Source organism: Humulus lupulus, chromosome 2 (genome assembly GCF_963169125.1).
Source record: "Humulus lupulus chromosome 2, drHumLupu1.1, whole genome shotgun sequence".
NCBI classification, from domain to species: Eukaryota; Viridiplantae; Streptophyta; class Magnoliopsida; order Rosales; family Cannabaceae; genus Humulus; species Humulus lupulus.
The window spans coordinates 257811847-257883935 of record NC_084794.1 but is presented as its reverse complement, the minus strand read 5'-3'; the positions used below and the strand labels follow the sequence as shown (position 1 = coordinate 257883935).

General features: G+C 38.0%; 1 protein-coding gene and 1 non-coding gene across 2 annotated transcripts; one reads left to right on the top strand and one right to left on the bottom strand.

Moving 5' to 3' along the window:
* Positions 1-50423: 50423 nt before the first annotated feature.
* Positions 50424-50529, bottom strand: LOC133820707 (small nucleolar RNA R71). Its single transcript, XR_009887108.1, has one exon. It is a non-coding gene; the product is annotated as a small nucleolar RNA R71 (small nucleolar RNA).
* A 615-nt stretch (positions 50530-51144) lies between these two features.
* Positions 51145-53262, top strand: LOC133815414 (uncharacterized). Its single transcript, XM_062248258.1, has 2 exons — positions 51145-52286; positions 52962-53262. The coding sequence occupies exons 1-2, from the start codon at positions 51145-51147 to the stop codon at positions 53260-53262; spliced, it is 1443 nt and encodes a 480-aa protein (XP_062104242.1).
* Positions 53263-72089: the final 18827 nt, after the last annotated feature.

The window sequence follows — 72089 nt, the reverse complement described above, 5'->3', positions numbered from 1 at the left end:
AATTTTTTACAAAGTTAACTAAATACTTTGTAAAGGATGTCGAGTAGTAACAACATAGCTACATTGTGGTGTGGCCTAGGGGCTCAAGCCTCTCTCATTTTTTTTTTTTATATATTTTACTAGTAATGATACGTGCATCAAAATATTATAACAAATGACATGATTTATTATTTTAAAAAATAATGACACATTATAGAGGTAATATTTTGGTGCACATATCATTATTCTACTTTTATTATTATTTAAGTTAAAAAATTATGAATATAATATAAAAAAATTACAGAAATTGTACTATTGCCTCACTAAAAATTTATGACCCCCCTCCCCCTAAAAAAAAAACTTAGACTCCATCAATAATATTCAGTGTGTCGAGTACTCCATACCTTGTTAAATTCACTCGATACTTTATTAAATAATATTTTGCAAAGAATATCATTTTACAAAATAACATTAACAAAAACTATATATTTTCACCTATGAGACTCTCTCTCTCTCTCTCTCTCTCTCTCTATATATATATATATTTGCTGAAAATTAGAAAAGAAATGTGAAATATTGGGTGGATGGAGGGACCGGCCAACATTTTGGAGAGAAACATATGCAATGCACATATATATATATGATGTGATGAGGTGGACAATTAATTAATGGCCATAATGCATGGTGGGGAAACAAAATACATAATACTATTGTTCATAATAATGAGAAGTGACTACTCCATATGATATGCATGATATAATCCATAAACATCGAGTGCCCTTCAGTACCAAACCACCAAGTTTTGTTTGCTAGTTTAATTATATTTCTTATTGTCAATGTATTATTATTATTATTACAACTGTCCAAACATATGTATTCTTCTTCTTCTTCATCTTCATATAACAGGTATTATATTGTATACGTACAAAACATTTAAAAAATCCTATAGAAAGATAAGGATAGTTAATAATGCTTTATGCAACGTGAGAGATTTGCGGGATAATATATATAAATATAGACACACATGCATTTATCGATCATTGATAAAACAAGTCAGAAACTCATTTGTGGTAACAGTGTACTAGATGAGTGTTTTGTGTTGATCATAATAATTGATACCATCCACGGGGTCCCCTCCAAAGAGAAGCACAAATATAAAAAACAAGCTTTGCTAATAACTACTCTAATTTATCATGAGACCTTATTAAGTTAGAGCTATATATATATATATATATGTATTTAGTTTATAAAGGTTGTTTGTCTCTCTAAATTCATTCATCGTAAATGGTAAATTTTTTTTATTTGTTTGGTGGCATTACATTATTTTTTCCTATTAATTAATTAGGTTAAAAAGTTAATGCTTGATTACGTGACGTCTTATAACAGTTCAAGGGCTTTATCTCTCTCTCTCTCCTTTTCTTGGGAGCATGAATCTGTCACCATATAGGTAATTGTAAATTAAAAACTATATATAATATATTCTATTATAAATAGATATATATGATAGGCATTATGAATCCAATAACATATATCTACTATTGATCATGACCAGAAAATAAGATTAGGACATATATAGGTCCAAACTCAATTATTTTAATAAGGAAAAGTCATTGTGCGCTTTCTTTTTCGTGGATGTTGATTGTCATCTTTTTTTATTTTATTTTTAATTATACTTTTTCTTGTTAAAAAGATTTGAGTATATAAAAGTTTATATTTAGGGCACTTATTTGAGAATACTTGTACTTATTTATTAGTATTTAAACATCTTAGTTTGTTATGTACATAGATTACTTTAAAAACGAATCATACATATAATATTCATACAGTCTTTTTTATTATCCGTGAGGATATAGTAACATTATAAGTTAAAGCGATAATAATCTGGTTAAGTTAGTGACTTTAAATTTAATTGCCAAGTTTAGCAAGTTCTAAAATATACAGGCCCTTAATTATTGGCATTATTAAAATATTTAGATATGGCCCAAGATATCCTTTTTAACTACAGTAAATAAACTTAATATATATAGACAAATCACAAATAATGTGATGGGATTAATTGAAAAAGCGACTTGAAAAAGAACAAGAATATTAGGTTTGCTATCAATTATTAGAACTTTCATGAAAGTAGGATTAATAGTACATATATATATACATAATTAATCTCCATTCACGGGAAAGTTTGGAAAGATTTAGTGGCATTATATTATTTGTATAGCTAGGCGTTAAAATTTCAAACCTTTTCTACTGAAAAAAGTAAACATTTTAAAGTTCTATTGGTTACATTTTGTCAAAATAAGTCAATATTTCAAACAAGTCATCTCCAAGTTATATCATGCTTTATCTGGAAGTAATGTAGAGTTGATATACATTAGTAATGATATGTAATATTAATTAATATATCTTTTATGACCAACTTATACATAAAAGCAATAAATAGTATCACGATCGAGTTTGAGTTTTTTTAATTTTGTACGTGTCTAATTGGCGAGTACATCTTATTAAGATTATTTGGTCTAAGTTACACTCTGAAAGAGAATAAGAAATGATCTAGTAATAAACAATATATGATAGGGCTAGGGATGATTGTTATATAATCTCACACTGCTAAAACTATAGCATAAAATTTATTAAGAGAATTATTATAAGGGAAATTATTCTGGCCTTGAAAAGAGTAGACATTTTGAATGTGGCAGAATATTGTATACCTGCTAAGACAGCAGCTCTCTCTCTAAGTGGGTCTTGGACTTTGTACAAGTTTTTGTGCAGACAGGTTAGCTGCAGCAGCAGCCTAGTTCTTGCTAATATAAGAAGTAATATTTAGGAAAGCCCAAAAAGATATTCCCATAGTATTTGGATATTAAATACTACTTGCTTATTCAAAAGTCAAAGCTAGGAATTCTTCATTCAAAGCTCATGGTTCAAGAAATTAGCAGTAAAATCACATGGGGGCCATATTGGCCACTGCCTAACAACACCGGTGCACCCTACCCAAAAATGTAGGCAGTGAGTGAGTGAGTGAGTGAGAGACCATTATATATATTCATCTCATTTCTCTCATATACTACTCCTTTTGTTTTTGTTTTTGTTTTTTTAATAATTTAATATTAATTCTTTTTTTTTTTTTATTTTAAAGAAAATTTGGACAATGTTCCTATGTGTGCTTAATTTCCCAAGAAGAAGTAGTACTAACAATCCCTTCTACATGTGTTTTACTGACCCTTTCATGTGGAAGAATTTTGTAGAGAGGAAATCAGAATATTTTCCTCATCAGTGGATGTTAGAATTAGTGAAAATTCTTATTTTTTTAAATTTATTTAATTAATATATTTATTTTTATATCATCATGAGAAGAAGATCGAGATAAGAATGAGACCCTTTGATCCTTTGAAGAATAATATATATATATATATATATGTCACACACTCTTATTAGATTAGGATTATTATGATCATCACCTACTACTACTACTACATATTTCAACATATTGACTAAGATACTCTCATGTGACATGTTAATAATGTCAAAAGACATATTATCACTCAGTTGTCTCCTAAAGGACCTATTGCACGAAGTTTAAGATTAAATCAATTAACTTTGTTTATCTTCTACACAAAGCAATGCACACTTTATTATTAACATGCAGTGATATGAGTACTATATTACTATTATTTTACTATCCCAAAATTAGTATTTCAATTAAGCAACATCATCATCATCATCTCATCCATCATCAAAGTAAAGAAATCTTATGAGTGGAGAATTTTCAAGTGAAAAATCAATGGAGGAGAATGACTCTCAATCTCAATTCTCATTCCCAAATTAGATACACCTATATATATTTTAGTTAAATTAGCTATTAATTATAGGCATAAATTGCACATTTTTTAGCCTTAGTGGCATGCCGAAAGATGGAGGCTGCTTGTCCAATGTTGAAATTCGAACCATGCTAGGCTACCAATTCCATGCAAAGTTGAATATATATATATATATATATATATACTACCAATAAAATTAGGCAGGAGTACTATTACAACTAGAATAAGTAATTTTTCATTGCCAATAAATTAATCAATATATAATAAATTAAGTAGCAATTTTATTGATCCCAACTTCGAAAATATATAATAAAAGCAACTTTTGACCAACTACAAGTCTTGAACGTACATAAAGTCATCGTTTTACACATTAACCAAAAATTAATTCACTCACGATCATTATTATTAGTAAGTGGAAACATATTCCTTAAATTCATAGTCTACACCACTAGACAAACAATTCATCACTGAATACTAAGCCGGAACAGTGTTGATTTACTAAACTTAAACATATATATGGTGCTATATATGTGACTTCATCACATGGATTTCCACTAATATTATTTCACATATATTATTATTACTATCACTATATATACATTTCCCTTTTTCAATGCAATTATATGCATATCTCTTATATTAATTAATGCATCCTCAATTATTATATCTTAGATAACATCCTTTATTCCTTTTGTTCCTTGTTTTTTTTTTTGAGCTTATAAAGTCCATAAACAAATATATGTATAGTGAGAAAATTTTCCCAAGTGACATTAATGTCCACCACCTTGTAAGGCCAAGAAAGTCGAATCTTTAAAACTACTATTTTTAGTTCTGTGTTTCTAAATCATTCCATGAATAAAAATTTATTAATCGAATCACAATATTAATGAGTTTTCTCTTTTCTATATCATCTACTTTCATTACATAAAATTTAAGGCATATCAGGTGGCACATGTGCATGAAATTTGCCATATTCACCTTATTAGAGTGTAGTGCGTATAATTAATTGAGTTATGTTAGCAAGTACCACTACTATTATTTATAATTACTATTCTTAATTGTGTTTGTGTTTATGACTCAAATTCTAAAAACTCAATTTAAAAAGCTTGCATTGCCATATTTTATGGCAAAAAAAAAAAAAAAAAGATTTAAAAGAAATTAAGTTCTATGATGATACTAAAGAGATCGAGTCAATATCTTTTTATAAATTTTTTTTACATTATTAATTGCGTGTATGATTACAATTCTTTTACAATATGTATTATTTTTTAATAATTGTCTACACAAACTACTACTCACTAATCTCATAAAACTATTTTGGATTATTATTATTATTATTTGAAAAACAGAAAAGAAGATAAGACCATTGTTAGCAGCATATACATATGTGCTCATACGTAGCTAAGCTTAGAATAAACAGGGAGAGGGGTCCAACAGTTATTGAAACTTTCGAACAAAACATATACAAAATTTGGGATTGAGAAAGCCATCGCCAGTGAGTGTACTGTGTACTACTCTGTTCTGATTAATTGATTCGTGTGGAGACGAATTACAGTCCAAAACTATACCTGAAATAGCACCTATTCCTATTACAATCTAAGTTACCATTTGAGGACAAAAGGGTAAAAAGGGTTTTACGTTTGTTTTTGTTTGTGTCAACGTTTTTTATTTATTATTTATTATTTATTATCAGTCTTATCTTCTTTAGAGACAAAGTGAAAGATTTCTTCTCATAAAATATCCTCACAAAGATATTCACTCCCATTTTTTACACTGTTATCATCTTCATCAAGAAAATATATCTTTAATGTGTGAGATTTTTATCTGAGATTTTTTCGAAGAAAAAAACGCTAAATAATGATGTGTGATTTTATGCATCTAAAAAGAAAAACACAAGTACACAATTAAAATTTATTATATATATATATTAATATATAAAAAAAAATCTATATGCATAGTAGAGGCTACCGGGGCTTAGGTAGTTAGCTAGGTAGCCGCAGAGCCGAGCTGACAGCGTAGCCGCGAGAAGAATAACGGTAAACTGGTAAAACAGTAAAAAGAAAAGGGTGAAAGGGTAAAAGGAGTTAGGATGACGGAAACTTACCGACGGCGAAAATTGGCCGTTATAGCGAAAATTGGCCGTTATAGCCGAGTCCCTCTGAAGAGACGGAATCTTTTTTATGGGTGTACGGACGGATTTAAGTAATCTAACCACAGTAGCATGGGTCCCACGCTTTCATTATTACCACTACTACGTTACAAAAATTCTCCTTCTCCTCGCCGCGCCGCGCTACTCAACCCAAACTCACATACATTTATATTCCTCGATAGATGCTATCGTAACCGTACACGTGGCAAGATGCAAAAGGAGGAGCGGTGTGTGTTTGTTTTAGAAATTGACGGTGGAAGCTTGGCGTCACGCGCTCGCGGGTCTATGTGAGGTCGTTTTTATCAGTTAAAGAGATGAGAGTCATGACACTGTCGTTTTGCATGAGTTATGTCACTCTCCCCTCTAATGACTCTTTTTCCATTCTTTTTAAATACAATAAAATTTAGCGTATATATATTTTTGTCCTTCGGTTGAATTATCTATTCAAATAAATAAATAGTTCAAATACAATTCTAAAATCAATTTTAATCAAAATATTCTGAACTAAAATTACAAATAATTCACTAAATTAATAATTTAAAACAAAAATAAAATTATTTTATCTAACAAATGTGTTGTTATATTCAATTTTTTATTCATTAAAATTAGGTTTAGGGGTCTATTTGAACCATATAACAAAACACATGATCCAAAAAGGAATTTATCAAAACACAAAGTCAAAACAGATAATGGAACAAAATACATGGTCCAAAAATATATAAACCCTAAAATCTAATATGATTAGTGGACCTTCTTTGGTAGGCTGTTACTTTTGCCCTATCGTATGAGTATTTTTTTTTTATTTTTGATATTTAGAAAAATTATAACAATTTTTTTTGTATGACAACGTACATAATAGTTATAGTATACATCTAGCCAATTTTTAGGAAATTTCGATGAATTTACAATGCCGAAATCAGAGTTCAAATAGTCTGTTTTCCACGCGTATAAAAAAATCACGCATGCAACTAACTGTTTGAACTCTAATTTTAATACCATAAATTATTTGAAATTTCTTGAAAACTGACAAGAAATTTGTTATAACTATAATGTATGCCATAATATAAAGAAAAATTGAGTTATAATTTCTTCAAGTGCCGAAAATAGAAAACGTTCTTATGGCAAGAGAAAAAGGGATGTCATTACGAAAGAAAAATCCTATAATTTGATATGCTAGATCACTCTAATTAATGTGATATACTTTTATCATTTATAAAAATAAAATGATCATCATACAGTAAAAATTCTCTAAATATTAGAATAATTTTCATACAATTATAAAATTTATAATATTAATTTAAATTAGTTATAAAGAAGAATAATTTTATAGGGTTAAGTAACTACATTGCTTTTGTTCATATAAGGAAATGTGTTTTTAATTTAAGACACTTGCAGAAATTATAACTTAATTATCTAAACATTACAATAATTTTTTTTAAGTCTCGTATTACATTAAGAATTTAAAATAAAATATTTATCTAAGTTAGAGACAATATTTTTTTTGAATCTTTAATCGTACAAATCATAATAATTGGTCAACATAAAAACAATATTGTTAAAATCAAAATATTTCTCACTACACCGTTATTAAGTCATAACATTTTCATAATAATACAATGAGCTTGCCCCAACACTGCGATGATATAAAGATTTTATCGTACTACAAAAATATAAGTAGTTTTAAAATATGAATGTTTGGCCAAATATTTTTTTTCTTAATAATTTTCTTGCAAAAACACATCCAAGAAAAACCATGTCTAACACACTCAATAATTTGTCGAAAATACTTAATACATGTTTTTAATATATATATATATCTTTTATATAAAATAAGTGTAGATAATGAAAATTCTTGGTTTTTAGAATTTTTTTATTTTTTTCGATAATTTTAATAGAATATTCTTATAATTAATTAAAAAATTAAAAAAAGATATTTTTAAAATATTTTACAATGATAATTATTTAAAAATAATAAAATTATATATTTTATAACTTAAATAAAATTTAGTTAAACTTGATATTATATTAAACATATAATATATAATCTTTTGTTGTCACGGTCAAATTCAAATTAAAAAACTAGAACAAACATAAACCTAAACAAAAATAAATTAATTAAAATATGATATTTTAAAGATATTTTATGATAATTTAAATGATTAAATTAAATTATATTTATTTAAAAATAATAAAAGTATGTATATCATTTTTTTATCTTATAAATTTGTGTGTTAGTTTGTTTTTTATCAAGAGATTGAAACTTTTTTTCTTCATCAAATTCACTAAAGGATATTGTGAGATACATTAAAAACTAAAAATAATTAATGCATGTATACTAATGTCTATATTTTTTTTATTCTTATTTTACTTTTATTATTAATTTCTTTATAAATATTATTGTATTTTATATATAAGTCATATAATCATGTAAATATATATCTATACATTGTGTTTAGATGTCATATATGTAGAGATTATTGATATAAATATTTTTATATACTGTAGAAATATAATTTATTTTATTATATATATATTTTAAAAACAGTGAACTCGTTTTTATTAAAATTATAAACAATGTTTACAATTTAATAGTGAAAACGAAATACAAATAGGACAAATCACATACATTGGTTTTTTAAAAAAAAAAGACATATCATAGTTTGAAACTTTATTAATTTCAAGGAATCATAAGTGATTTTTAAAATTACAAAAAAAATAGTTTATGTATAAATATGTTATTCAATAGAAAGTAAAACTAAAATGACAGTGTAAAGGAGACCTATTCTCCACTCTCTTACTAATTTATTTGTATTTATTAATTAATGATATTATAATTTTATTACACTTTAACTAAATTACTGAGAATAAAAATTAGATTTTTTTAATAAAACGCAATAAATATTTAAAAGTTTTTTTTTCTATTGAATGTTATACTCAAGTAAGGTGTGGTATGAAATTTTTTAAAATAGAAAAGAAAAAGCTTCTAGATATATATATATTGTGTTTTTTTTAAATGACAAATTATATTTCCAATTTTTATTCTCTAGTATATTTATATATATATATATAGCACAGATACATTTTGCATTCATTATTTATTATTTAAAATAATAATATTAATATGTAAAAAAAATATTCAAACATGAGAAATTATCTTTTTTGCTCGAATTACTTTTACATTTTATAGAGACTGATTGTTTGGTTTTAATCTCTACTTTTTCTAAGAGAGCCTTGTATTATAATGAATTATGATCTTTGTTAAATGATATAGCAAGTTTATCATTGAGTTTTCTTAAGTCATTCCTAATTCATGTACGTCGTTCGACCATTAAAGTCGTTTATAAATTGGTTGCGCATGCACTTAAAATAGATGATGAACTTGTATGAATAAAAGATTTTCCGACATTTTGATTAAATGTATTACACTCTATTTATTTTTCAATGAAATGTTCATTGTTAAAAAAAAACACCAGAAAGGGCCACAATCAATCGAAATAGGATACAAGTGAAACAAAATGAGACAGTAGAGTGGGTAGACTTTTATTTACCTCTGTCCCAGTACTTCCACCACCATTCTTGATACTTGATAGACCTACAAAGATTTTGATTCTCCAAAATGGATGTATTATAAAACAGGTAATGACAAGAATAGTCCAAGTTTCTTTTTTTTTTCTACCCCCATTTACCTCGATGAATTATTTTTAAAAACTAATTTCATTAATGGGTGAAAAACAGATTATGTTCATTGAATAAAGTACTAGTCCCTTCTCTATAATTTATGAATGGTTTTCTAACGTTAATTATATTGAAATTGTACGTGCAATATTATTCTTTTCGTTTATTATTAGTTAGTATTTTTTTAAATATTTTTTTGAAGATAAAATGCAATTAATGAAACAATTATTTTCGATGGAAATGGAAAGAGAAATATAGCTGTTTGTAAGACATGGGACAAGGTTTTCATGTGCCCTAGCTACAGTTGTGTTTTAGGATTTTTCTATGTGTGTTTCCAAACCCTAGTTTTGGCACTGTTTGTGTTCACGTGTTTTTCACATTATTATTGACAAAACAGACAAAAAATAAGGATAGACTATTAAGTGTGCAATAAGTCCATAATCTTTGTTCCCAAGCTAAATATCTATCTTATCTTTATTTCTTTCGTTTTTTTTATTATTTTGTACAACACTAATAGAAGAACCAAATCTTAAGAAAATTTTTTTTGCCATGTTAAATGCAAGCAAATAGGTTTAGTTTAGGCTTAAAAGTCAAAAACGCTTGGGGAAGAAACTCACTTATTATGATTATTTTTCATGTTGTAAGGACTCTTTGTCTCAATTTCCTTGATCTTGAGCTCATCTAATCATTATTCATTATGGCGTTCAAGTGAGAAATTAAAGAAAAAATAGACCATAACAAATAAGACAGCTGCATAGCATGTTTGATAAAAATAAGCTTTTATTATTTAAAAATGGTAATAGTAGTTTATAATATTCAAACTATATGGTCCCAGATCTAATTACATTATTAAACATGAGAGAAATAAAGTTTTGAAAAAACAATTTATTTAAAAAAAACAAAAAAGAAGAGAGTGGGAAAGGAATAATATGAGAGGGCCCATTTGAGTTAATTATGAAAGTAATGTTTTATGGGCTACTATCATTGTTCGGATGGCCGATTTTTCAATAGGGCTGCAAATTGCGGCTACGTGCTTTTGCTCACATTTATTTTTAGGGATAATTACATTAAGTACGGTGTTTAGGAAAAAAATTCTAAATATACGGTAATATAAAATAATTACACATTTACGGTAATATAAAAATTACTGGTCATCGTCATCATCATCAACATCAATTTTTTACATTTAGAAAGTGTTGTTAAAGGTTTTTTCATTTTCTAATCTCTTGACTGGTTTTTGAATATATATATATAATATATGTATATATTGTGATGAACTTAATTTCATTCGATAATTCCATAGTTTTTGTTTTAGATTTATTACTTGGGTAATTGAGAATAATGATGATCTGGGTTTTGATTTCTCTCATAGTAAAGAAGAAGACATTTTTGAGTACTTATTATAAGGTTTTTTTACGTATAGTGAACACATACTCTTTCTCAGCAATAAAACTATGTCTCCTTAATATTAATTGCTCGTCGACTTGACTGTAGATTTATATATATATATCTGTTTAGCTCCTCCATTAATGGCTAAAGTTTAATTTGCTTTGCATTTGGGAAAGAAGACAAGTCTCGATCGCCTGAAAAACACCATGACCAACAAGAAAACCAACCCCTCCACTGACCCTTCGCCAAATAAGCCCGCTGATCCATTCACACAGACTCCTCCTACCACCACCACTGAGACTACTGATGTTGTAACCCCGCTGCCGCGGCCGTCTCCTCCGACGGTGAAAACCGTCACCAAATCATCCTCACCCTCCTCCTTCGCTAACTAATAATATAGTATAATTTCTTAACTATAAAATATTTTCGTAAATATTAGTTACAAAAATATATTTCTTAGTTGTAAAACTAGATTTGTAAACTATTGTTACAAAAATAAAAAATTTAGTTACAAATTTGTTTGTAAGTTTTATCTAAAAAAAAAAAAAAAAATCTACAATTCTATAATGGATTTTGTAAATATTATTTACAAACACGTAACTGATATTTACAAGTTTGTAACAGATATTTACTAGTTTGTAAACGTTGTTCACAAAAAAATATATTTTACAGCTTTTATTTATGATTTGCCACTCCGTATTTACAATTTTGCCATTCCGTGTTTTTATCCAAAAATTCCGTATTTTTGTAATGTACCGTATTTTTCAGATTTTTTTTAACTTTTAGTGTATTTTTTGTAGATTTCCCTTATTTTTAAAGAATAATTATTTTTCAATATAAATTACTAACTTTCTATCATTGCTATATGGGCCTATATATATAGAGAGAGAATTGCTAAGGAGTATTACTTGTACCTAACACCACAAGGAGGTGACATATCGCTATTGGTACAATCCAATACCGGGTCCCACTTATTTGAATTTAATAAGTATTATGTGGTATTGCTAACCAATTATGGGGTGCCACCTAATATGGTGTTGGGTACCTTAAGGTGCCAAATAGCAACACTCCTATATATATAACTTACCCATGATCATGATAGTGAAATCTATTAATAGGAAGATGTTTCTTCAAACAAATTCAGCTATTTAAAAAAAAAGTTAGGATGTGGATTAATCAGAGGATAAGGTAATTGAAGTTAGGGTTGGTGTGCATTTGAATACATATATATATATTTTGCCAAAAAAAGAAATATAGTATTCTTAGAAATTTTAGTTAGATAAATCAGTTGATATAGCTAGATGTATCATATATATACAAACACATACTAGAAAAATGAGACAATGTTTCTAATGAATTACAAGTGCCGGCCCTATTTTGTTATGGATAGGAAGAGATAAGACTGGTAAGACTGGTGTGGGCCAAAAGTTACATAAAAATAAAAGTTGGGCTGACAACTGAGAATACGACCACCACTTCATCATATATCATTTCTTTTACACAAAATATGTACACACACACATATGTATAGTAAAGCTGTATAATATGACAGGTATAGGCATATATAGTGCATAATGCATGTATATATAAACACATAAATATACGTACGTGCATGTGGGTCATATTGATATTATTTTTCCTTAATTTCTTGAGAGATAATTTATGAAACTTCACTACCCAATATATATATATTTATATATTTATTGGAGACAATCATAGTGGACATGCATTTTGTCATCACCGGAATTGATATTTCTGTTTTCAGTATTTGAAAAAATTATAATTCAAATTTTTTATATGATGATGTATATTATAGTTATTTAAGATATTCCACTAGTTTTTGAAAAATTCTAAATAATTTACGGTATTGAAAACAAACTTTAAAATAACTTGTTTCACGCACGTATAAAACAAGGTTCAAAACAACCTATTTCTTATTTTCGGCACTGTAAATTATTTAGAATTTCCTAAAAATTTATAGGAAATTCTATATATCTACAGTATACACCGTCATATAAAAAAATTGAATTGTAATCTCTCCATGTACCGAAAATACGAAAACATGTTGTTTTTAAGTTTGTTTTATGTGCGTGTGAAATAAATTATTTCGAAGTCTTTTTTGGCACCGTAAATACGAAAAAGGCATGCCCCTACCAAAGAATTTCTACAATAGGGGCATGCCTTTTGTCCCCACTAGTAGGAGCATTTTTGTTTTAGTGCATGTAGAAATTATAAATAACCCAAGTTTTTTTACATGATGTGTACATTGTAGTTATAGTAGGCATCCCACAAATTTTTAGAAAATTTTGAATAATTTACGGTGCCAAAAAAGACTTCAAAATAGTTTGTTTCACGCACGTATAAAATAGGCTTATAAACAATATATTTTTGTGTTTTCGGTATATGGATAGATTACAATTCAATTTTTTTATATGACGGTGTACAATATAGTTATTTAGAAATCCCTTACAAATTTTTAAGAAATTCTAAATAATTTACATTACTAAAAGTAAGAAATAAGTTGTTTTGAAGCTTATTTTGTACTCACGTGAAACAAATTATTTTGAAGCTTGTTTTCAGTAGAGTAAATTATTTGAAATTTTAAAATTTTTTTTGAAAGATCCTAAATAACTGTAACGTACACCATTATATAAAAAAATTAGATTATAATTTTTCTACGCACCAAAAACAAAAACATCACTACTAATAGAAGCAAAAGGGCTGCCCACTGTACCACTATAGTTGTACCCCATATATATATATATATACACATCCAATTTGCACATATATGTCATGAGTCTGAGCTAGCTAGACCAGCACATGCGGATAATAGCTGGAGTCCTTATTCTATAATTTAGTCATGGAAATATAATATTTAATAAAATAAAATAAAAATACATCCCCATCTGCTATTTAAAACCAACCATTATAAAAGGAAAGGAAAAAAAAAAAATCATAGTATAAAAACAAGGGAGGTTAACTTAAGTATAAGTTCGTAATATATGAAAACAAACATTTTCTAGATCTCTCTTTTGAACTATATTTATTAAGGATTATTGTATAAGTAAGAATGGTATAAAAATCATATTTCAACAACGTTACGAGACTAGCTATATACACTGCAAATAATATAATACATTTCTCTTCTCTATAATAAAAAAATGTGCAAATAACAAATTTTTTTTTGTTTTAAAGATTTGTTTGCTTAACTTTAATAGAATATTTAAGAGAATATATTTTTAAAATTAATTAAAAATAGATATTTATTAATTTTATTAATATAAATTCAAATATTATAAAATATTATTATTGTAATAATATTTAATATAAGACTACATATAAAATAATTATATTAATATAAATTTAAATTTAAATTCAAATATTATAAAATATTATTATTATAATATATAATACAAGACTAGATATTTAATCATTATATTAATATAAATTTAAATATTATAAAATATTATTATGATAATAATATATAATCATAATTTTTTACTAATTACATTAAATAAATTAAAATATTATAAAATATTATTATAATAATATTTAATATTATATATTTAATACTTATATTAATATAAATTTAAATACTATAAAATATCATTATAATAATATATATAATACATATCATTTTAATTTACTAAAAAAATTATCATTGTTTAAAAATGTTATCATATTATATAATTTTACAAAATCATAAACAATATTTAGTTTAATTTTTTATTTAATATATTTATGTTATTCTTTTATATATAATATTTTTTTATTTACTTAAAATTTATATGACAATGATATAAATTTAATAAAAATAATTAATAAATTTTATAAATAAAATTAAATAAACGTGTATTTTACACGTTACTTGTATCTACTATATATATAAATACCAGTGGGGTGTAATGCATGTGCTAGCTAAAATCTATATTATTACATATATTTTGATATTTTTATGTTGTAATTTATATATTTATTAAAAATAAAATAAGTTTATTTTTTATTATTATAAGAAATAGTGTAAAAATATTGACCTAAAAAAAGATTAGTATTAAAAAATGTAGTGTAAACTTTGGAGAAGAGTAATTTGAAAAAGTTTTTGACTTGTAATTTGAGCTCAAAAAAATATTTGAATAAAAAAAAGTGTAAAAGTTTAAAAAGAGTTTGTTTGGTTTTTGAAAAAAGTGTTTTATTTATTATGTTGTTGTTAGTTTAAAAGTTTTTTAGAGAAATTTTGGATTGTTTTGGAAAAAAATTGAGTTAAAAAAAGGATTAGCATAAAAAAAATAGTGTAAAAGTTTAAAAAGAATTATTTTCAAAACGTTTTCGATTGGCTTTTGGAGAAAAATCTTAAATTCTATTTGTTATTGGTTTGAACAAAATTTGCATTGTTTTGGAAAAATAAAAATTGAGCTAAAAAAAAGATTAGTATAAAGAAAATACTGTAAAAAAATTAAGCTAAAAAAATAGTCTAAAAAAAATAGTGTAAAAACATTGAGCTCATAAAAAAATTAGAAAACTTAAGCAAAAGATGATTTTTATTATTTAAATAATTAAAACCAATTGCATAAATATAATAATGTTAGTATTAAAAAAATAGTGTGAAAGTTATTAAAGAGTTATTTTTAAAATATTTTTGTTTATTGTGTTGAATTTATTTATTTTGGTTATTGGTTTAAAAGGTTATTAGAATTTTTTTGGATTTTTTTTAAAAAAGTTTTTGATTGGTTTTTGATGAAAGTTTAATTTATTTTTGTTAATGGTTCAAAAGCTTTATAATTTTTTTTGGATTGTGTTGGAAAAACAAAATTGAGCTCAAAAAAAAAAAAAGATTAGTATAAAGAAAATAGTGTAAAAAAATTGAGCTAAAAAAAGCGTTGTATAAACACAAAATAAAAAGATTAGAAAAGTTACAAAGAATGTTTGTATTATTTGAATAATTAAAACTAATTAAAATCAATTATATAAATTAGTTTTAAAAAAAATAGTGTAAAAGTTATTTTTAAAAGATTTTTATTTATTGTGTGGATTTTTTTTTTGTTATTGGTTTAAAATGTTATTAGAAATTTTGTGGGTTCTGTTGGAAAAAAAATTGAGTTATAAAATGTTGGAATTGATTCATTTTACTTGAAAAAAATATTAATTTTTTTTAAATAATTAAAACCAATTGTAAAATAAAAAATGTTAATATAAAAATAGTGTAAACATTATTAAATAATTCTTTTTAAAATATCTTTATTTGTTGTGTGGATTTTTTTTTATTATTTGTATTAAATGTTAGAGTAATTGGCAGCAAAACCACCTATACTTTGTCATTTCTTATACTTAATCCCCGGTGGGCGAACCTCCTAAAACACTATTCAGTTGGTTTTTTACAGTTCCGTTCGATCGACTCCGTTAACTCCTCATTAGTCCTATGTGCCCATTTTAGACCTATATCAGGTCAGTTGTGCTTGCCAATATGTCAATTAATTACAAAATAAATGAAATAAAAATTAATAAAATTAAAACAAAAACTAAATAACCCATAACCATTACAAACTTGTCGAAGAGGAGGAAGCTTAGGTTTTGTGGGAAATTTTGTGGAAGATTATTATCGAAAAAAAGAGAAGACGACACTGGGTTTAGGAAGGAAGAAGTGGCTAAGCTACGAAATCGACGAGGAACTGGGAATGGAGAAAATTCCATTTCTGCGAGGTGAAGACAAGCCACTCCCTGATTATGGTAAGTGACCTCTTCTGTTGGCATTGTATTGTTTTGGGTTTTGTATGATTTTTAGGGTTTCAATTTAAAAAAAATGGTTGATGGTACAAAGTAAACTACAAAAATGGTGTGTTTTATAGGGTCAAAGTGTGTGGGTCAGTGGGTCTGGTGTGACTTTAAATATTCGATGGTGGATGGTAGATGATGTATTAAAAGGGTTTGGATATTGTGCTAAAAAACATCACTATCTGTTTAGGGGATCTCGATCAGTTAGCATGATCAGTGGTCAGTGGGGTACACTTGTACATGGTTTCGTTTGTTTGTCTATTTGATTATGATGGGGTGAAAAGCAAATGGGGTTTATCCACATGAGGAGTTGTAGGGTGTTCGTGTTATGGGGGTTTCAATATTAGGGTTTTGATTTTCTTGACAAAATCATTGACCTATTTTTTCTTTGCATTGGTTTCATGTGGCAGGGGGCAATGGAGACCTATTCACTGTCAAGCTACATTATGGTGGTACAGGGGGGGGGGCAGTTGTAGATATATTGACTACTACACAGTTGACAACTTAAACATACATCATTTAGAAGATATGGCTAAAGAGTTAGGTTAACAATTCTCCTTTGGTTTTCTGTTCAAGCTGTATGGAAAACACTTGAATATGGGTTTTATGGTTGTTTACAGGGGTATTTTGGTAATTTTGCCCGTTGAGGGCATGTTTGTATATTTTGGTGCATGCTTGTGATTAATTGTTGAGGCCACATTATAATGTGGATTTGTTCGAGCTATTCGGCATGAGACGATATCTGAATATAAACTATCGGTTTGGTCATAACAGGTTTAAGCTTGGGGCTCGGGGTGAGTCTCGGGGTATTTCGGTGATTAGAGCGTTACCAGGAATTAAAGGGTAACGGGGTAAGAATAATTGGTATTTGAGAATATTGAGAATAGCGGGAATTGGAGAGTGTTAATTATGATTAACGAAATAGGTGGAAGATGACGATTTTGCCCTTGGGGAGACTTTAGAAGCTTTTAAAGGACCTAGGGGCATTAAGGTCATTTGGCATGGATATATATGATTTATTGGCTGTAGAAACCTGTAGAAAGAATAGAACAAAACAGAGCCAAGCTTTCTCCCTCACGTTCATCATTTTCTCTCTTTTCTTCTTTGGAATTTTTGAAGCCAAATTGAGGAATTAAGCTAGGAAACTAAAGGTTTGAACTTAGGAACTTGATTCATTCATTGAAAGGGATTCAAAACCAGTTTGAGGTAAGATTTTATCCATGAATTTCAAGAATTGCTTTGTTTTTCTTATGGTTGTTAGTCAAGAGATTTTGATGTGGTTAGTTGGGAATTCATGGAGGTTTTTGAGAAAATTTGCTTGGGTTTTGTTGTTGGTATGTTGATTGTGTTGTGGTAATACTTGGTTTTGGATTTGGAGATGTTTGAGTAATTTTTTGGAAGGATTGAAAGAGGGAAAAAACGAGGTTTTAATGGGAGAAAACATGGGTTTTTGGCTGCTGGAAGGCAATGCCGCAGCGCTTGGGAGGCAATGCCGCGGCATTGGGTGCAGGAGCTTGAGGCTGCTGCCTCTGTTTTTTTGGGAAGGGCTGCGACACTTGAGGGCCATCTCGGCCAAAAGTGTGTTTTTGACTTAGGGATTAAAACCTTAGGCCTCGGGATCGATCCTACTACCCGGTTTAGTGGGATTCGATGTCCCGGAGGCTAGGTCTTAGTCCGGGAACATTTTATTATTCATTTTATTGATGGAATTGTTATATTATTTTATAATATAATGTAATATTATATTATTTTATAATATAATGTTTTAGATTAAATAAATGTGACATAGAGTGTCACATATTGTAACATATAATAGAGAGTTACATTATTTGGATATATGTGAAATATCCAAACATGTAACATATTTGGTGTTACAAATTCATCACAAATTTGTAACTCCTAAATATCACCTATTATTGTGCAGATTTGTTGTTACACAATATTGAGATGAATTTCTTAAAGCCATATGAGAAATGGCTGATAGAGATGTGATTTTAACTCCCATATTGTGTATGGAAGTTACAAAATCAAGTAGGAATAAATTGGAACGTTTTGAAAAAAAAACTAAAAAATTGGTTGCTGAAAATGACCAAGGGCCGCGGCGCTTGAAACAAGCACTGCGGCCCTAGTGGCTGACAGCTTCATACAATTTCGGTTTTTATCCAATTTTGAACGTTTCCAACAGCCAAGTAACTCCCTAATCTCTATTTTAATTCCATAAAACATCCAATTAATCATTGGTAACAACCATGGGGGTTGGTGGAATTTTAAATTCAAAGGGTGTCTCAAAACTCTATAAATAGGAGCCTAATGCTCACTTGTAAGATACAACATTTCTATCCATTAGAGCACTTGGCTAGAAACACCTTGAGGCTTGATTATTCCAGAAAGCATTTCCAATATATGTGAGAGATCCCTTAGTGCTTGAGTTAGGGGGAAATAAGCTTTTGGACAAATGTTTCAAACCTTGTTCAAGTTGGTGATCCCCAACACTCTTCACTTTGGTTGTGTGAGTAAGAGTTCTTAGTTCATTGTTCTTGTTCGATTTCTTTTATTCTATTGCTTTTCATTTCTTCTATTATTCTATATTTACTCTTTTATATGTATCTTTTGTTTTAGAGTTGTAATCTCATCTATATCTTTCATTCTACTACTTCTAGTTTATTTGTATCTTTTTGTCTAGGAGTTGTATCTTCTATTTCTATCATCTTCTACCTCTTTCTCTATATTTACATGTAATTTTTGTCATAGAGTTGTAACACTTTTTAATCAATAATATTTATTTGTAATATTTAGTTTAGAGTTGTAATTATCTTACCTATTTCCATTGAGGCAAATACATATTTCCCAACAGGATTACCATAATTGGTTATGACCAGGTAACTGCTATGGGACAAAAAGACAGATCGTTCTCAAGGGTTGTTCTTATATTAATTCTCACTAGAACCAGAGGTAAGAAAACTGCACCTGTGTATATGACATGCATGATTGTTGTTGAGGCATGTTGATTGGTAAATGTGGACATTGATTGCATATTAAATGCTTAGCAGAGCTTACTTACTTGTGTATGGCACTGATTAGTCAGGGACGACACTGGTCGCGTATTACTGACCTGAGAGTCAGAAACGGCATAAGCGTTATGAACGCAGAGCCGATAAAAGATTAGATCTAATCGATATCAGCGTTGAATGGCTCTAGGGGCATTAATGCTGGACCGACCCTAAGGTCAATGAAACTTATAAGCGCTTGACTAGTCTAGGACTAGTTACTCAGAGCCAGGGCCAAAGGCCTAGGTGAGAGCTTGTCACATGGCTAGGGAGTGGAATCCCATGGTTATGACTCTATGGTCATGAGGTGGATTATGTTGGTGACTAGTCATCAAGCACCTATCATGTTTAAGCTAGTGAAAGGATCACTTATTTGTAAAGCCCCAGTGACCCTATCGTCACATGGCTGGAGGGAACGGAACCCACCTTAGTGACTTTTGCGACTGTCACTCATTTGTTTTAGACTGAAAGTCCTGAATGATGATTATGATAATTGTTGATATTATATTCATGCTATATTGTGTTTTCTTGCTGGGCTTTGGCTCATGGGTGCTATGTGGTGTAGGTAAAGGGAAAGAAAAGCTCACCCAGCCTTGAGTGGAGAGCTTAGGTGGTGCTGTGTACATATGCGGCCGCTTGACCACAACGACCAATGAGTTCTCAGAGGAATTAGGGGGTTTTCCCTATTTTTGTCGCTTAGGTCGACGGGTTTGTAAACTTGAAATTGTAATGACCATTTTGAGTTGTAAATAACTTGTAAATGTTTTTGATGGGTCCATGAACAGTTTTATGTGTTAAATTTAATATATATTTTCCTTTTGATTGGTTTTCTACCTTAGCCTATTAATAATACCTAGAAGCACATTTTTAACCGAAGAACTCAGGTAGCGAGTTAAATTTCTGGTTCACTGTTCACCGTAACTGTTCTGTGGTAACCAGGGCGTTACAACATCAGTATAGAGAGGCTCAAAATTTTTTGGTCTTACTTGACCCTGTGCTTGTTGTGGAGTGGAAACAAGATGATGCAGCAGTGCCACATATACCTGAACCACCACCTGAAGTAAAGGGTTGCATAATTGAGGAGCTACTAATGGGTGTGGTTGCAGATGTCATTGTCAATCCAGTAGGACAGAGGAATGAAGATGACCACATTTACAATTTGTTTCTCAAATGGGGTGAGTTGTATGCAGCAGGGGTGGATGACTCTGTCCATTCTTCCGAGGTGTCAACCAATGAAGAAGATGATGAAGCAGAATAGGAATTTTTTGTGTACACCTCTCCCGAGGACAGAGAAATCACAGATAGTGAGGAGGAGGAGGATGATGATGAGGAAGGCGATGTAGTGGTGATTAGTGATGATGATGAAGCCCCTACTGTAACAAAACCATAACCACATGAAACGCCAACATGTATTGAACCTATATCTTCAGAGGTATTGGTCACTAGAGCAACAAAACCAACAGAAGCTGGAGAAACTCCCAGAGCCAGAAGGTGTATAGTCAGAAGGATGAAGAGGGCAGGCACAACACCACCTCAAACATAACCATACATGGAAGAAAATGAACCAAATGCAGCACAAACACTACTAGACACAAAATAAAATGAACCAGATGCACCACGAACACAACCAGAGACACACAACCAGAACAACAAGCACAAGCAGATGACTTTGAATTGCACGAGGAAGAGTATGAGGTTGAACCTGAAGGTGAGAGGAAATCTTATGTTCCTAAAGACCCTAGTACTTGGTGGGGGAGTGTTACAGAGTTACGTGTGGATGAACTAAATGAGGATGATGGTGGTATTGAATTAGGGGATGATTTAGCAAGTGTGAATAGTGATGAAGAGAGTAGTACTCCAACAAAGTCAAAGCTAGAATACAATCCAAAAACCAAGATAGCTGATTTCAAGTTTACTTTGGGCTTAGAATTTGGGACTGTGTAGCTACTTAGAAATGTAGTGAAGGAGTTCTTCATACACAATGAAAAAGAGTACAAGTTGACAACAAATGACAGGCAAAAATTTAGAGCTAAGTGTAAGGCAAATGGTTGTCCTAAGGTGGTTTATGCACATGTGAAGTAGGATGGTGTGACCTTTAGAGTGACCACTTTGGTTGACACACACAATTGTGGTATAGTCCTTAACAATAGGCACATCGATGCACAGTGGCTAGCTGTAACGCCCTACTGCCTTAGAGCCGTTACCAAGTGAGTTTAAAATGTGAAATTAACTCGCTAATCGAGGTTTTTAGGACAAAAGTGTAATTAAATTGTAATCAGAGTCATAAACTTGAGAAGAAACCTTTCATCGAAAAAAAATTTATAAAACGTTTAACATTTGGGATCCCAAAACATTGTTTAGAAATATTTACAACTCAAAATATAACCAGAGTCGACTAAACGAAAAAATTTAAGTTTAATACAATCATCCCCCAAAAACACCCCTAGCCAGGCAGAACAGACACGTACACGCTGCTCGTCACGCTCACCATACTCAAGGTTGATCGAATTTCCCTGCCTTTACCTGCACCATAGAGCACCCGTGAGCCGAAGCCCAGCAAGAAAACCCTCACAAGCAGATGATATATGCATATCAAACACTTAACATAAAGTCAAGCTATCATTAGGTTATACACGTACGACCATGCCATTCCAAGCGCTTTACCAAGCCCTAGGTTCGCGGTCTATACCATAAGGATATCCCAAGTATCCTTTAGGGTCCCGCCCTGGCAACTCGCACTCCGCGTGCTAAACGCTGCTCTCGGTCCCTTGCCATTCTCGACCTTTGCCATTCTCGGCCCTCGCCGTTCCCGGCCTTCGCCGCTCCCGGCCATCAACGTTCCATCATTTATATACACACATAATATAACTAAACAGATATCAAAACACATATAAACTCAAACAAAAGTCCCGCCCTGCAACACAGTCATATAGGGCCGAGCCCTGCAACTCAATCATATAGGGCCAAGCCCTACAACACAAGCTCTATGGGGAATAGTAGTTTTCTTACCTATGTCCCGAGCTTCCCAAGCACCGATGTCCCGAGCACAGTTCCCTAGTCCGAGCCTCACCGAAACCCTAGTCACAACGCATTAACAATTTCCACCCATCAAGTTCTAATCCATTAAATAACTTTAGATTATGGTTCTAGTCTCTGAGACATTGAATTCTATCAATTCGGGTGACAAAATCCATCCCGAGCCTTAACTATTGAATTCCCAAGCCTAAAACCTCTCTAGAACCCAAAAATGCACTAAGCGCCGCGACCCTAGGGACTCATGCTGTGGCCCCAAGCTCAACCCGAGGCCCTGCCTCAAAACAGCCTACACGCCTCGCGACCCTTTCTGAAGGGCGCCGCGTCGCGCCTTCAATTCCAGATGCCCCAAGTTCTATGGGGTCGCGGCTCAGCAAGAACAGCGCCGCGGCCTGACCCCTTGAGCCCAGAAAAACCCACCATTTCTCTACCAAAATCAAGCCAAATACCTCTGAAATCCATCTAACAACCTTATTTATTTATCCCATAAGTTCTACTATGATTCCAGCAGCAAAACCTAACAAACTCTACCTTTAAAACTCATCAAACCCCAAAATTCAGTCTCAAACTTTAGAACCTTAAGATAACCAGAAATTCAGCCAAATAATCATAGAATTCAATGGTTAGAATCACAATTAAAGATTTACCTTAGCCCTGCTTGAATCCACAGATTGATACTGAGCAATTTTCCAAGTTAGAAGCTCAAATCCTAGCTTGATTTGCAAAATTCCCCTTGGTAAGACTTAGAGAAAAATAAAGAGAGAGAAGGGAGGATGTGTAACGCCTTGGATAGCCAAGACCATTACACTGTGTGTTTATAAAGTGCCAGACTTGCTAATCAAGTCATTTAATTAAAATCGTGTTACTGAAACTGTAAAGGAACTAAGGTTTAAAATGGTTTGGTCTCAAAAGCCACATTTCCATTAAGAAACATTATCCTTTACACGGGATCCCAAAAAGATACAAGTTTTAAGATCGTTTACAAAAGACACAAGGTTTATGCACAATATCAGGCCATACTAAGGCAAAACTGACAATTAGGTAATCCCTGTCCTGATCCACCCCTCGACCATGGCGATCGAACAGCTGGCTATGTACATTCCACCTCGGAGCTCTCCATCTCAGGCTTGGTCCAGCTTGCCTTTGCCCTTACCTGCACCACGTAGCACCCGTGAGCCAAGGCCCAGCAAGAAAACACAACAACAGAGCATAAGCAATAAACAGACAAACCCATATCTCACATTGTATCACAAGTTCTCAAACATATAATCATTCAGCATGACCAAGTATTCAACATACTAAGCATATCAATTCATATCACATATCACTGCACAAATGATAACTAGGGCTAGCGCTCTCAGGCTGCTCCCTCCGTTATCCCACTGACTCCGGCCTGCTTAAGCCGAGCTCAGTGAATATTCTCGGCTACCAGTGGCCAAGCCGCGCCCTGTGCGCAAATACTATGTACGACACTCTTAGGCCGCTTTACATGTCCCATGGCGTAATACCATCATTGACACGATACAATTCTTGGGAGCCCTTAGTCCCATCACAAACATATAATCGGGTGCAGTTTTCTTACCTTTCAATTCACTAGCTTTGATCCCTTGACTCCTTGAGTACGATCCTACTCGAGCCCTAGCGCTCACCTAAACACAATCATGGGACAAAGTTATCATCAACCCTCAAGTCCAAAACCCAGCCCTGGGGCCAATCCCGAGCCCCCCGGGAAGTCCTAGTTCCACCAAACAAGGTGGTGGAATCAAACCCCAAACCCTTGGTCAAAAACCCTTGCAAATAACCCTAAAATCCCTTTATGAAAACAGGGTAGCGCTACAGTGCTCATGGGAGGGCGCTACAGCGCTACAAACAGAAGCCAAAATCCCCTCAGCATCATGGCCTAGCGCTACAGTGCCCAAAGGCTAGTGCTGTAGCGCTAGTCACAGACAGACCAGCTTCAGTTTTCCCCTCTTGCGATTTCCTCGAACCAACCTCAACCAAAACTCTTCCAAATCTTCCCCAACCTCAAAAACAACCTTATGACCATACTCCACTCATCCCAAGCACCCCAAATACCTAGAACTCAAGCACATACATCCCCAAACTCAAAATTCACCATAGCCACTTCTAAGCTCTAAAACTCAGTAAAAACCAGCTGAACAACAAAGTTGGAGTTAAGGGTTTATACCTTTGGTGGAATTTCGACCACAAGTTGCCTCAAGACTTCCTTGGCTTACTCCTCCTCAGCCTTAGACCTGAATTCCCTAAAGTTCCATCTAATTCAACTTAAGCACCATAGCTCAAAAACCAGAAACAGAAACTGAAGAACTCTAAAGTCTTACCTCAAGTGTTGATGAACCCTTGCTAAACCTTTGTCAATTCCCCACACTTAGCTTAGAATCCTTGATGCTTAGTTTATCCCAGTTCTCCTCTGAGCTCTACTCCAGAAATCCTCAAGAAACAGGTGAAGGAAATAAAAACCGACCTAGAGAACTCTCTCTGATTTCCTTCCTTTCTTTTCCCTTCCTTTTCCTTCTTTTTCAGACTTCTACATTTCTCTACACTTCCCACTAACATAAAGCCTTGGTAATACTTAACTCCTGTAAGCCAAATGACCATTATGCCCTCCCTATTAAATCTAAACCCTTTAATCCACTTAAGGGCATTTTAGTAATTTTACCCAATTCCCGCTAACTCCTCGAGTGTCTCTAATATTTCCCGCTTAATTCCCGATACCTAATTAACCACCAATAATATTCCTCAATGTCAAAATAAACTCCAGTATATTCGCTAAATTCCCATTTATACCCCTAAGCTCACCCCGAGCCGGGTATAAATCCCCGCCATGACTTTTCCGCTACTTTGCTCATTAGGATCGTCTCGAGTCACAGATCACAGATTTATCCACATAATAATGTGGTCTCGACAATTATCACATATATCAAAGCAGTTATGCCCATAATGGCCAAAGTTACGATTATGCCCTTCTAACCTAATCAGGGCCTACATGCATACTAATACACATAGTCATGCATCTCAAATACTCAAATAATCATATAACATGCTTTAACTCATAATCATGCATCTTAATAATTAAAATCACACATAATTCCCTTTATGCCCTTCAGGCACACTAATCAAGGCCCCTTAGCCTTATTAGCGAATTTGGGTCGTTACAACTATCCCCTCCTAATGAGAATTTCGTCCTTGAAATTTACCTGAATAACTCGGGATACTGGTCCCGCATCGCTGTCTCAAGCTCCCAGGTCGCCTCCTCGACCTTACTTTTCCTCCACAACACCTTAACAAGAGGAATCGTCTTATTCCGCAACACTTTATCTTTTCGATCCAAGATCTGAACCGGTTGCTCTTCATAAGCCAAATCTGCTTGTAACTCCAAATCTTCATGCCTCAACACATGAGTCACATCTGAGACATACTTCTGAAGCATGGAGACATGGAATACATCATGAACTCCAGACAACGATGGCGGCAAAGCTAACCTGTAAGCCACCTGACCAACCCTTTCCAGGTCCAATGAATCTAGGGCTTAGCTTGCCCTTATTTCCAAACCTCCTCACCCCTCGCAATGGTGAAGCTCTGAGAAAGATGTGGTCCCTAACTTGGAACTCCACACCCCTATGCTTAGGATCAGCGTAGCTTTTCTGTCTACTCTGAGAAGCGAGCATCCTAGCCCGGATCTTCTCTATGGCCTCACTTGTCCTCTGAACCATATCTGGCCCCAAATATCTCCTCTCACCCATCTCATCCCAATGAATGGGCGATCTACACTTCCTCCCATATAACATCTCATAGGGAGCTACTCCAATCATTGACTGATAGCTATTTTATACGAGAACTCAATCAACGGAAGGTACTTACTCCATGAACCCTAAAAATCAATCACACATGCTCTGAGCATATCCTCCAATATCGTCCTCTCAGACTGTCCATCAGTCGGAGGATGAAAGGCTGTGCTTAACTTCAACTGAGTCCCCAGAGCTTTCTGCAAACCACCCCAGAACTTGGAAGTGAAAATAGGATCCCGGCCTGACACGATAGACTTAGGAACCCCATGGAGACGTACAATCTCCCTCACATACAATTCAACATACTGATCCACAGTATATGTTCACCTCACTGGAAGAAAATGGGCTGACTTGGTGTATCTATCCACTATCACCCACACCGAGTCATGAAGTCCTACTGTCCTGGGCAGACCTCCCACAAAATCCATGGTAATATCCTCCTATTTCCATTCAGGAATGCCCAAAGGCTGAAGCAACCCCGCTGGTCGCTGATGCTCAGCTTTTACCTGCTGACAGGTTAAGCACCTAGCAACGTACTCAACCACATCCCTCTTCATCCCGGGCCACCAAGACAAAGTTCGCAGATCCTGATACATCTTCGTGGTACCCGGATGAAGTGAGTACGGCGTCGTATGAGACTCATCTAATATCTCTCGTCTGATCCCCTCATCAGCTGGAACACAAATCCGTCCCTGATACCGAAGTAATCCAATCTCAGAAACTGAATAGTCCTTAGCTACTCCCGCTAAGACATCCTCTCTAACCCTCTGTAACTGAGCGTCTGTCAACTGCCCCTCTCTGATCCGCTCTAGCAGGGTCGACTGCCAAGTAATATTAGCCAACCTGCCCACCACCAAATCTATCCCCGCTCTAACCATCTCATCAGCTAACTCCCTTGAGATCTGAACAGAGCTATACAACTGACCTGGACCTCTACGGCTCAATGCATCCGCCACCACATTGGCTTTCCCTGGATGGTAAAGAATATCACAATCATAATCCTTTACCAATTCTAGCCAACGTCTCTGTCTCATATTCAGGTCCTTCTGTGTAAAGAAATACTTCAGGCTCTTATGGTCAGTGTACACCTCACACTTCTCCCCATATAGATAATGCCGCCAAATCTTCAGTGCAAAAACCACTGCTGCCAGCTCCAAGTCATGAGTAGGATACCGCTGCTCATACTCCTTCAGCTGTCGTGATGCATAAGCTATGACCTTCTCATTCTGCATCAACACACAGCCTAAGCCCAACCTCGATGCATCGCAATAAACAACAAACTTCCCTTCCCCCGAAGGAAGACTCAACACTGGCGCTGTAATAAGTCGTCGCTTCAACTCCTGGAAACTATCTTCACACTTGTCCGACCAGAAGAACTTCAAATTCTTTCTTGTCAATTCTGTCATCGGTGCTGCTATCTTTGAAAAGCCCTCTACAAACCGTCTGTAGTAACCTGCTAACCCCAGAAAACTCCGCACCTCCGAGGCGTTCCTTGGCCTCGGCCAATCCCTAACTGCCTCTATCTTAGATGGGTCTACCTTAATCCCATCTGTGCCAACAATGTGTCCAAGGAATGTCACTTCAGGTAACCAGAACTCACACTTCTTAAACTTAGCGTACAACTGATGCTCCCTCAACCTCTGAAGAACCTGTCGAAGATGAAACTCTTGCTCTGCCTCTGAACTGGAATATACCAAGATGTCGTCGATGAAGACTATAACAAACTGATCTAGGAAGTCCTTGAACACCCTGTTCATTAGATCCATAAAGGCTGCTGGGGCATTGGTCAAACCAAAAGACATGACCAAGAACTCATAGTGCCCATACCGCGTTCGAAAGGCTGTCTTAGTTATGTCCTCATCCTTGATCCTTAGCTGGTGATAACCAGATCGAAGATCAATCTTTGAGAACACCGTCTTACCCTGCAGCTGATCGAACAAGTCATCAATCCTTGGTAGGGGGTACTTATTCTTGATAGTTAACTTATTCAATTCCCGATAGTCAATACACATCCTCAAAGTCCCGTCCTTCTTCTTAACAAACAAAACTGGAGCATCCCATGGTGAGTAGCTAGGTCTGATGAACCCCAAATCCAGAAGCTCCTGCAGCTGTATCTTTAATTCTTTCAATTCTGCCGGTGCCATCCTATATGGTGCCCTCGACACTGGCTCTGTCCCTGGTGCTAACTCAATAACAAATTGAATCTCTCTACGCGGCGGCAACCCAGGCAAATCCTCAGGGAACACACCCAAGAATTCGCAAACCAATCTGGTGTCCTCCGGTCCTACTGGTGAAACTCTGGTGGTATCCACCACACTAGCCAAAAAGCCTATACATCCACCTTGTAGCAAATCTCTGGCCCTCAATGCAGATATCCTGGGTACGCGGGGTCCATGCACCGCCCCCACAAAAACAAAGGGATCCTCGCCCTCTGGCTCAAAAGTTACCATCTTCTTCCTACAGTCAATGGTAGCTCCGTATCTAACCAGCCAATCCATACCTAAAATCATATCAAAATCCTCCATACTCAACTCAATCAAGTCTACAGATAACTCCCTACCATCAACTATCACTGGCGGTGCTCTAATCCACCTCTTAGATACTACCAGTTCTCCTGTAGGCAATATATTCCCAAACCCTGAAGCACTATACTCACTAGGTCAACACAGTCTATCAATCACCTTATCAGATACAAATGAATGCGTAGCACCAGAATCAATCAACACAGTAAAAGGAATGCCAACACTAGAAAGCTGACCTGTCACTACCGAGGGACTAGCCTCGGCCTCGGCCTACGTCAGGGTGAACACTCGAGCTCGAGTCAAGCTGTCCACCTTTCCTGTCTCTCCCTTCTTCATTGTCGGGCAATCTTTCCTGAGGTGTCCCACCACCCCGCACACATAGCAGGCCTTAGCCCGACACTCGCCCAGATGGCGCCTCTTGCACCTCGTGCACTCTGGATAAGTCCTCCATGAATCACCACCTCCCTGACGGCCACCCTGAGTACCCCGACCTCTCCTATCAAGACCAGGAGCGATCGAAACATCAGGAGTTTTCCTCTTCAAATAGTTGGGGCCTCTGCCCCTACCAGAACCAGAATATGGAGGCACCGCCCTGCGGCCCTCCCTTCTCACATCACTCTCCCTCCATATCTTATTCTCTGCTTCCTCAGCGGTAAAAGCCTTCTCCACAGCCTGGGCATAAGTAGTCCCTCCAGGAACTGTGGTAATCCTTACATCTCGGGCTATCATAGCATTCAGCCCTCTGGTAAATCTGTCCTGCCTAGCTGCGTCAGTAGGCACAAGATCTGGTGCGAACTTCGCGAGTCTATCAAACTTCAGGGCATATTCTGTAACTGTCATACTGCCCTGAACCAGCCCCACGAACTCTTTCACTTTCGCTGCCCGAATGGCAACATTATAATAATTTTGATTAAACAGGTCCTTAAACCCTTCCCAAGTCAATGCAGCAACATCCCTAGTCTGTGATGCCACCTCCCACCAAATTCGGGCATCCTCCCTCAGCATATAAATGGCACAAGCCACCCTGTCATACCCTTCCACTCTCATAAAATCAAGTATAGTAGTGATCATAATCATCCACTGCTCAGCCTTCAGTGGATCTGGTCCACCTTCAAAGATCGGGGGCTGTTTCTTTCTGAACCGGTCATACAACGGTTCCCACTTGTTCCCAACATCAACTGGCTGTACCACAGGTACCATCGTCGGTGGCACAACAGGGGCAACACTCCCAGATGGAGCCTACTGCAGAATTCGAATCTATTCATCTTGGCTCTGAAGTCGGGCCTGCATGTCGTCCATTAACTGCTGCCAGTTCTCAGGGACTGGCGGAGGGGTCGGGCCCCGGTCATCATCTCTTGCCCCAAACTTGCCAGCTAGTCGTGTGGATTTTCTTGAATGCATAACTATTCAAGTAAATCTGCAATCAATGACTCGGCAATTAGGCTATGATGACAGGGTAATAATCCTTTCATATCCATTACTGGAACTCCAATCATTCACAAGCAATCAAAGTATAGAAATTTATCCAGATATTCATTCACATGCATAGCAATGCTAATAAGCATGCCTCAATAACATCATGCAATAGTCAAGGGATGCCATGATCGCTCTTGAAGCAGCCATTCAATTGGCTTGAGGACAAGGTGTGCCGGCCTCACAACCGGATCATCCACCGAGTGCGCCACCTCAGCGGGCTCCCAATCCAAGTCCTCCGCTCCAGCCAGCAAGCCCCCAAAGGCCGGAGCAGCCACCTGTGGCTCAGGACGATGTCCCAATTCGGGATCCCTAGCAGCAGCCACCATCTCAAGCTGGTCGTGTCAATCCCCAGCGCCAGAGGCAGAATAGGGCTGGGCAGCCGCCCCGCAGCCCTAGATGCCCAGGGGACGAAGAGCCGAATCCACCGAGCAGGGGGTAGCATCCTTTGGCCAATAGAAGGATCAACGAGTCAGGTTCTGCGATCAGAGGCCCCCACGGCATAATAATGCACGGGAACCCAACGACTAGCGCATGCCTCCCCCTGACGCTCGGGAGATGCCAGCCCAAGGAGGAAACAACGTTAACAGCTGATCGCGCCATAGTCGGCCACCGTTTAGAGACGGCCATGACTATAATGAGGCCGACTCTGGCAAGGGGAATGTTGGTCGGAAGGACGAAAGAAGAGGTGGAAATAGAAACCCCCCACCTAGAGAAAATAGGCTGATGAGCCATAACACTGGGGGGCAACCCTGAAAAAATAACGTCTTTGATCAGCTAGGGGTTAGCGAGCAGAGGCGTAGGGAAGATTATTTGAGGGACGTGCTCAACGACCGTCGTGAGAGGCACGATGAGTACGCCCCTCCAGCACCAGTCGCCCCAGCGATCCCAGATGCGGTCAGGCAAAAATTGATGCATAGAACTAGGCAGTACAGTAGTTGGTCAGGAGTCGAACATCCCACATAGAGTACGACCGGAGGAGAGGCACTCTGTTTGTGCAAAGGATTGTCGTGGCAGAAACTCCCAGCAAATTCAAAATGCCAGTACTGCCAAATTTTGATGGGTTTGGAGACTCAGTATCTCACGTCAACAAATTTGAGATACAAATGGATATTCAGAAGGTGTCGGACGATGCCCGATGCAGGATCTTCCCCGCCACACTATCTGACACCGCCCAGGAGTTGTTCTTTAACTTCCCTCCTGCTAGCATAGTATCCTGGGAGATGTTCAAGAAGGAATTTTACGGAAAATTTTATGCGGGTCTTGTAACCCCACTAAGGCCAATCAGCTGGTCGAGATACGCCAAAAGGAGGGAGGACCCTTAAAGGAGTATGTCCAGCGCTTTATGCGAGCAGCAGTTGGAGCCAAAAAAATGGGCGACGAGGGAAAGATGATGGCCTTAACTGCCGGGGTCAGACGCCATTATCCCCTCTGGAACAGCCTAAGGAAAAATGGGGTAAAGAGTACCCAGGAGTTTCTAGATCTAGTTGATCGGTACATCAAGCTCGAGGACGCGATTGCCAACAAGGGGAAATCACCTACGAAAGACAAGGGACCGAAGGAAGAACCCGCCAAGACCGCCAATGGGTCGAATAAACCCAATGGCAACAACAAGGGCAACGGGAACAAAAATGGCATAAATGGTGGAAAAAGGGCGGGGAACGAGCCGTCAGCGTCTGAGAATAAATGCCCCAAAGGCAATATATATGAGCCAAGATTCACAAACTATACGACCTTTGTTGAAAGTCGAGCAGAGGTCTACCAGGAGACCAGCTCTAATGTTCCTTATAAGCAACCTGTACCTATAAGGAAGGATATCTCCAAGAGGGATACGACAAAATTCTGTCATTTTGACAATGACTACGGACATGACACCAATGAGTGCAACCAGTTGAAAGACGAAATTAAGTTCCTGATCAAGCAGGGACATCTAAGGATATATGTGCGAGCCGCGGGAGGATCTTAGCGAGAGGCTCAAGGTGGCAACGAGCATGCGCCTGCACGCCAACGCTCGCCACCTTTACAGCCAGCTCCTGTGGCAGGTACATTACTCACCATTTGTGGTGGCCCACACCTTGCAGGGGACAATGGGAAGGCAAGGGAGCGATACGCTCGAAACCTACACCACGACCAGGACATCGAGATGATGAGTGTGGAGGATCGAGCACCAAAGAGGGCTCGAACAGAGGAGGAATTGATAACCTTCTTTGAAGATGATGCCCATCACGTACGATTCCCACACTTCGATCCGCTAGTCATTGATGTTCAAATCGCCAACATGATGGTTAAGAGGGTGTTGGTTGACACGGGAAGCTCAGTCAACATCTTATACAAGTCTTCATTGGAAAGAATGAAATTGTCCGTCAAGGACCTGGAATCGTGCAACCAAACCATTTATGGTTTTTCTGGCGAAGGGCTTGCCCCAACTGGGTCGATTAGGCTCCCAATAACAACAGAAACTGCACCTGCAAATAGGACATTACTCACTACTTTCATAGTAGTTGATTGTCCTTCAGCATATAATGCTGTAATAGGGAGGCCAATTCTGGTCGACTTGCGAGCCGTTACCTCGATATGGCACCTGGCCATGAAATTCCCGATCGACGCATGGGTAGGATGCGTGTTGGGAAATCAACGGGAAGCCAGGGAGTGCTACAATGCCTCGGTATCTAAAGCAAAGAAAGGTGTATCGAGGGAAGTTGCTAGAAAAGAGTCACAAATGGCTGTTGATGTACTAGCCCAATCAGGTGATGATGTCACCAAATAGGGCGTTGCCCAAAGTGAGGACAGAGATTTAGATCCTTGATTTGGGGATTTTGATGAAGAGATAGGACCCATCGAGGACCTTGAGGAGGTCTAACTCGATGAAGAAAATCCGACCAGGGTTGTGAAAGTCGGTTAAAACTTAGAGACAACAACAAAGCGAACGCTGGTGGGATTTTTGAGGAAAAACCAGGAAGTCTTTGCCTGGTAACACAAAGACATGGTCAGAATAGACCCTGCAGTCATTAGCCATGTCCTGAACATAGACAAGAGTTTTCCACCAGTGCAGCAGAAAATGAGGATGCTTAACAAAGATAGATCAAAGGACCTAAAGGAAGAAGTTGAGAAGCTGAAGGAGAATGGATTCATCAGGGTAGCGTTTTATTCATCATGGGTCTCTAATCCCGTGCTTGTTCCCAAGCCAAATGGCAAGTGGCGACCAACTGGTCGATGGCACTGCAGGGCACGAGATTCTCTCATTCATGGATGCATACTCTGGATATAATCAGATCAGTATGCATCCTCTCGATAAGGATCACATTAGCTTTCAGACTGACACAAGGCTTTACTGTTACAGAGTAATGCCCTTCGGTTTGAAAAATGCTAGTGCGACTTACCAGCGACTGGTCAACCTCATGTTTAAGGAGCTGATCGGCACAAACATGGAGGTATATGTCGATGACATGCTGGTTAAGTTGAAGAAGGTAGAAGGGAATATAGGGGACTTGCAAGAATGCTTCAACGTCTTGAACAAATATTAGATGAAGCTGAATCCCCTCAAGTGCTCCTTCGGAGTAGGATCAGGGAAGTTCTTGGGATTCATAGTAAACTCGCGAGGAATTGAGGCCAATCCCGAGAAGATCAAAGCCCTGGTCGATATGAAATCACCAGCAACGATCAAGGATGTTCAAAGCTTGACCGAAAGAATTGTGGCTCTCAGTAGATTTATTTCTAAATCGACGGACAAATGCTTCCCATTTTTTAATCCACTCAGAGGCAACAAGAAATTCGAATGGACGGAGGAGTGCGAACAAGCTTTTCAAGCCTTAAAGACTCACATGTCGCAACCTCCGATTCTATCAAAGCCGGTTGATAAAGAGACTTTGTTCATCTATTTGGCGATCACTGAATACGCTGCTAGTGATGTCCTAGTAAGAGAAGAGGAAGGCATGCAAAAGAGCGTTTATTATTTAAGCAAGAGGCTAATTGGAGCGGAGCTGCAGTATCCACCTATTGAAAAATTAGCCTATTGCTTAATTTTAGGCACTATTAAGTTGCGGCCCTACTTCCAAGCTCACCCAATCACAATTTTGACCGACCAACCTCTACGGCAAGTTCTACAGAAGCCAGAAGTCGCAGGTAGATTATTGAAATGGGCGGTCGAACTTGGGCAATTTGATATCTCTTACTTGCCACGAGTAGCGATAAAAGGGCAAGCCCTGGTAGACTTCATCACAGAACTTGCTGGGCTTCCAGACAGCGAGCAGCCAGAAGCGCCTGAAGAGCCTGAGCCTCAAAACCAAACTCCCTCATGGAAGTTGTACATGGACGGCTCTTCTAATGAACATCACGCAGAAGCAGGAGTGATTTTGATAACGCCTGAGGAGCATCAATTTCACTGCGCAATCAGGTTTGACTTCACTGCTTCTAACAAAAAAGCCGAGTATGAAGCACTGCTCGCTGGATTACGGTTAGCCAAGAGTATGCACATAAAGTCACTTGACATCTACAGTGACTCTCAATTAGTAGTTAATCAGATCATTGGAGAGTACCAGGCCCGAGGCTTAAAAATGGTCGCTTACTTGAATAAAGCAAAGGATCTATTGCCGCAGTTTGATAAGTACACTCTCCAGCAAGTACCTCGTGACCAGAATTCAAACGCTAATGCTTTGGCCAAACTGGAAAGTGCCAAGGATGCTGACACTCTGAACATAGTGCCAGTTGAGCGACTATCTACACCAAGCATCCAAGCATAGGAGACCTCTTTGGTGATCCAGGCGGCGGATACATGGATGGAACCTTACATGGAGTACCTGACACAAGGCGTGTTACCGACGGACAGAAACAAAGCTAGGACCCTTCAGCGGCAGGCTGCTAGGTATATCCTGGTCAATGGAATCCTGTACCAAAGGGGATACTCAATGCCACTCCTCAGATGTATTTTGAAAGAGAAGGCCAAAGAATTGATGAAAGAGGTCCACGAAGGCTTTTGTGGGGACCATGCTGGGGGGCAGAGTTTATCAAAAAAGATCTTAAGGCAAGGATACATCTGACCGTTAATGAATGAAGACTCGATGGAGTTCGTGCGGAGGTGTGACAAATGCCAGAGGTTCTAAAAAATTCCACGAGCAGCCCCTAATGAGCTAAAACAAATGCAAAGTCCGTGGCCGTTCCCAGTCTGGGGTATAGATTTAAACGGATCTCTGCCCACAGGAAAGAGCGGTGTCAAGTACGTCGTAGTGGTCGTCGATTACTTCACTAAATGGGCCGAACCTGAGCCACTTGCAACCATAACGACCAAGAAAGTGCTGGATTTCGTGGTTAAATACATTGTGTGTCACTATGGATTGCCAAGAAAAATTGTCTCAGACAACAACACACAGTTTGATTGTGATCTGCTTGCGGATTTTTGCAAACGACATGGAATTATCAAGAGCTTTTCTTCAGTTGCTCATCCTCAAGCAAACAGACAAGTCGAAGCAGTCAATAAAATGCTAAAGGATACTCTGAAGAAAAGACTTGAGGAAGCAAATGGGGCTTGGCCAGAGCAATTGCCTGAAGTCCTTTTGTCATACAACACTTCTCATCGAACAGCAACAGGCCATACTCCATTTTCCTTAGCTTATGGATATGAGGCTATGTTGCCTGTTGAGTTAGATCCGCCATCGCATCGAAGAATAACGTATGATCAAAGTTCTAATAGCCAGCTATTGATGGATTTGGTCGATGAAAAGCGAGAGCAAGCCCAACTCTGAGTAGCTGCTTACCAGCAAAAGGTCGCCCGATATTTAAACTCTAAAGTACGCGAGAGGAAGTTCAGTGTCGGAGACCTAGTACTTCAAAGGGTTTTCCTTAATACCCGCGACCAGGCTGTTGGAGTACTAGAACCTAATTGGAAGGACCGTACCAAATTGAAGAAGTCCTTCAACCATGCACCTATAAACTTGCTCGCTTGAATGGAGATCTTATTCCTTGCTATTGGAATGGAGAACACCTGTGCAAGTACTACCAATAAAAAATTCTTCTTAAAGAATTGGCTTGTATTAATTTTGCTTTTTTACAAGTTATGAAAAAGGGTTGGTCATTTTATGTAACTGATCGCTTATAAGTGTAAGATCATTTCAGTGATCCCTCGTACATACACAGTTTGTCCATTTATTATGAGAAATATAAGGGACTGTGCGCAGCCAGTCATTCTTGCCAACTATTGTATTTATTACAAGTATTTGCTCATTACATGTATTATTTTACTATATTTTTATTTTAAATTCATTGCTATGAGCAGTAATGTTCGAACAGGTCCCAGTCAAGGCAAGTGACCGAGGACCTAAAGTTCCTCAATCACTTGGGGGGCATATAAGGCATCTAGTAAAGAAAAGCATATCGAAAGGTATGTAAACACATGAGAAAAATAAGTGAAAGCATACTACGGTACTTAAAGTATTTTTCAAAAATTTGTATTTTGTTAAATCAAACCAAAGTACTATGCTAGGTTCGGTCATGCGAACATATGTTATAATAAAATGCAAATATTATAATATCAAAAGGAATCCCTTTACACCGCGAGCAGTAACTGCTCGGATGTAATTGTTTGTTAAGAGTAAAAGCTGCCCATGCAGCAATAAAAATTAAAAAAGAAATTGTCTTTACATCATGACCCGTAGGTCGCGTATTCAAAAGATAATAAAATAAAAAGAAAAATAAAAGACTACGAGGCTGTAGGATCTTGAGGAGTGTTCTGGTCGACAGTAGCGCCAGCTTCATTGTTTGCGCTGTCAATCCCCGTTGCCAAGGAAATATCTTGGGAAGCAGGAATTTTGGCTCTTTCTTCTTCCTCCAGGCGAATGGTGCATCAGGTTATTTGAGTTCGTCTCAAGCATTCAGACAGATAGCTGAAGTCGACCTTTTGATTATGCTTCCAAAACTCGTAGAAGCAAAGGTGGGTGGCTTCCCTATACTTCTCCAAGTTTTTGGCATTAGTCTCTTCGAGCTCCTTAACGCGCCCCTCCAACTCCTCCGTCTCCTTCCTGCTCGCAATCAAATCGAGCCTAAGCTGTTTGACCTTTTGGAAGTTGAGTTTGGCACTCTCCCTGTATTTTTCTTTATCTTCATTAGATTTGTTCAAGGAAGCCCGACACTCCAAAAGCTCTTCGGTTAGCTGGGATTTCTGCTCGAGGAGTTCATCGTTCTGCTTGGTCAGTTCTGTGTTTTTCTCGAGCAGGTCAGCTTTCTTCCCCTCGAGCACCTTCACTGCCTCAGTATGCCTGATGTCAAAGTCTTTGGTATAGGTGACCAAAGTGCCCGTGCGGCGCCAACCAGCAGTGATATTCAGCAATCCCTGCGATCAGATAAAAGAAATAAGATAATGGTAGAAATTAACAGAGTAAAATGACTCAACAACAGAAAACCACTTACACTGGCTATCTCGTTTAGCCCTCGGTCTATTATTTGGTCGGCCTCCATGGAGCTGGTGCCGGTGATGGCCTCTTGGCTGCGTTTGTGCTTGGAGAGTTTTTATATTATCTCCCTAGCCGAACTCACCACGGTGTTGGCCATAGTGTCTTCGGGTTGAGTGTGGTGTGGCTGGTCGACCGATGCAGTTGAAGACGGCTGGTCGAGTGGAGAAGGAGGTGGCATTGTTTCCTTTAGGGGAGGTGGCATGGTTTCCTTCGAAGGAGCAGTTGCAGAAGGACCCTCAGTCCGGGCCTTCTTTGAAGCAGTCTTGCTGCTTTCTCCGCGAAACCTCTTGCTGTTTTTCTTCCTACTCGAGGGAGTAGCAGCGGCAGTGTAGTGATCGAACACGTCTTCAGATGACATATCTGCATGTAAGAAACATTGCGAGCAGTGAGACAATATGTATAGATGGAGATAAAAAGGAAAGCAAGGAAATTATAAGTAAAGTACCCGTGCTATAACTACTGATCGCTACATTACTTACTGAACTACTGCTACCCTCACTTACTGCCTGGAAGAAATCTGAACCTAAGTTTGGAGTATACTTAAAGTTGCCATCCCCGTCAAATAAGTGACAGGGAATTGGAAAACTATCTAAGAATGAGAAGACAGTACCGTTCTCATCTGAAGACTCGTCTATGGGTGCAGGGGGTTCGAAAGCTTTCTTTTTTCCCTTTCCCGTAGGGGCAGGGGGAGCAGTTGCTCGCGGGGTGCTGGAGGGTTTTCTGATTGTCACTCCAGTCGTCCTCCTCCTTTGAGCTTGCGACACATCTGTGTGCTGCTCGGGAATCTCCTCGCCAGTGGCACTCCCCGCCGTTGACTCCCTCACGTCTTGGTGAGGTGCTAGAAGCCTGACCAGTCTCAAGTTAGTTTCAGTGACTAGCTGTCTGACGCTCTTCTCTACATCAGTCATGCTGGCCAAGAGTGATGCTCGGACTTCCATTTCTGGAGTGGGAGCCGGTCGCATCCATGGACCTGAAATATGCTAAATCCCTAAGGGGAATGCAGATAAAATGCAAGGAAAATAAACGACCAGAAGAGCAAAGATATTACCTCCATGAGTAAAGGCCAGGTTATTGGCGACCATGTCGGTAGTCAAAAAGTACTCTAGATGGTACTTCCCCACATTGGATTTGAAGGTGGTATCACTCAGGAAAGTGCGGGTCGTTTTCTAGTGACAAAGATGAAAAAACCCCGTATTTTCTTGGTTGGGGTTGGATTTGAGGTCGAAAAGGTAGTTGACCTCGAGTGGCGTAGGGACAGGCCACTTCTTATGATTGTAAAGGATATAGAGTGCGGAAAGCATTCTATACCCGTTAGGGGTTATTTGGAAATGAGCGACCCCAAAATAGTTGGCCACTCCTTGGAAGAAATGATGGAGAGGTAGATCGCTCCTACCTCGATATGATACCTCGACCAGGCGCTGAAGGCGCCTCCAGGAAGGTTTGCCCGTTGGTCTCTGGTCGGTCGAACTAAAGTTACCCCAGGAAGTCCGTACTTCCTGAGATAGTTGGCTATAATCTTAACCGAGATTTGGCTAGGCAGAGCAACGTACCATTCGACATCTGGTTGAATGACATTTCGAAGTTGGGCTTGATTTTGGATTTCTAGGTCAAGAGTATTTTCATCTCGGCCACTGGTCGAAGGAATTTCAGCCCGAGGAGCAGGCTGATTTGAAGAAGGGTTGGATGGTTCTTCAGCTCGAGGAGCAGGATGGTTTGAAAAAGGGTTGGATGGTTTCTTTTTATGGGCTTTGGACTTTACTCGACCCATATTTTGAGGTGGGGTCGATGGATTGTTTGGAGCGATACGAGAAAAATGGATCTCTGGTATTAGCTGTGACGGTTGTTCTTCATCCTCGAGCAGCTGGGCCAGCAGATCGTCGTTGATAGGCCTCTCACCTCCCCACGGATCTTGCATGAAAGTCTGCAAACAGAAAAGGGGAGATGAGAATCTAATGGCCAAAAGCATCAAGGTGTTTAAAAGTTGGGATAATGTTGCTTGTGTATAAAAGTTAAGCTTTTATACAACCAGCAACATTTTGACAAAAAACACTATGTTTTATGCGAATAGTTTGGAAAATAGATTAAAGAGTAGAAGTGAAAGGTTTTTCATGGAAAACTTTTTTACTCTAAAAAGGCGGGAAAAAACCAGTTTTTCAACAAGCTTAAAAATCAAAATTTTACTTCGATTTTACGCCCTAAATCTATAATCTCAACTACCAAACTGATTCTTAACCCCTATAAAGCATTATTTTACTACCCTATCAAACACAGATCAGTGTAGTCGTTTACCTCGAAGAAATTTTTTTTTCAAGAATAGTCGAGAATTCTCATAAACTTGGAATACAAAACAAAGATGAAACAGGTGTTGCACGGCATCTCAAATAACTGAAAGGTTAAGAAAACTCACTTGAATACAAATTGGAGTACAAACACGTGCGTCTTGAACGACTGAACAGAAGTACCTTGGATCAGCGATGAAAGTTTCTGGGTTTGTTTGGCTCTGTTCTTCAGTGTTCTTGAAGAGAAAGTAAGAAGTAAAGGGTAAAAAATGATCTTGGGGGAATATTTATATTGATCGTGGCACTGTAAAAGAGGTAATCATGGAATTTCTTTTTTCGAAGCATGGGGAAACGCAATATCCATCAGACAGTTTTTATGGGAAACCGAAAAGACCTGATTGGTTACCTTTTTCAAAAAGGCATGGGCGGCTCTGACAGATTTGGTGGGGTACACAAAGAGTCGGTCTCTTAAGTTTACTTTATGCTAGTCGCAGTAAAATAAACTTGGGGGGCAAATGTTTACCCAAAAACGGCTCCTGATGACGTGGCAATAATCTCTCACACGTGGTTGGCACGTGGCAGCGTCAAAGTGAAGAGGTGCTGTTCGACTATCGAACAACTCCTTATTGCTTCATCAGATCTCGCGATTAGATGCGACCAGCCTGGTCACATGCTATTAGTTATTTCCTTTAAGATACACAATCTTGTGATAATAACATTGATATATTTTCCTTTATTTATCTTGGTACGCTGATATTAAGGATAATTAAGGCCTATTGACCCATGTGACCCCCTTAAGCCTCTAAATATGAATGAGAGGGCTCAAGGAAGGGACTTTTGAACCTTTTTTTTGAATACTCATAGAAAGAGCGTATAGTGTGATTATCCACCAGAAAGTTGTAATTCTCCTAAGGTTTGTGAAACTCAAGAACCCTAGTTCTTTGATCACGGCATTGGGATTGAACATCAATAATAACACTAAGTGGACGTAGGACATTACCATTCATTGGGGCCGAACCACTATAAATCATTTGTGTCAATTCTTTACCATTTGATTTCATTCTTGACTATCATTTCATTTCTTGTCAAAATTTTGACTCCGTGTTGTTGGCCAAATCAAGGGTCAACAATATCAAAACTATCTTTTTGAATTTTTCATTAATTAATTAATTAAATAAATAAAAGTGAAAAATCCGTTCCCTGATTTCTATAGCTGCACGCCACACACAGTCCAGGGACTGTGTGTGTCGTGCAACACCCTATAAAATAGGGGAATGTGATTTTTCCACAATTATTTAATTATTTACTCAAACTACCTTATCAGATAAAATCCAACAACTTGATAATTAATTCAAATTTGAATTTATTATCTTTTTAACTAATTATCACATATAATTAATTATTTGAATAATATTAATCTTTTTAAATTCAAATCCAATTTGAACTTGTTAGATTATTATCTCCCACTCAAATAAAGATATTTAATTAATTCTACTAACTAATTAAAATCAATTTTAATTAAATATTAATTTCGAAAATTTAATATTCATTTTATTATAATTTTGAAAATTATAATAAATTAATTATTTACATAATTTTGAAAATTATACATGTTGACCTTGATTTTGGCCAACTGACACGGAGTCAAATATGCTTGATTTGGACAAACACGTTGAAAAGAATATGATGACGAAACAATAAAGAACACAAGAGTTTATAGTGGTTCGGCCCCAGAATCTGGTAATAACCTACGTCCACTTGAATTGTTATTGATGTAGGGTTCAAAGGAGTGATCAAAGAACTAGGGTTCAATGAGTTTCACAAACCTCTGAAGAACAAGACAATATATCAAATAGAATAACTCTAATCTCAAGTGATCAGAAAGCGAAAAGAGATCCCCTCCCTTGAGCTATCTTTCTCTATTTATAGGCTCAAGGAGGATTTACATTAATTTGTTACAGATATTATTTCCTAAATAATCGGATACTCAGGAAATCATAGGAGACAATTTCGGATTCTATCATAACTGCATGAGATTCTCTTCGTGTATAGCATGCGTACGACCAGTCTGGTCATATATAAAGATCGAACGTAGTGACAATAAATGTCTTCTTGGTTGATAGTCGAGCACTAATTCTGCCAGATGTCAGCCACGTGTATTAAACGTTCGCCACGTCATCCACGCCTGTTTTTTGGATAACAATACAATAATTAATTATTAATTAATTTTGATAATTATAACTAATTTGTAATTAATTAATTAATCACTATTATCACATAATTGCATATTTGGCCAGAAGAACAAAATTCTTCTTAAATATGTCTTTTTACCATTTTACCCTTTATATCAACTCTTGCCTTGAATAGTGTTGATAGAGCTGCTGTGGGGACCTATGGACCTATAATTCCAAGCTCCAATAAATTTGTGATTATTAATTAAACTCTTTAATTAAATAATCTTAATTTATTAATCTCATGATTACTCTACTATAAATATGAGACTGCACTCTTGTAATTATAGACATTTCATTTACTGAGTACGTTATAACAGTAAAGCATCCATTGATATAATCATTACATACAAAGTAACCATCTAGTAATGGTTCATAATTAACAGGGAATAAAATTACCATTTTACCCTTTTAATTATATCTTGTTTCCTTAAGTACCATTGACTTTACTAGTGAAGGTTAATTCATAACCAAATTATGAATTTAAGCTCAATAACATTTCAGTCCCAAAATTCAACCCTTAAGAGAACCATTATTCAATCTTTTACAAGAATGTATAGATTCCATATCTGTATACTATGTCCCCAGCCATTTACATTAATGAGTTCCCAAAACAAAAGTTTCTAGCCTGATTATTCTGACAAACCCTAACGAGTGAATCAAAGAACTCATATAACATAAGCAAGAGTTCATAGTAACTTCAGGATTAAGATCTATTTGTATATGATCATCAGTTGATATATTTAATTAATACTTCGAAACAGTATTTAACTAAGTATTAATAAACATATCTGGTCCAGTTCTATATATTCTCTAATATCTAAAGCACATTCACTAAAGTGTCCTACTACACTAGTAATCCGGATCTAGATCACATGTATTCATAATACTAGTGGACCGTACTTGTAGTAATTAATCTAAAGATTCCATAACTTTATTTTACTGTGAACTATTCAAGTTCATTTATCTCAATCACAATCCTCCCATACCAATACGTGGTTCAGATCACATATATGAACTTAGGAATTTTTCTGATATTTACTTAATATTATCACGGAATAATATAGTCCATAAAATATATGCATACCAAATTCAATTTATTTGTTTATTTCTTAAAAAAAATTTCTACTACATATGCTTTCAGGGCACAATTCCCAACAATCCCCCACTTACCCTAAAGCAAATGAGGCATTTCTCTCATTCCCATGTTTCTTACATGCTCCTTATTAGATTTCATAGATAAAGTCTTTGTGAAAGGATCTGCTAGATTATGCTCTGAAGCTATCTTCATAACTGCAACATCTCCTCAGTGAACTATCTCTCTGATCAAGTGATACTTCCTCTCGATGTGCTTTCCCCTCTTGTGACTCCGTGGTTCCTTTGAGTTAGCTACTGCCCCACTGCTGTCACAGTATAGGACTAGTGGCTTATCCACATCTGGCACTACTTCCAGATCGGAATATAAATTCTTGAGCCACACAGCCTCTTTAGCTGCTTCACAAGCTGCTAAATACTCGACTTTCATGGTGGAGTCTACAATGCTGGTTTGTTTAATACTTCGCCAGACTACTGCTCCTCCTCCAAGAGTAAACACTGATCTAGAAGTTGATTTCCGACTATCTCTGTCTGATTTAAAATCAAAATCAGTGTAACCAATGGGGTTCAGGCCTCCACCTGAATATACAAGCATATAATCTCTAGTAATTATAAGATACTTAAGAATATTCTTCACTGCAATCCAATGACTCAAACCAGGATTGGATTGATAACGACTGACTATCCCTACTGCATAACAAATGTCAGGTCTTGTACATAGCATAGCGTACATAAGACTGCCTACCGCTGAGGCATAGGGATACTGTCTCATATCTTCCTCTTCCTGAGGTGTTTTGGGACACTACTCCAGAATGGGTTGGTATTCACCCTTTTTGGAGTTTTGCATATTAAAGCGTTCTAGCACCTTATCAATATAAGTTGCTCGAGACAGTGCCAAAGACTTGTTTTGTCTATCTCTAAGAATTTGAATGCCAGAACATACTTAGCTTCTCCCAAATCTTTAATTTGGAATTGTTCAGCTAACCCGTTCTTTACCTTTGATAATGATGTTACGTCATTGCCAAGCAGTAATATATCATCAACGTAAAGAACGAGGGAATACTGCTACACCATCTTTGATTTGTTTATAGACACATGGTTCGTCAATGTTTTGTTCAAAATCAAACGTTTTAATTGTGTCATCAAATCTAATATTCCAAGATCTAGAAGCTTGTTTGAGTCCATAGATGGACCTAAGAAGCTTGCAAACTTTTTTCTCTTGACCTTTTACTTCGAACCCTTTTGGTTGAGACATGTAAATGATTTCTTCAAGGGAGCCATTCAGAAAAGCTGTTTTGACATCCATTTGCCAAATCTCATAATCCATGCATGCAGCAATGGATAAGAGTATACAAATGGATTTTAGCATGGCAACAGGAGAAAAAGTTTCTTCATATTCAACCCCTTCTTTCTGTGTGTAGCCTTTGGCTACAAGCCTTGTTTTGAGAGTCTCTACTTTCCCATACGCTCCTCTTTTCTTCTTGAATATCCACTTGCAACCTATGGGCTTGATATTCTCAGGTGGATCTTCAAGAACCCAGATAGAATTGGAATACATCGATTCCATTTTTGGTTCATGGTGCCTTGCCATTTGTCCTTGTCAGAATCATTCATTGCATCTTTAAATGTCAATGAATCATCTTTGTTTGTGTCAAACACAAGCATTTGAACTTTTTATTCATAGCGTATGGGTTGCTTACTAACCCTCCCACTACAACGAGGATCTCTACTATTCTGACCAGAACTAGCAGTTTCCTCTTGTAGTTTTTCATTGGTTGTTGCTGGTGACTTTGCAACTTCATTCGAGACCATCTCCTCCAGTACAACCTTACTGCGAGGTTTATGGTTATTAATATAGTCATGTTTAAGAAAAGTTTCATTTGTTGATACAAATGTTTTATTTTCTTTGGGACGGTAGAAAATTCCACCTATAGTCTCTTTGGAATAGCCCACAAACATGCACACTTCAGACCGTGATTCCAACTTCCTTGTCTTTCATTTTAGCACATGTGCAGGACACCCCCAAATGCAAAAATGGTGTAAAATAGGTTTACAACCATTCCATAATTCCATGGGTGTCTTCTGGATAGACTTAGATGGAACAACATTCAATATGTATAGAGCACATTGAATCGTATAGCCCCAGAAGTTCATCATTGATCTAACCATATCTAGTAACGTTATGTTCCATCTTTTTGAAACACCATTTTGTTGTGGCGTTCCAGGTGCTATGAGTTGGGATTGAATACCATGCTCACGCAGATGGTCCTCGAATTCAAAATCCAAGTTCTCTCCTCCTCGATCAGATCGAAGAACTTTCAGTGATTTACCTAATTTCTTTTTAGCCTCTGCTCGAAATTCTTTGAACTTTCCAAAAGTTTCAGATTTTCTTTGCATTAAGTATAGGTAACCATATCTTGAATAATCGTCAATGAAAGTGACAAAGTATTCATAACCTCCTCTTGCTTGTACATTAAGTGGACCATAAACATCCATATGTACCAGCTGAAGTTGTTTTGTAGCACTTGAACCTTTGGTAGGGAAATGTCTCTTGGTCATCTTGCCTTCTAGACAAGATTCACAAACAAGGAGAGATCCAATAGATAGTTCTCTTCAAGGACCATCCTTCACAAGCCTATTAATTCTATCTAGACCAATATGGCCTAATCTCAAGTGCCACAGATATGTTTCAATATCAGAATCAGTCTTTTGCGTTTAATAGATATAGGATTAGCTGTTTTAAATAATTCAGAATTAAATAAATAATTTGTCATTCATTATAAGTATGTAAATTTTTGTATCCCAAAGCATTTTCATAACAAGTAAATAGATAATTTTTTAGATAACAACTACTTTGTTAATATAAGAAATAAATTTCATGAAAAAATAGAAATAATTTTCCAAACATTAATAATCAAAATTACTAATAATAAACTAAATTTCTAGACTTTAGTTTTCTTTGTTAAAAAAAATCTAGAATTTCTAAAACAAAATAAAGAAATTTATATTGTTCAACTAACAATAAAATTTCTAAATAAAACTACTCTCCATCTCATCTAACTTTACTGGCTGTCAAAATCCTCATTAGTCTCTTCCTCTATTTTAGGATTCTGATTCTGCAAAAGGAAAAACAATGAAAAATAGATTAGTGGCATATATTTTTGAATCTACTATTAAAAAATTGAATTTTCTATTCATAGTATTTGAATTTACTATTCAAAGTTGAAAAAATATATGTAAATCTCATTTACCTTTTTCGTTTGTTACAAATGATGACACTCAACAAAGACTTCTTTTGTCATTGCTTGCCACATCTCATGTGCTGAGTCATAGTGTATATACTTTTCCTTTGTTTCGTCAGGCATGGTTGAAAGCAAGCAATAACGTGCCAACTGATCGGATTTCATCCAATTCGCATATTTTTCTTCTGCTTCATAGATAGTAGCCAAATGTGGTTCTGTTGGAGGTTTCTTACAGACGGTTGACATTAATTTCTTATAAGAAAACATGGTCAAAGTGCCTCGAAACCAGTGTTGCATGTTTTCTAGTTCAAAAACCAAAGATCTAAGAAAAGCATCGGTGTGTAATTCACCAATAGACATCTTTGCTGAGAATAAATAAATAAACAAAAATGAATTTATGCATATAATAAATATCAGTAATTTTCGGAATAGTAAACGTGATGCATGAATGCAACAATTAAAGAACACATAAAAAAAATAATTACTAATTCCATGATTAATTAATTTGAACATTAATGGACCAGCCTTAGGGTAGGTCAGACTAATTCCAAATTAATTTTGAGACAATTTCTTAAATTTATAAGTGAAAACTCAAATCAACATTTTTCTTTTGACTTATAAACAACCGCTTGTTTGGTCAAGGATACACTAGTCTGCTCGAAAGCCTAATGTACCTTGTGAGTGTAACCCATTATTTTAGATCAATGACTTAACTCAAGAGTGTGCCTTGGGGTTGGTCAAACTTGAAATACATCATTAAATCCTATTCTTAAAGAAGTTTGCCTTGAGAATAACACATTTAGAAGCCTTCCTTAGGGGGACACAAGCAATGGTGCCACGAGACCCTCTCCATGTTACCTCAGTGCCAACTAATAATAAAGACCACGTGACTTATTGTCATAACTCCCTCTTCCACTCAATACTTTAAAATATGTGTTTTCTCAAAACATCCTATGCTTTTTAATTAGTTTGTAAAAATAAAGTGATCTATTTTTACCAAATGATATTCTAATAATTACTAATCCAATTAAGCAAAATTAAAACTATAGAACTATGCCCTAATTAATTCAATTTTAATTTGCTATAATTACTAGGAATATCATTTATTATTTATTAAAATAATTTTATTAAATACTAGAAATTAAACTACTTTTAAAATCTATTTCCGCTCTTGAACTAGTTAAAACTAGATTTATTATTATATGGTCCATCACATAAATCATATAATCACAAGGGACAATCCTAAGACATGTTTCTAGTCATATGAGATGCATTCTAATTTTAAACACTCTGTAGGTAATACGTATGACATGTCAAAAAATGATGATAAAGTATTGATAAGTCTTGAATAAAGAGTTATTTAATGTGCTTTTGAACTTATAATTGTGAAAAAAATCGTGGGTTATATTAGTTTATTTTTAGATTTTGTAGCTAACTTTTGTGTTTTTATGATCTTAGTTAAGTTTAGTTATTTTTATAGTTTTTAATAGCTAATGGGTTGAAGATAGTAGTTTCATGGATATATATTTGTACAAAGAATGAACTAACATGTGAAACTATCTAAGTTGCATTTTTTATGGCTGAGTTAGCAGGTTTGCAGCAGCAAATTAGATTTTGCTGAAGCATTTTGATCAGGCAGCTTTTGGACACCTAGGAACACTTGGAAAGTCAATGTGTGAGCTGGAATAATGGCTGAGGTGGCAAGTACAGAAAGCATGAGTAAAAAATTGGGAGTAAATGTCAAAAGAAAAGAGGAGACCCACATTTTATACAAAAATGAGGGGCAATATTGTACTTAACTGGCCAAATTTGGAAACCTAGATTATACTTTAAGAGGGCCAGCCGCATTTGGAGGAACAAAAACCATTTTTGGAAAAGAAAACAGCAAGAAAGAAGGAAGAAAAACCATTAATCAGGCAAGAAAGAAGGAGGACGAAAAAGAGAAGCTCAAGCATCATTTGGATTTGTTCTTTCTTCTATTTCTAAACTTCATTTTTATATTTTATAAGTTGATTTCTGATCTGAATATTTATGGGCTGTATTGAATGTGGATTAATGTTTATTAACTCAGCTATGAACTAATTTTTTATGTGGCTTGAATTGTCGATGAACCCTATGTTATGGTGTAGTAGTTTCTTGCACTTTATTTTAGTAAAATCTTTCTTGTTCATTCAAGTGTGCTTATTATTAATTTCTTGTTGTTACTTGGCCAGCAATGTCAAGATATTTAATTATGTTTAATGCTGGAAGGATTAAATGTAATGGAAAGAACTTGGATGACACAAGTCATAATCTAGGATAGATTATGTACGAAAGTAACATAGGGATGTGTTATTTTCCTTGTGTAACTTTTGAGAATTGAACCTTGAATTGCATTCTTAAATTTGATTTGGCATAGGAATATGTTTAATTAGGTAAAAGAATTAATATCATGAACTTTGGGAAATTTTTATGAATGTTTAATGAATTCTTGTTAACCTGGGAGTTTTGCTAAAATATTGCTGCCACAATCTGTTCAGGATAATTAACATAGGGGGAATCAATCATTCAAGTCAATTTTACAATCCATATATTTCTTCCAATTTTCTTGTTTGGCTCAGTTATAATTTCAGTATTTCCATCTCTTTAATATTTTTCTTAGCCTATAAACAACCCATTTGATTTTTAATACCTTTAAGTTCATTAGTAATTATTTTGCTTATTTTTCTATTTTGCAATCCCTGTGGAGACGATCCACTTATTATTGTATTACTTGTGTGACTACGTGCACTTGCGTATTTAAAATCAAATATTAATTTTCACAAAAAGTTTTTGGCGCCGCTGCCGGGGATTGGAATTAGAAATTTGTGTAATATAAATTACTTGCAATTTATTTTTCTATGTTGAGCTGACCTTGTTTGCTTGCTCTTGTGTTTTCTCAGGTGACCTACTGTATGAACGAGCAAGAGGACATTGAACTAGCTCCTATTGACCCTGAGATTAAACGAATAGTTAGAAGAAGACTAAGGGAACAACAGGCTCTAAATCACCTTAATATGGCGGAAGAGGTTGAAGGAGTTGAGGGTGCTAATAATGTCGCTAACACGATTGCTATGGCCAATGATAGAGAGAGGCATAAGGGAGTATGCCGCCATCATGTTCAATGAGCTCAATCCGGGCATTGTTAGGCCTAAAATTCAAGCACCCCAACTCGAGTTAAAGCCCATGATGTTCCAAATGTTGCAAACAGTGGCTCAATTTAGTGGGCTGCCTACTAAGGATCCTCATCTTCATCTTCATTCATTTTTGGAGATGAGCGATTCTTTCAAGCTACAAGGAGTAAGTGACGAGGCCCTAAGGTTGAAATTGTTCCCTTTCTCTTTGAGGGATCGAGCTAGAACTTGGCTAAACACCCTTCCTCCCGACTCGATGACTATTTGGAATGAGTTGACTGAAAAATGCTTGATAAAGTATTTTCCTCCCACCAAAAAAGCCAAGTTCGCAATGAAATCATGTATTTTCAGCACCCGGAAGATGAATTCTTTTGTGAAGTGTGGGAGAGATTCAAGGAGTTATTGAGAAAGTGCCCACACCATGGGATTCCACATTGTATACAAATGGAAACTTTCTATAATGGGCTCAATTCTTCCACTAGCATGGTGTTGGATACTTCAGCTAATGGGGCTATTCTCTCTAAGTCCTACAATGAAGCATATGAGATTTTGGAGAGGATAGCTAGCAACAATTATCAATGGTCCAATGCTAGAGACTCAACAAGTCGAAAAGTGGATGGTGTACTTGAAGTGGATGCATTGACAACTTTGACCGCTCAAGTTTCTTCAATGACTAACCTTCTAAAGAACATGAGTTTGAGGGGAATGGTACCACCAGCTCCTATGGGACAAGTTGTAGATGTGTCTTGTGTTTATTGTGGAGATGGGCACACATTTGAGAGTTGTCCTTCGAATCCCGCTTTGGTTTGTTATGTGGGGAATCAAAATGCCAACCGTAATAACCCATACTCGAACTTTTATAATCTGGGGTGGAGGCAGCATCCAAACTTCTCATGGGGGGTCAAGGTGCTAGTTCAAGAGGAGCACCAATGTAAAACAAGCCTACATATCCACCAGAGTTTTCTCAACAACAACCAAGAGCTCAACTACCTCCTCCTCAAGTGTCTCAATCAAGCTCTTTGGAGAGTTTAATGAAAGAATATATGGCCAAGAATGATGTTGTGATTCAGAGCCAAGCGACATCCTTGAGGAACCTAGAGATTCAAGTGGGGCAGCTAGCTAATGAGCTAAAGAATATACCACAAGGCACCTTGCCTAGTGATACTGAAAATACAAGGAGAGATGGTAAAGAGCATTGCAAGGCGGTTACCTTGAGAAGTGGTAAAAATCTGGAGTTGACTGAGGATAATTCTAAGAGCAACAGTGAGCTCACTTCAATCCAAAGTAGTGTGGAAAAGGAAGACAGAGTTATGAATTCAAAAATATCAAATTCTGATCCTGAAGTAATTGCTGCAGCAATTCCTCAGCAAAATGCAAGAGAGAAGTCTATGAGCAAGCCACCTCAACCATTTCCTCAGCGCTTTCAAAAGCAGCAACAAGATGGTCAACTCCGAAGATTTTTAGATGTTTTAAAACAGCTTCACATCAATATATCGTGGGTGGAAGCTTTGGAGCAAATGCCCAACTATGTGAAATTTTTTAAGTACATTTTAACTATGAAAATGAGGCTTGGAGAATTTGAAACGGTAGCTTTGACTGAAGGTTGTAGTGCGATATTGAAGAATAAAATTCCTCCTAAATTCAAACATTCGGGTAGCTTCATAATTCCTTGTTCTATTGGTGGTAGAGATGTTGGTAGAGTACTTTGTGATTTGGGGGCTAGTATCAATTTGATGCCCATGTCAATTTTCAAGAGGTTGGGGATTGGAGAAGCAAGATCAACCACAGTCACTTTGCAATTAGCAGATCGATCTATGGCACATCCGAAAGGAAGGATTGAGGATGTACTTGTGCAAGTTGATAAATTCATTTTTCCAGCAGATTTCATCATTCTTGATTATGAAGCAGATAGAGATGTTCCTATTATCTTGGGTAGGCCATTTCTAGCTATCGGGAAGACTTTGATTGACGTACAAAACAGGGAGCTTACTATGAGGGTGAATGACCAACAAGTTACTTTTAATGTCTTCAACGCTATAAAGTTTCCAGATGAGATTGAGGAATGCTCTCGACTGAGTGTAATTGAGATAATTGTCGATGAAAAATTCCACAAGGAAGCTTTTAAAGATGGAATGGGTTTAAGGTCACTTGAAAAGCTTGAAGACTTAAGTGAAGAGGAAGAAAGGCAAGTTACATGGGTGGAGTCAAAGTAGCCCTTTACTAAATTTAGGAGGCCTTTTGAGTCATTGGACTTGTCGTAAGGGAATTTTAAGCCTCCTAAGCCCTCTATTCAAGAGTCACCAAAGTTAGAGTTGAAGCCTTCGCCTAATCACTTGAAGTATGCCTATTTGAGAGATAACGAGACTTTGCCTGTGATTATTTCAGCCATGTTAGGAGCTGAAAAAGGGCCTTTGTTGCTGGGTGTTTTGAAGAGATATACAACGGCTATTGGTTGGACCATGGCAGATATCTAGGGTATAGGTCCTTCATTTTGTATGCATAAAATTCTGTTGGAAGATTGCTGTAATAATTCTGTTGAGCAGCAGCGAAGGCTTAATCCTATCATGAAGGAAGTGGTTAGAACAGAGATAATTAAATGGCTTGATTATGGAATTGTTTACCCAATTTCAGATAGTTCTTGGGCCAGCCCAATTCAGTGTGTTCATAAGAAAGGTGGAGTCACGGTGGTGGCTAATGAAAATAATGAGTTGATTCCCACAAGAACAATGACAGGGTGACGTGTTTGTATGGACTACCGAAAGCTGAATAAGGCTACTCGGAAAGACCATTTCCCGCTGCCTTTCATTGATCAGATGCTTGATCAGTTGGCATGAAATGAGTTTTATTGTTTCCTTGATAGGTATTCATGCTATAATAAGATTTCCATTGTGCAAGAAGACCAAGAGAAGACTACCTTCACTTCTCCTTATGGCAACTTTGCCTTTAGAAGGATGTCGTTTGGGTTGTGCAATGCTCCCACCACTTTCCAACGTTGTATGATGGTGAATTTTTCAGATATAGTGGAAAAGTCTCTTGAAGTCTTCATGGACGATTTTTCAGTATTTGATGAATCCATTGAAACTTGTTTGACTAACTCTGAACAAGTCTTGGCTAGATGTGAAGAAACGAACTTGGTACTTGTTGACGCGGTTCTTCGCTAACAGGTAATTATACGAATAAATGGGATGGATTAGTGCTAAATCGTGAACCGTACTATAAAAGTGTCGTAACTCTAAACTGGCGAAATTAGTATCGGGGGAAGGTTATCACTCCTTTCCTTTTTAGGGGGTTCAAAGGTTAAAATCCCTCTAGTCCACCAGTCAATATTATTGATATCTCTTGAGAATTCCTTACAGAGTGTTTCTTTACCACAAAAACACCAACCCCTTGCAACGCCCAGGGTCGTGGTATTTATAGGGAGAGGATACCTGGGCGTTGGTAAAGGGGGTCATCCCGTGACCTTCTTACTCGTCATGTCACTTCTGTGACACTGATGATTAATTCCTAAAACCTAACAATGAGGTGTTGTCTAATCAATAGGTAAGGGGGATAATGGGCTGCATGGCCCAAACCAGTCGTGGGAAGCTTGAACACGCACGTTTATACTGCGTGTCCGAGAATTCAGGAATGGAATAGACACGTGATGTTTGATATGCGTACGCTTACATTGCGTGGTAGCCTTTACAAGGATTCAAGTATCAAATATATGCTGCACCTCGAGCTTGATGTAGCGCTAGCTCGTGATGTCCATACTGCTGATCCTCTGCTGTCGAGTAGACTGCTAACTCTCTGATCAACTCGGGCTAGGGAGGTGGAGACTTGTAGTAGTAGCTCCGGGTGGATGATTTAAACGTGGCAGACTGAATTATGCCCTTTTCCAGCTAGCTAATAACTCGCGGATATTTAGGGCGTACATTTGCCCCCCAAGCCTCTGCTCGTGACACATGATGTCATCTGTGACCACAGCGGGGGCTTTTAGGTTCCTTTTTTCGACTCTTCATGTCCCGTCCACTGCGCAGGTATCAGACACGTGGAGCACCGTGGTTGGCGACGGTCCGTCTTCCGATAATCACATTAAATGGCCTAGCCTATCTTTGGCTGTTGTTTCGTCTCTTGAGTTATGACCCTTGTATCCCGCATTGACGCGATCGAACAATCCTCATCCCTTTGCCTTTTACGTATATATAAGGTTGGCCACCTTTCGCATGAGCCACCTTTTATTTTATTTTTTTTTCTTCATCTTCTCTCCTCTTTAACCTCAGAAGTCTTTCTTCTTTTGGTTGTCGTCCCAGAGATCCCTACGCTCTTGCCACAAGAGTTTTCTCGCAACTCCAGCTTTAAAGGCTTCACCAGGAATCTGAATCCTATGCTCTTTGTGACTTTCATACGGCAAAAACACTGTAAGTCCTCTGCCTGTTGCACTTTGTGATATTTCCGTTCCTTTGTTAGGTTAACTTCTTTCTTAGTCACACACAGTAGATTGTTTTTGGCTGGTGTTTTGTGCGTAGGTTTTTATCCTAGGGGCATTCATCATTTGAGAACATGTTTAGGAATGTGATGTATAGGGAAAGATAACTTCTGGGTAGTTTTTTCTGGGATGCCTGTTTGGAGGGGGGAAGGTGATAGGTTTCTGGGGTGCAAAACCGGGTAGCTTAGGGGTCACTCTTCCTAGGCGGTTTTGCTTTTTTGAAACTTTCCCCCCAAGGAAAACATTATCCTGACCCTCCTAACACACAGATCCCAGACAATCGGGGATCCGTTGGAAACACAGGCGCGTGATCACAGCATCGCGTAGCCTCACGCACCGTGGGCTGAGATTACCTCAACTTGTGTACAACAATCACTTCTTGCGCTAGATTCCCTTTTCTATTTTTAGGCCACCTATCTAAAATTTCTTCATCTTTGTTCGTTACGCGACCAGATGGGGCCCAGGAAGAACATGCCCAAAAAGAGTGCCGCCAGCTCGTCATCCCAGCAGGCCAGGAAGGGGAAAGAGATAGTTGCTGAATCTCCAATCCCCCACTTTGGTCCCACCGTGGAGAAAGAGGTCGAGGTGGGACCTGATGCCTTCTTCGAGGCCGAGAGGATAGTATCGAAGGTTACGACCCAAGGGAGGGTCAATAAGATCTTGCTGTCCCATAACATCGAAATTGGGACAGGCACTCTTGTTGTCCGACCTCCCTTCGAGGGCGAGATGAGCTGCACACCTCTCGACGAGGAGTTCGCGGCCTAGAGTGATGAACACCTCAAGGCTGTGGCCTTCCTTCCTCTGAACCAGTACTTCGCGGACTTTCTAAATTACGTGAATCTGGCTCCCTTTCAACTACCCCCGAACTCCTACCGTCTGCTGGCGGGGCTCAGGTACCTCTTCCTGAAGCATGAATGGGAGGTCCCTACACCAGCAGACATCCTCTATTTTTTCTGCCTCAAGACCAGCCCAGATCAACGGGGGTGAGGCGACGGGTTCTATTACGTGACCCGTTTTCTCAACTCTGTTGCGGTCATCGAGCTGCCCATCCATCCCAACAACTTTAATGACCAATTCTTTACGTCGACGGGGTTTCGCAACTGCGATCACCACTACTTCAACCGTCCTCGTAAGTTCTTTCTATCCTTAGCTTGAAAAATCGTCACTGATGTGTTTCTTTCCATGAGCATTGACTTGAATACCATCGTGCAGCTATTTTTGCGAGGACGGCCAAATCGGTGACCCTCGGGGGTCAATACGAGTCCTTGGCGGGGCTCCCACCAAGCGAAAAAGACTACCGCCAGCTCATGTCTGATGAGACGATGCTGGCGTGCAAGTTAATTTCTCCGGGCCAGACTCTGGCCTTGAGGAGGTCGCGGGCCATCCCTGTAACCTGCGAGCTGGCGCCCATTCCCGAGGGGGGCGCTGCGCTGAATGACGAGCAGGATGAGGAGGACGAGGTACCGCTCGTGTGTCAGAAGCGGCCCCTCGAGGTTGTCGGGACCCTGACGCAGATCGGATCCAGTCCAGGGTAGCAACCGGCCCCTCCAGCCAAGGTAACCCCTACCTGTTTAGGGATTTAGACAGGGTTGCCGTAGACCTTTGGCTCGCTAGGTTTAACCCAAGTCAGCTCGTACATCGCCACTAAGATGACCCAGTCCTTAACGTAACTTTACTCCAGTGTGTAGACCAACTGGTGTTATCCTTTGACATGAGCCGCCCTAGGGCACTGTAGCAGTAGACAACACCCTGGCTTTTAGGTCAGCCTTCTTTTAGGAGTACGGGATCAACCTTAGGTCGTGGCCCTCCCTTCTGGAGGGTGTAGTCGCTCCGGGTCTTAGGCAGTATGTAGAGGAGTCCATTCCTGAGGCTGATCCAGAGCCCGAGCCCCCTCTCATTCGCGAGGTTATAAACCTAGAGTCCCCTGTAGAAGCTCTGTGGCCGAAGGTTGTGGCAATAGATTCCTCCTCCAGTTCAGAGGGTAGGACCTTTTTAATATATCCTTAGATTTGTCTTCTAATTGAATAACCTTACATGTGTCTTAACGCTTCTTTTTTGTTTCAGATGAAGAGATGGCACAGCCCAGAGACAACGTCCTACGGTCCATATTCCAAGGGGAATCCCCCTTCCGGATTGTTAGGGCCCCTGGTCAAGAAGCCCCGGTTTACCAAGAAGACTCCTCCCGGGCCCGTCAACAAGTCTCCTGCTAAGGGGAGGAGCCAGGGCCCTGTAGCAGTGGAGAACATGCCTCCACCTCCTCCGCGACCTCCTGTCCCAGCTCAGGACCAGGAGACACCAAGTGGAACCTCGCCAGCTCCCACTCCCACCGTGCGTATACCGGTTAACACCCAGGCTTTGGAGAAACTCCTCGAGGCCTTCCGAGGGACGTTCTACGAGACCGCGAGCTACACGGTGGAGCATTACTACAACGCCACCTTGAGGGACTTGCGGGAGATCGAGACGAGGAGCCCCGAGAATGTCATGGAGTCCTCACTGGGGATGAACCTCACGGTAAGGTTGCCTAGTTAACTTAGTCAATTTTCTCTGCTTTCTCTTTTAGCACATGCCTTACTATATTTTCATTTGCAGGCGGCTTTGGCTCTACACCGCAGCATAGCTCGGTCCAGGGCCAGGTTTGACGAGATTAAGGGAGAGTTCCAGACCGCTCAGGCCACTCTCGCGTCTGCACTACAGCAGGAGAGAGATGCCAAGGCTGCCTTGACGGCTGTCAAGGAAAACGAAAAGGCCGCGCAGGTTGCACTGGCCGCCACGAAGACCGATCTGGAAGCTGCCCAGGGGGCCTTGGCCACGGCGAAGACCGATCTCGAGGCTGCACAAGCCGGCCTGACTACTACGATGGCTGAGCTTAAGGAGGCCAAGGCTGCCCTTGTCGCAGAGAGGGCATCTTCCAACTCATCCCTGGAAGCCATGCTCTATCACTGCTGGGCCTTCAACCAGGATGGCGATTTTTCCTTCCTGGCACCGGAGGTATGGGAGCCCTTCCTCGAGAAGTTCAAGGCTCGCCTTCAACAGGAGACGCCCTCTGAGACCGGGGAGAATTCCGCTGCAGGCGAGCAGGAGACCGAAGGGGTGACCTCAACGGAACGGCCTGGATGGGGCCTAGACTTTTTTTTTTTTTTATTATTTGTAATTTTTTACCACGAGGTTTTTCTCCTCGAGACAATGGGTTTTTTCGATTTTTCATTTTAATATACTTTAACCATTATTTCCATTTATTCTTAGTGCATTTGATAAAAACTTAGTTTGCATTAATTTATTATTGATATTTCGTGCTTTTTAAGAAAAACATCGATTAATCAATTTAAATCAACTTCTAAGTTCGGGACCTGGTTGCTTCCAGGATATTGATTTTAAAAACTTAGTTCGCGTCAATTCTATTGATATCTCGTGCTTTTTAAGAAAAACATCGATTAACCAATCTGAATTGACTTCTAAGTTTAGGACCTGGTTGTATCCAGGATATTTATTTTAAAAACTTAGTTTGCGTCAATTCTTTATTGATATCTCGTGCTTTTTAAGAAAAACATCGATTAATCAATTTAAATCAACTTCTAAGTTCGGGACCTGGTTGCTTCGAGGATATTGATTTTTAAAACTTAGTTCGCGTCAATTCTTTATTAATATCTCGTGCTTTTTAAGAAAAACATCGATTAATCAATTTAAATCAACTTCTAAGTTTAGGACCTGGTTGTATCCAGGATATTGATTTTAAAAACTTAGTTCGCGTCAATTCTATTGATATCTCGTGCTTTTTAAGAAAAACATCAATTAACCAATATGAATCGACTTCTAAGTTTAGGACCTGGTTACTTCCAGGATATATGCCCCCCAAGTAACCAGGGAAGGAACTTGCATGGTTACTTGAAACGTGCTCTTCTAACATTTCGCCCACAAAAATATACAATAATACGAAGAAACTGTCTCATTATCTAATAAAACAAGGTGGCTTTTCTAATTAAGCCGTACAAATGTATTACTGATAATATTTCTTTAGGTGCATAGCGTTCCAAGTTCGTGGGACCGCCTCTCCATTAAGCCGAGCTAGCTTGAAGGTTCCTTCTTTCACAACCTCTATTATTTGATAAGGTCCTTCCCTGCCTTGCCCCAACACTCCGTCCTTGGGATCCTTACCGGCTAAGAAGACTCTTCTGAGCACCAGGTCGCCTACGTACCAGGTCATCAACATACACTTCCATGTTTTTCCCGATTTGATTGGTAAACATCCTATTTACCAACCTCTGGTACGTAGCTCCTGCATTTTTCAGCTCGAAAGGCATGACCTTATAGCAATAAACGTTAGTTGGGGTCAGGAAGCTAGTGTGCTCCTGGTCCGCCGGATTCATGGCGATCAGGTTATAGCCTGAGTATGCATCCATAAAAGACATGAGCTCGTGCCCCGCCGTGGCATCCACCAATTGGTCAATCCTTGGCAAAGGGAAGCAATCTTTCGGGCAGGCTTTATTTAGATCGGAAAAGTCGATGCAGGTCCGCCACTTCTCATTGGGCTTTGGGACCAAAACGGGATTGGCGACCCAGATCGGGTACTTTGCCTCGTGGATAAAGCCGCACTTTAAGAGTCGAGCTACTTCCTCCTCTAGGGCCTCAGCTCGGGTCGTACCCAGGCGTCTTTGTTTCTGGGACTTCGCAGACACGTTCTTTTCCAAGTTGAGGGTGTGCATTGTTATATTATTTCATATAATATAATATTAGATTAAATAATGTGATAAAATGTGATTTGTCACACCTTGTAACATATTATTGATAGTCACAAAATTGGGCACATGTGTGTGTCCAAATGTGACATATTTTGGAGTTACAAAATAAGTTACAAATTTGTAACTCCCAAATATTACCCAATAATGTGTATATTATATGTTACACATTTGAGATTGGATTTCATAAAGCCATATGAGAAATGGCTGATAGAGATGTGATTTTAACTCCCATATTGTGTATAGAAGTTACAAAATCAAGTGGGAATAAATTGGACCGTTTTGGAAAAAACTGAAAAAATTTGTTGCTGAACTTGACTGAGCGCCACGGCGCCTGGAACAAGCGTTGCAGCCCTAGTGGCGGAACTTGACTGAGCGCCGCGGCGCCTGGAACAAGCGCTGCGACCCTAGTTGCTGACAGCTTCTTTGAATTTTGGTTTTTATCCAATTTTGAACGTTTCCAACAGCCAAGTAACTCCCAAATCTCCATTTTAATTCCATAAAACATCCAATTAAACATTGGTAACAACCATGGGGTTTGGTGGAATTTGAAATTCAAAGGGGTATCTCAAACTTTATAAATAGGAGCCTAATGCTCACTTGTATGACACACCATTTTTCATCCACAAAGCACTTGGCTGAAAAATACACCTTGAGGCTTGATAATTCTAGAGAGCTATTTTCTAGAGAGATCCCTTAGTGCTTAGAGAATAGGGGGAAATAAGCTTTTGGACAAAGGTCTTGAACCTTGTTCAAGTTGGTGATCCCCACTACTCTACACTTTGGTTGAGTGAGAGTTTGTGTTTTCATTCTTTTGTTCTTCTTATTTACTTGTATTGTTATAGTATTGAGTTTGTAATCTTCTTCTTCTACATCTTTTTATTTACTTGTATTTTGAGCAATTGAGTTGTAATATTTATTTAATCAATATTATATTGTCCATTGTATTTTTGCATAGAGTTGTATTTGGTTTTTCCATAATTCCATTGAGCAATAATATATATTCTCTAACAATCAAAAGCTTATTTTCCTTTTCAATAGAAGGAGAAACCATGGAGATCATATGAGGATCCAACTTTGAAAAGATGGTAAGATAAGGTAATGCTCTTCTTTGGTTTTTTTAGAAGATCTAATAGTTTTCATATAGTGATAGAAATGAGAAGAAGAAAAGTTTATAAATGAGATTCATTGTTTTCTAATCTGCTTTGTTTTTTAGTGGTTAGATTAGAAGATAATATAATATCTTGAGTTTTTGTTATATGTGATTAACATGTAAATAATCTAGTAGATTATTGGGTAGTATGCTAGCATGTCATAGAACTTATTTTGTGTTAATGGGAAATTATTAGAATGACAACTATGAGTTTATATGACATGTATAAATATATTGATTTTGTGAATCAATAGAAATGTGAAATCATGTGTGTATGATATTTGTAATTCATGTTTTCATATTAATAAAGAGCCATATTAGTATGATATTAGTCATGTATGTTGACAACTATGTGAAATCATAATCATGCAAACATTTGTGAGATGTTAATAGGTTTTATCCTATATTATTGTTAGTATGTAATTTGTGAATAAAAGAATAATTTGAGAAATTAAAATTCTCAATTAAAAGTGTTGAGCATCTCAATTATGAGATAAGAAAAGATGAACCTAAGGGGGTTACATCTTTTGATAAGTGTCTTGCCATTGCAAGAAAAATGAATCAAAGTGGATTCAAAAATTGTGGGATGACATATTGACTCAATAGATTTATAGTCTAGAGTGTGGTCAAATAAAATATATTTGAGAATTATATAGTGACAATAATTCTTAAATATTCAATGAGGAGACATTTTCAAAATTGGAGAAGCAATTTTGAATCTTTACATCAATGGTGAATAAAAGATAACTTTATTCATTTTGGTTAAAGATGGTGATATGTTTAAATTAATCTCGATGAGGAGATAATTTTAAACAAAACATAAGAAATCAAAGTGTTTAAATAAATCAATGAGGGTTTATTTTCTTTGATTTAAAGTGTTTAAAAAATTGAAATTTTCATTTTTATTTTGATGAGAAAATCAATGGATGTCAAATTGATGTTTTCAAAAGAATCTCAAAGAGACTCTTAGAAAATACACAAAAGTTGTTTAAGTGATTTTGAGATTATTTAGACAACTAAAAGTTAAAGTTGCTTTGAAAGAAGTGTGCCTTGTTTTAGCAAGTAAATAAATCAAGATAAACATTGAGGTTTTATCTTGAGAGTTTATCATGTGGCATAGAGAATTCATGATGAACTTTGAGAATCATAGGTCTAGATTTATCTTGGAGGATAAATGACTTATTAGAAATGAAGAGATTTCTATTTTAAAGTGATAGTTTATTATCATTATGTGAGAAATGTGGGGGTGATGCTCCAAAGTTAATCAATTTATTTTGTTGTTAATCAATTGATTAATTTGGTCATCCTATCAAATAGGTGATTTGGAATTCCACATTTTAAATCACATTGGCTATATGTGTATAGAATGGATAAATCTAGACATGCTTGGTGTCTAAAGTTACTATTTGTAATATTTTGATTCAAGAAGGAATCAATTTAAAACATAAAGGAGAATTTTAGAAACAAAGAGAATTCTAGAATTAATATTCAAATGTTTATCTTGGATATTAAACTATAAAATAGTGGGGGTGTTGACTATGGTCAAAATCACTATTTTAAAGGGGTAACTATTTTAATCAAACTATGGCTAGCAACAAAATTTGAATAAAATAATGAGAGTGTCTAAGTATGCATACATGAGAAAAGAAATGATTCAAATGGAATCAATTTTACATCTCAAGAGATGGGACTTAGACTCCCTAAAGAGATTCACGGTTGATGGTAACCTATCTTAATACTAGTAACCAAACTAGTATTAGGTTCAATATGTAATAACAAGTCAATCAAGTGAATAGATAGTAGTACTCAAATTTTGTCCCATCTGAGATACGAGTACTAGTGTGTTACCAAAATGAGGGTTAAAACCGAAAGGTTTTTTAATAGAACTCAGTCTTGAAAAGACAAGTATTTTAGGGTAACAAAATACTGTAAGAGTTTTACCTATATAGATCTAGGGGTGGTGCCGCCCCTCATGAGAATTGGGAGTTATTCTCAAGAAAAGTCTATGAATGGAATGTGCACATTGCCATTAACGGTGCAAAAGAGAGACATTGAGGTCTCAAGTGAACATAGCAAAGGTGTGTGTATTATCACCGGTTTGTTATCAAGGGATAGTGGTTCAATGCTTCGGCAACCAAACTTTCAACAAACTTTGTGATAATTACACTAAGGTAAAATTCAAGTCGAAAGACATTTTACTTTATGCACCAATGCAAAGGTTTCTATAGAGAGTGATTATTTAATCAAGTGGGGGAATATTATATTTTAATATAATGTTTAATTGATTAAATAAGTGTTACAAAAAGTGATTATTTAATCTAGTGGGGGAATGTTATATTATTTCATATAATATAATATTAGATTAAATAATGTGACAAAATGTGATTTGTCACACCTTGTAACATATTATTGAGAGTCACAAAATTGGGCACATGTGTGTGTCCAAATGTGACATATTTTGGAGTTACAAAATCAGTTACAAATTTGTAACTCCCAAATATTACCCAATAATGTGTATATTATATGTTACACATTTGAGATTGGATTTCATAAAGCCATATGAGAAATGGCTGATAGAGATGTGATTTTAACTCCCATATTGTGTATGGAAGTTACAAAATCAAGTGGGAATAAATTGGAACATTTTGGAAAAAACTGAAAAAATTTGTTGCTGAACTTGATTGAGCACCGCGGCGCCTGGAACATGCGCCGCGGCCCTAGTGGCTGAACTTTACTGAGCACCGCGGCACTTGGAACAAGAGCCGCGACCCTAGTGGCTGACAACTTCTTTGAATTTCAGTTTTTATCCAATTTTGAACGTTTCCAACAACCAAGTAACTCCCAACTCTCTATTTTAATTCCACAAAACATCCAATTAAACATTGGTAACAACCATGGGGGTTGGTGGAATTTGAAATTCAAAGGGGTATCTCAAACTCTATAAATAGGAGCCTACTGCTCACTTGTATGACACACCATTTTTCATCCACAAAGCACATGGCTGAAAAATACACCTTGAGGCTTGATAATTCCAGAGAGCTATTTCCTAGAGATATCCCTTAGTGCTTATAGAATAGGGGGAAATAAGCTTTAGGACAAAGGTCTTGAACCTTGTTCAAGTTGGTGATCCCCACTACTCTACACTTTGGTTGTGTGAGAGTTTGTGTTTTCATTCTTTTGTTCTTCTTATTTACTTGTATTGTTATAGTATTGAGTTTGTAATCTTCTTCTTCTACATCTTTTTATTTACTTGTATTTTGAGCAATTGAGTTGTAATATTTATTTAATCAATATTATCTTGTCCATTGTATTTTTGCATAGAGTTGTATTTGGTTTTTCCATAATTCCATTGAGCAATAATATATATTCTGTAAGATGCATGATGACGCTCAGGCCGATCCCTACCATGTCTCCATGAGACCAGGCGAACACATCTAGGTTTTCTTGTAGAAACCTAATCAGCTCCGCCTTCATTTTGCTACACAGATTTTTCACGAGCTTTACCATCTTCGAGGGGTCTTGTGGGTCGATATTCACCTCCTCGAGCTCTTCGATGGTCTGGATCTCGGACCTATCCTCGCCTATTCTGGGGTCGATATCATTATTCAAGATGATACTCTCACCCTTGGCATTTTGAGGTTTTTCTGTCTCTAGAATAAATCCTACTTCCTGAGATTCCTCGTCCTCGTCCTGGATGGTCATCGTCTGCTGCCCGGGTCGGGACTTTCCCTTCATGGAAATGCTATAGCATTCTCTGGCAGTGAGTTGATCATCTCAGACCGTGCATATCCCCGTGGAAGAGGGGAATTTGACTGCGAGGTGGTGGATGGAGGTTACGACCTCAAATTCTATCAACGTAGGTCGACCCAATGACCACAAATTCGAGGAGTTTAGAGACAGTCCGGGGCCCTTCTCCCAAGGTAATTAACAGCTCGATTGTTCCTACCGCCGCTGATCCTTCTCTAGAAAATCCATACAGCATCATGGAGGTGGCTTTCAACTCGGTGACGGAAAAACCCATCTTTTCCAGCGTAGACCGGAACAGCAGGTTCACCGAACTCCCATTATCGACCAATATCCTCCTGACTCTCCGGTTGGCGAGCTTAGCGGTTATGACCAGAAGGTTGTTATGGGGGAACTGGACGTGACTAGCATCTTCCTCGATGAATATGATTGGCTGCCTCTCCAATCATTGCTGTTTGGGCAGATGAGCCTTCAACTCATTGACATACCTCTTCTAGGCCCCCCTTCTCGTGTCGGCCAGGTGGGGCCTCCGAAGATCATTGATATCTCTCCTCCTATCATAGGAGGAGGGGTGTCCTGATTTATCCGGGGCCCGGGCTAATTCACCAGAGCTTCTGGAGCCGGTTGATTGGCAGGAACTCTGTTCTGCGCATATTGAGACAAGGGTCTTGCTCTGATGAGAGTCTCGATCTCATCCTTCAAATGCCTACAATCGTTAGTGTTGTGGCCAATGTCGTTGTGGAATCGACAAAACTTGGAGGGGTCCCGCTTGGCCTTTTGGTGCTTCAAAGGTTCCGGCTTTTTCCAGGGAAGGCGGGCAGAGTTTGCTAGGAAAATGTGCTCCCTAGTGTTTGTGAGCTCGGTGTAAGTCGCGTAGACTGGCTTAAATTTTTCCATGGGCTTGTTCTTATTCAGGCCATGCTGGCCGCCCTCACTGCTCCATTTTCTCTTGCCTCCACCCAATTGGTTATTCTGTGCAACGGTTTGAGCCATTTTCACAACATTCGTTTCCACTCCAACGGGCTGATCAGGGGCTTGGCTGGTTCCCGCGACTGACGCTCGCGCCTCTTCCAGGTTTATCCATCCCTGGGCCTTGTTTAGGAATTCATCCACGGTACTGACACCTATCCTCTGTATCTCTTTCCATAGTCCGCCTCCAACGAGGATCCCAGTCCTTCTGGCCATAAGCTTGGAACTATCATCCGTGTCCCTGGCTCGAGCCGCGACATTTGCGAACATGCTCAGGTAAGCTTTCAAAGGTTCCTCGGGCTGCTGTTTCACATTCACCAGGGTGTCGGCTTTGACGCGGGCAGCTTGAGAAGCTCAGAACGCCCTCTTGAAGTCAGCAGAGAAGGTCTTCCACGAGCTGATGGACTGTTTTTATTCTGCTTGAACCATTGCCTTGCTGGCCTAGTCAAGGTGGAAGGAAATATCAAACACCTTAGTTCAGGGTCGATGTTGTGGGCCATCATTAGGGTGTTGAACATACCTAAATGATCCAACGAGTCTCCGTCCCCGTCGAGCTTTGACAAGTAGGGCATATGGAAACTAGGTGGGTACGCTGTGGCCGCTATGCTGGGGGCGAAGAGCTCGAGTTCGTCCCCTGAGTCGTACTCATCTTTTTCCTTTTTCGATAAGAGCTTCTTCATCAGCTCCTCCATCTGAGCTAAACGCTATAGGGTTTGGTCCTTACTTCCTTGGTTGTTCTGGGACTGTTCAACAGCTCCAGTTCCATTATAAGCGTTAGGTGGGTTACTATCCCTCCAACCTCAAGCTTGGTTAGGTGGGGCATTCCCACTATCACGTACTTCCGACAGACCATCCCCTTGGTGAGCATGGCTACCATTTCTAGCCGGATCTCCTCTTTGTGAGTTGAGGCGATCTCGAAGGTCGGCCCTCGGGGTGGCCTGGGGGCTTTGAGCCGAACTCAAGCAATTGCGCAGGTCCTCACCGGACATGCCACTTCGGTGACACCCGGTCCAGTAACTCCTGTTTGAAAAACTCGGTGCCCGTTGCTGATGGTGAGGATCCGGGCTTCCCCGTGCTCTCGGTTGCGACGGGAAGGACCTGCTGAAGGAGGATTTCTCCTGCTGCTCCCATGAGCCGGAATGTTCCGTACTGGACGGGGAGGAGATGGGTATCTTATTGGCGACGGGGGATGCCTAACTGGTGACGCGATCCTAGTCCCGTCCGGGCCGATCAAGCTAGGTCGCGATCGCTCCATTCTACCATTCTCTGCGTCCTGCGCTCGACGGTTTGACCGAGGTGCAGAACGGTTGGCCGGAGCAGGCTGACTCCGTGAGCCCTCCTCGGATCTCCTCCGTGAGCTACCTCAGGCCCTTCTGGGTGCGTTCGATGGTGGAATCGAGCTAGGCGTTGAGGTTCGGACCGATCGGCTGAATTGCTGATTGGCCCTAGGAAACTCCTCAAACACAGTTTCCTGGTGGTGGTGTGACGTGGGGGTAGAACTCGGAGTTGAGGTTCTGACTGACCGGCTGGGCCTGGACCGGTTATCCCAGCGGGACTTATGAGTCCCACTATGCCTCTTTTCGACGTTAGCGTCGATTGTAAGAAGGGGTAGCCGGGCCAAGACCTCTTCGATTTGCTTGTTTACTTTGGATAGATGGCTCCTCAACTGTGCGTTCTCTATCTCTATCACTGTGTAGAAATCCGGATTTGGATTTGGCGGCTGGGGTGCCGAACTTCCGGTGTTGCCCTGGCCCATTGGCTGCTTTCCTGGTCGCTGCTGGACCTCGGGGTTTCACTCATCGGATATGGCGGCATGGTGGGCCTCCTGCCCATCATGTTGATCCGCTTCATTACCATGCCTCGAACGGGTAACCACCATGGTCAGGTTTTCTGCACTAGCACCAATCTAAATCCTCTCAATGAAAGCACCAAACTGTTGACGCGGTTCTTTGCCAACAGGTAGTTATACGAATAAACGAGATGGATTAGTGCTAAATCGTGAACCGTACTATGAAAATGTTGTGACTCTAAACTGGCGAAATTAGTATCGAGGGAAGGTTATCACTCCTTTCCTTTTTAGGTGGTTCGAAGGTTACAATCCCTCTAGTCCACCAGTCAATATTATTGATATCTCTTGAGTATTCCTTACAGAGTGTTTCTTTACCACAAAAACACCAACCCCTTGCAACGCCCAGGGTCTTGGTATTTATAGGGAGAGGATACCTGGGCGTTGGTAAAGGGGGTCATCTCGTGACCTTCTTACCCGTCATGTCACTTCTGTGACACTGATGATTAATTCCTAAAACCTAACAATGAGGTGTTGTCTAATCAATAGGTAAGGGGGATAATGGGCCGCATGGCCCAAATCAGTCGTGGGAAGCCTGAACACGCACGTTTATATTGCGTGTCCGAGAATTCAGGAATGGAAAAGACACGTGATGTCTGATATGCGCACATTTACATTGCGTGGTAGCCTTTACAAGGATTCGAGTGTCAAATCTATGCCATACCTCGAGCTTGATGTAGCGCCAGCTCGTGATGTCCATACTGTTGATCTTCTACCATCGAGTAGACTGCTAACTCTCTGATCAACTCGGGCTAGGGAGGTGGAGACTTGTAATAGCAGCTCCGGGTGGATGATTTAAACGTGGCAGACTAAATTATGCCCTTTTCCAGCTAGCTAATAACTCGTGGATATTTAGGGCGTACAATACTCAATTGGGAAAAATGTCATTTCATGGTACAAGAAGGCATTGTTTTAGGCCATAGAATTTTTAATTAGGGCATAGAAGTGGAAAGAGCAAAGCTTGAAGTCATTGAAAAATTACCACCACCTACTACTGTCAAGGGGATTAGAAGTTTTTGGGGCACGCGGGCATCTATAGGAGGTTTATAAAAGATTTTTCAAAGATCTCCAAGCCCCTTTGTTCTTTACTTGAGCAAAATCGAGCATTTGAGTTCACCAAGGAGTGTAAAGAAGCATTTGTGATTTTGAAGAAAGCTCTTATCACCGCACCCATCATTGTAGCTCCGGATTGGTCCCTTCCTTTTGAATTGATGTGCAATGCTAGTGACTTTGCTGTGGGTACCGTACTTGGGCAGTGAAAAGAGAAGGTTTTTCATTCCATTTATTATGCAAGCAAGACATTAGCCGATGCTCAATTGAACTATACCACCACCGAGAAAGAATTTTTGGTGGTGGTGTTGTTTTTGACAAGTTTAGAGCTTATCTTGTGGGGACAAAAGTGGTGGTTTACACTGATCATTCAGCGATAAAGTATCTAATAGCCAAGAAGGAATCGACGTAATGGGACCATTTCCTCCGTTATTTGGAAATTTGTATATCTTGGTGGCGGTTGACTATGTCTCTAAGTGGGTTGAAGCAGTGGCAAGTCCTACTAATGATTCCAAGGTGGTCATGAAGTTCTTACATAAGCATGTTTTTACCCGCTTTGGCACTCCAAGGGCGCTTATAAGTGATGAAGGAACCCATTTTATGAACAAGATTTTGGTAGCTTTGTTGGCCAAATATAGTGTGAAACACAAGATTGATACAACCTACAACCCTTAGATTAAGGGAATCCTAGAGAAATTGGTGAATCCTATTAGAAAGGATTGGTCTCAGTGATTGGATGATGCTCTTTGGGCCTATAGAACGACATTCAAAACCCCTTTGGGTATGTTACTGTATTGTTAGGTTTTTGGGAAAGCTTTCCATTTGCCCATTGAGTTGGAGCATAAGGCATATTGGGCCACTAAGAAGTTGAATATGGATCCATCGAATAAGTCTTGGCTTAGCATCCTTCTTGGCTATTTGATACTTGATCCCTGAATGATCAGTTTAAACCACCACTTTAGTCCCCACAAGATAAGCTCTAAACTTGTCAAAAGCAAACACCACCGCCAAAAGTTCTTTCTCGGTGGTGGTATAGTTCAATTGAGCATCGACTAATTTCTTGCTTGCATAATAAATGTAATGAAAGACCTTCTCTTTTCACTGCCCAAGTACGACACCCACAACAAAGTCACTAGCATCGCACATCAATTCAAATGGAAGAGACTAGTTCAGGGCTTCAATGATGGGTGCGGTGATAAGAGCTTTCTTCAAAGTCACAAATGCTTCTTGACACTTCTTGGTGAACTCAAATGCTCGATTTTTCTCAAGTAAAAAACAAAGGGGCTTGGAGATCTTTGAAAAAACTTTTATAAACCTCCTATAGAAGCCCGCGTGCCCTAAAAACTTATAATCCCCTTGAATATAGTAGGTGGTTGTAATTTTTCAATGAATTCAAGCTTTGCTCTATCAACTTCTATGCCCTTATTAGAAATTCTACGGCCTAAAACAATGCCTTCTTGTTCCATGAAATAACATTTTTCCCAATTGAGTACCAAGTTCATTTCTTCACATCTAGCCAAGACTTGTTCCAAGTTAGCCAAACAAGTTTCAAAGGATTCACCAAATACTGAAAAATCATCCATGAAAACTTCAAGAGACTTTTCCACTATATCTGAAAAAATCGCCATCATACAACATTGGAAAGTGGCAGGAGAATTGCACAACCCAAACGACATCCTTCTAAAGGAAAAGTTTCCATAAGGACAAGTGAAGGTAGCCTTCTCTTGGTCTTCAGGCATAATGGAAATCTGATAATAGCCTAAATACCCGTCAAGGAAACAATAAAACTCATTTCCTGCCAACCGATCAAGCATTTAATCAATGAAAGGCAGCGAGAAATGGTCTTTCCGAGTAGCCTTATTCAGCTTTCGGTAGTCCATACAAACACGCCACCCTATCACTGTTCTTGTGGGAATCAACTCATTATTTTCATTAGCCACCACCGTGACACCACCTTTCTTAGGAACACACTGAATCGGGCAGGCCCAAGAACTATCTGAAATTGGGTAAACAATTCCATAATCAAGCCATTTAATTATCTCTTTTCTAACCACTTCCTTCATGACAGGATTAAGCCTTCGCTGCTGCTCAACATAATTATTACAGCAATCTTCCAACAGAATTTTATGCATACAAAATGAGGGACTTATACCCTTGATATCTGCCATGGTCCAACCAATGGCTATTGTATATCTCTTCAAAACACCTAGCAACAAATTCTCTTTTTCAGCTCCTAACATGGCTGAAATAATCACAGGCAAAGTCTCGTTATCTCTCAAATAGGCATACTTCAAGTGATTAGGCAAAGGCTTCAACTCTAACTTTGGTGGCTCTTGAATAGAGGGCTTAGGAGGCTTAAAATTCCCTTCCAAAAAGTCCAATGACTCAAAAGGCCTCCTAAATTTAGTAAAGGGCTGCTTTGACTCCACCCATGTAACTTGGCTTTCTTCCTCTTCACTTAAGTCTTCAAGCTCTTCAAGTGACCTTACCCCCATTCCATCTTTAAAAGCTTCCTTGTGGAATTTTTCAGCGACAATTGAATCAATTACACTCAGCCGAGAGCATTCCTCAATCTCATCTGAAAACTTCACAGCGTTGAACACACTAAAAGTCACTTGTTGGTCATTCGCCCTCATAGTAAGCTCCCATTTTTGTATGTCAATCAAAGTCCTCTCGATAGCTAGAAATGGCCTACCCAAGATAATAGGAACATCTCTATCCACTTCCTAATCAAGAATGATGAAATCAGCTGGAAAAATGAATTTTCAACTTGCACAAGTACATCCTCAATCTTGCCTTCCAAATGTGCCATAGATCGATTCGCTAATTGCAAAGTGACTGTGGTTGGTCTTGCTTCTCCAATCCCCAACTTCTTGAAAATCGACATGGGCATCAAATTGATACTAGCCCCCAAGTCACAAAGTGCTCTACCAATATCTCTACCACCAATAGAACAAGGAATTATGAAGCTGCCCGAATGTTTTAATTTAGGAGGAATTTTATTCTTCAATATCGCACTACAACCTTCAGTCAAAGCTACCGTTTCAAATTCTCCAAGCCTCATTTTCGTAGTTAAAATGTCCTTAAAAAATTTCACATATTTTGGCATTTGCTCCAAATCTTCCACCTGCAGTATATTGATGTGAAACTATTTCCAAACATCTAAAAATCTTCGGAATTGACCATCTTGTTGCTGCTTTTGAAAGCGCTGAGGAAATGGTGGAGGTGGCTTGCTCATAGACTTCTCTGTCGCATTTTGATGAGGAATTGCTGCAGCTATTGCTTCAGGATCAGTATTTGACATTTTTGAACTCACAACTCTGTCTTCCTTTTCCACACTACTTTGGATTGAAGTGGGCTCGCTGTTGCTCTTAGAATTATCCTCAGTCAACTCCAGATTCTTACCACTCCTCAAGGTAACCGCCTTGCAATGCTCCTTACCATCTCTCCTTGGATTTTTGGTGTCACTAGGCAAGGTGCGTTGTGGTCAATTCTTCAGCTCATTAGCTAGCTGCCCCACTTGAATCTCTAGGGTCCTTAAGGATGCTGCTTGGCTCTGAATCACAACATCATTCTTGGCCATATATTCTTTCATTAAACTTTCCAAAGAGCTTGATTGAGACACTTGAGGAGGAGGTGGTTGAGCTCTTGGTTATTGTTGAGAAAACCCCAGTGGATATGTAGGCTTGTTTTGCATTGGTGCTCTGCTTGAACTAGTTCCTTGACCCCCCATGAGAAGTTTGGATTCTACCTCCACCCCAGATTATAAGAGTTCGAGTATGGGTTATTACGGTTGGCATTTTGATTCCCCACATTACAAACCGAAGTGGGATTCGAAGGACAACTCTCAAATGTGTGCCCATCTCCACAATAAACACAAGACACATCAGTAACTTGTCCCATAGCAGCTAGTAGTACCATTCCCCCCAAACTCATGTTCTTGAGAAGGTTAGCCATTGAAGAAACTTGAGCAGTCAAAAGTTGTCAATGCATCCACTTCAAGTACACCAGTCACTTTTCGACTT

Bases quoted from the DNA above. Each gene is read 5' to 3' on its own strand.
- LOC133815414 (XM_062248258.1), top strand. From the start codon at position 51,145: ATGGCCAAGAATGATGTTGTGATTCAGAGCCAAGCGACATCCTTGAGG. The intron at 52,287-52,961 runs GCAAGTTACATG...TTTCCTTGATAG, and splicing joins TTAAGTGAAGAGGAAGAAAG to GTATTCATGCTATAATAAGA.